This window comes from Arvicola amphibius, chromosome 10 (assembly GCF_903992535.2).
Source record: "Arvicola amphibius chromosome 10, mArvAmp1.2, whole genome shotgun sequence".
Classification (NCBI taxonomy): domain Eukaryota; kingdom Metazoa; phylum Chordata; class Mammalia; order Rodentia; family Cricetidae; genus Arvicola; species Arvicola amphibius.
In genome coordinates this window covers 101,828,191-101,889,627 of record NC_052056.1, presented here as the reverse complement: position 1 = coordinate 101,889,627, position 61,437 = coordinate 101,828,191, and the positions used below count along the sequence as shown (strand labels likewise).

Below are 61,437 nucleotides of genomic sequence, written 5' to 3'. Positions count from 1 at the left end.
ATTACCTTGATTATACTATATGAGGTGGGGAGACCTGCCCAACTGTGGGCAGCACCATTACTAGGCAGGGGATGCTTCTTGACTGGATACAGTGTGACAAGCTGTGTCCTGCTGCGGTGACTGCCCTTCCATGATCAGTTTCCTGGAACTGGGAGCTAGCTAAAATAAATACATGTTTTCTCTTCTATACTGCTTTGGTTTTGGTTTTGGTTTTGTTTCGGTTTTGGTTTTGGTTTTGGTTTTCAAGACAGGTTCTCTGTGTGTGACCCTGGCTGTACTGAAACTCACTCTGTAGACCAGGCTGGCCTCGAACTCACAGAGATCCGCCTGCTTCTGCCTCTGGCTCCTGAGTGCTGGGATTAAAGGTGTGCGCCACCGCCTTCCGGCCTCAAGCCCCCTCCTTTTCCCCCCTGCCTGTTGCCGTGCACCCACCCCATCTGTATTCTCCAGCAGGGAATCTGGGGTTTTCTTGTTGTTTTGAGACAGGGTCTTACTCAAGACGTCCTGTCTCAGCTTCCTGAGATCCCATGTGTGTCACCATACCAGCTCTTGACTTTTTTTAAATTTTTATTTATTTATTTAGGTTTTTTGAGACAGGATTTCTCTGTGTAACAGTCCTAGTGCTGGAACTCGCTCTTGTAGACCAGGCTGGCCTTGAACTCACAGAAATCAACCTGCTTCTCCCTCCTGAGTGCTGGGATTAAAGGTCTGCACCATCACCACCCGGCAACTTTTTGGTTTTTTTTTAATGGTAATGAAACCATTTCATACAGAGACTGTGCCTGGCACTTAAAGGGCCTGGGATGCAGATTTAGCAACGAAAACAACTGCTTGTTTGTTTGATCGTGGATTTTGGAAAAAGAGATCTTTGATAGTCTTCGCCGCTCCTTTCAGATTAGCCTCTGGCCTCGATACTTATTTGCAAATGTACAGTAAGTTTTCTTCAGAAACCTTTTTGGCAGCTCACCACATCTGATATTACCTTGGAGAAACCGGTCCCTTTGTGCGTGCACACATGCACATTCTCACGCTCACTCACTCTTGTGCGCATGGGTGCAGGTGCACTTGGCTGGGCATACACAATGGGAGCCAGAGGCTGACATTAGGCGTCTTCCCTCTCCGCCTCACTTTCTGAGACAGGGTCTCCCTCTGTCTTAGTAAGGGTTTCTATTATCACAGCTTCTATAAAGAAAACATTTAATTGGGGTGGCTCTCTTACAGTTCCAGGGGCTCAGTCTATTATCATCACGGCAGTGTGCAGGCAGATGTGGTGCTGGAGTCGCTGAGAGTCCTACACCTTGCAGGCAACAGGAAGTTGACTGACATACTGGGCAGTATCCTAAGCATAGGAAACCTCAAAGTCCCGCCCCCACAGTGACACACTTCCTCCAACAAAGCCACACCTCCTAATAACACCACTCTCTAGGAGACTATGAGTGCCAATTACATCCAGACCACCACACCCACCGAACCTGGAGCTCCATTGTGGCTACACTTGCTGGACAGTGAGTCCTCAGAATCTATCTGCCTAACACCCCACCGTGCTGTGGTTGTAGGAACACCACCACGCCAGACTTTGATGTGGGTTCTGGGGGTCCAAACTCAGACTCTCATGGCTTGTGCAGCAAACACTTCAAGTACTGAGTCATCTTACTAGGCAGGGACCTTTCATCTGTCATTTCCCCAGACTGATTGATTCCCTTACTCCATTTCTCTATGTAGGGTTTGAATTTTTTTAATTCAAATAAAATCTTAGTATCTTTGGACTTACTGTTTTGTTGTTGTTGCCTATGTTGGATTGGTATCTATGCATGTGTATTTTTGCAAGGTCATTATTCAGGAATTTGAATAGGTTTTTTCTTTCGTTTTTATTTATTTCTTGTAAGATATTTTCATTGGAGAGTTTTGTTTGTAACATTTATTTAAACATGTATTTAGTTTATTTGGTTGGGTTTTCTTTTGCATTGTTTAAGAGGGAGGAGTATTACTATGTTCCCTAGCTGGCCTGGAACTCATTATGTAGCCAGGCTAGCCTCCAATTTAGGGATCCACCTGTGTCTGCCTCATAGTGCTGTGTGGGCATGCCTGGCTGTAGCCTCGATTCTCAGGCTTTATGGAGATAATAAACCACTCCTTTAGCCCTGGTTTCCTTATTGCAGATGACTTACTACCACAGGCACTTACTGTGCAAACAAGTTTGGGATTTCTTTCTATTTCAGTGTACTGACGAGTACTGTGGTGTTTGCCTAGAATGAAACTAGAAGTCAGATGAAACTCAGGCAGAGATTTTGAGTGTCATATTTCATTATCACACCTAAGTTTGTGTGTGTGTGTGTGTGTGTGCTGCAACTAGCTTTTCTCCCTCCCCCACTTCCTGTCCATGCTTCTGTCCCTTTCTCTTCCTCTCCCGATTCAGTGACCTTGTGTATGCTAGGCAAATGATCCACCATTAAGTTACAATCTTAGTGTGTGTGTGTGTGTGATCCAGAGGTCAACTTTGGGTCTCTATCATTCTCTACCTTCTTCCTTTTCTTTCTTTCATTTCTCTTCCTTCCTTCCTTTCTTCTTTCCTTCCTTCCTTCCTTCCTTCCTTCCTTCCTTCCTTCCTTCCTTCCTTCCTTCCTGTCTGTCTTTCTGTCATTCTTTCTTTTTGAGACAGGGTTTCTCTGTGTAGCCCTGGCTGTCCTGGTCTGGACCCAGCCTGCCTCCTGAATGCTGAGACTAAAGGCATGTGCCACCACACCTAGCCACCTTAATTTTTAAAATACTTGTGTACATGGGTGGTTGGTCTGCGTACATGTGGGCTTTGTGCCTCGGAGGCCAGAGGAAAGAGTTACAGACACTTGTGAGGTGCCATGAGGGTGCTCTGAAAGATAAGCTAGTGTTCTTAACCGCTGAACCATCTCTCCAGCGCTGTTTCCTACCACCTTATTTTTTGAAACATGGTCTCTCTCTGACTTAGAGCTCATTTCTTCAGCTAGGCTGGCTTGCTAGCAAGCTCCCGGATTAATCTCTCTACCCCCACAGTGCTAGAGTTACAAGCTCACACCCAACTTCTAGGGAGGTGCTGGGGATTCGAACTCGGGTCCTCATGCTTGCACAGCAGTTTATTCCCTGAGCCATCTCCCCAGCCCCAGATTTACTTTTAAAGATAGGCTCTCACTAGGTTTCCGAGATTAGCCTGGAATTTATTTACTCCTACCTGAGTCTCTGGAGTAGCTAGGATGACAGTCCTGTACCACCATACCTGACTTCACTTGGCTTTTAAATTGCAGAGATAAGAAATTGGATTTAGCCGGGCGGTGGTGGCACACGTCTATAATCCCAGCACTCAGGAGGCTGAGGCAGGGGGATCTCGGTGAGTTCAAGACCAGTCTGGTCTACAGAGTGAGTTTCAGGACAGCCAGGGCCACAAACCCCGTCTTGAAAAATGCCCCCCCAACCAAAAGAAAGAAAAAAGAAAAGAAATTGAAATTATAAATGAGGCTTTTAATACCAGCACTTGGGAGGCAGAGAAAGGCAGAATTCCAGATCAGTTTGGTCTATATAGGGAGTTACAGGCCATCTAGGGATACACAGAGATCCTGTCTCAAAGTAGAAGAAAAAGGGGAGTGGATTATTCAAAAGGAACATGTACACAAAATTCCACACTACAAAGGTCAGTTCAGACAAGAGAGCAAGGGACCTTTCAGAGCTCAGGCTATACAGGAATTCCAAAAATGACCACTAGGGGGCAGGAAAACAACAAAATTCCACATGGAGGTCCCGCTATTCAGGAAACGTGAATGATGGTTTGGGAAGGTCCCTAAAAGCCCATTTCTATACATCCATTCCTTTTCAAAGATTTATTTAATTGGCAATGGAGATATGGCTTAGCAACGGAGAGGTTTTGAGTTCAATTCTCAGCACCCACATCAGTTGCCTCACAACCCCAGGAACTCCAGCTTCAAAGGCTATTTTATGCCTCTGGCTTCTGCAGAGACCCACATACACCCACACACCTATACTCTGGATTTTAAATATTTCATTTGTTATTGCCCGCTCATATGTTACAGCATGGATGTCAGAGGACAATTTGTGGAGTTGCTTCTCTTCTTCCACCTTTACATAGGTTGCAGGTATTGAACTCAAGCCACCAAATTTATGTAGCAAGTACCTCTGCCCATGGAGCCACCTCACGGTCCTATACAGGTGTTTCTAACAAGGATTCTGAACCTTCTAGCAAAACTGACAGTTGTCATCTGGGCCAAACAGGCTCCTGGCAATGCCAATTCCCAGGAAGCTTTCGGAACAGCTGCCCCTAAACAATGAAGAGAAAGGGAGTCTGGCAGGTCATTTGTTGTTGGCTTTTGTTGTTTGGTTGGTTTTTTTTTTTTTTCCAGACAGGGTTTCTCATTGGGGCGGTGGTGGCACATACCTTTAATCCCAGCACCTGGGAGACAGAGGTAGGTGGATCTCTGTGAGTTCGAGGCCAACCTGGTCTACAGAGCAAGTTCCGGAATAGCCAGGGCTACACAGAGAAACCCTGTCTCAAAAAGAAAAATAACAAAACAAAACAAAGAATAGCAAGTTCTGCATCAGAAGTGTTTTGGAGGTGGAGGACCATGCACACACCATGGCACTTGTGGTAGGCTCCAGAGACCTGATCTAGGTCATCAGGTGTGGCTGTAAGCACTTTGGTCCACTAAGCCCCATCTTACTGTCCCAGAGGATCACATAAACCTCTGAAAGCCTGCAGATGGAGTTTCTCTATTGAACTGAGCAGAATTGAGATTCATTACTATAAATCCCATGCCTTGAGTTGCCAGACTCCACATGAGCCCGAGTCCAAAATCTTACACTTTTCTTATGTGGAATTCCAAAGAACACTATTTTAAATTAAAACCTGTCAACCCCTCAGCTTCTATATTGGGCTCTCCATGGTGGCACATGTCTTTACTTTTTTCCTATGACTGAAAGGCAGAGGCAGGCAGGCAGATCTGTGTGAGTTGTCGGCCTGGTCTACACAGAGACCTCTCAACAAACCCCAACCCCATAAACCTCAATGAGAACATGTTAGCTGATAACCTTTATTCAGGAAGCAAAGTTAACTAGGAAACCATGCTTCAAAAATATGCCACACAAGGCCAGGCCTCATGAGGCCACCGTCCAGTCATGCACTGATGCAGGTGCCAGTCTCAGCAAGACGTCACCCTAGCAGACCACCAACATGTGCTGGTAGCATGAGCAAGGTGCTGCTTGCTCTGGGCAGTGTGCCCAACCCCAGCCAGTGTCTCATTTACATGTGAAATCCAGGTGTGAACTCCCCAACACCCTCCGCCCTGTGTGGGCAGACAGGTGATCTGATTCCCACTCATCCCCACAGAACTGTTGAAGATGAAAGAAGGTCCAAGAAACTAAACAAGACTAAGATGCTGGCGGGCAGAGGATGCTGGTGTGTAAAGCAGAAACACAGGCACAGGAGCAAAGTCAACGGACAGGAGGCAAGCCTACAGTTTACTGCTGACTTATGTGTAGAGACCCCACAGCAAATAGAACACAACGGGAAGTAGAAAAAGACAAGATCTCCTGAGTAAATTGAGAGCATGGGGACCTTAGGAGAGGAGAGGCAAGGAGGGGAGCAGAGAAAAATGTAGAGCTCAATAAAAGTCAATTAAAAAAAAAAACACAAAAAAACCCAACCCTCGGCTAGGCAGTGGGGACACATATCTTTAATCCCAGCACTCAGGAGGCAAAGGCAGGCGGATCTTTGTGAGTTGGAGGCCAGCCTGATCAAACAAGAGCTAGTTCTAGGATAGGCTCCAAAGCTACAGAGAAACCTTGTCTCAAGAAACAAAACACCACCACCCCCAAATACAACCCTCCCAGCTTTCTTTGTCCACAAGGTACTTTAATTGTAGGAAGTAAAGCTATTCCATTCTTGCCATCAGCACATTATAATTATTCAATACTTCTAATATTTATGGTGTATCAAATAAAATCAGTCAAGTAAAAAAAAATAAACCAATGATGAAAAGCCCTACTTTTCCCATAAAACACAGAAAGATGTCCAGATTATTAGTTTTTATGTGTATATGAGGATGTACACTTGCATGCATGTGCCCTTAGGGCCCAGAAAATGGTGTTAGATCCCCCAGAACTGTAGTTAGAGGTAGTTGTGAGCCACCATGTGGGAGCTGCGAATTGAACTCTGCAAGAACGGCAAGTGCTTAACCACAGAGCCATCTCTCCAGCCCCTTGTAGAGCTGTGTGCAGCCCTGTAGAGCTTTGGCTGCATTGTAACACAATTTTTAGAAGCCTAATTCATAGAAAAGACTGTATGTTCTGTTTAATAAAATGTTTATTTAGGATGTTAACACAAGGTAGGTCATGCAAGAGCCCAGTTTAAAAAAACAAACCTAAAAAGTGTAAGGAATGACAATTGGTGTTGCCAATTAAAAAGATTGTCAATCAGTTTATCACCAAAAGCGCAAATGAAAATATTTGAATCTGACATGGTTGAAGTGATCCTTCGAATTTGTGACTGACAGCGATAGGTAGCCATTTGTGTCCCGTCCTCAGAGGAGCAGAGTGCTCATCCAAATAGCCATCACCCTCCACTCTCCGTATTCAGAAGGCAGGAGGCTCAGAACCACCTCCGGATGTGGTGGGCTCTCGACACCCTCTGGACAAACTCAAGCTGCCACGTCTCGGCAGGGATGAAGGGTGAGTGTTTGGTGAGCATCAGAAGACACTGTTTCCACTGGAAACCTGATGTGCTGATAATGAAGTCTAGGCCTTGCCAGCCACTCTCGCGGACCTGAAGTGTAGTGTTTTGACATCTGGGGAAGGATTTTCAGGGCAATGAGGACTGACTTGAGCAGAAACACCAATGGAACACACAGTGTCTCAGATTTCAAACACAACTCATCTTTTGGCAAAAAAATGAAATAAATAGCATGGAAATTTGACAGATGTTTGAATAATCTACCAAGTGTTGAGTATAATTTCATTGTAGACACAAAGAAGCGACCATCTCAACGAATTTTCAAAAAATAAAAAAGGCTTGTACTTATTCTGTACAAAACTGTCACTTTTGGAACTGTCCCAATTCATCTACACATTGAATTTATTAACATAGCATTAAGTTTCTTTGTGTAAAAAACTCTTTGTACATAGTAATAAAAAAGCTAAGGCAGGATGCAGTGGACAGAGCCTCCTGGTCCCTTCCTCTGCATCCCTGCAGAGCCACAGGGAGCGGCTGCGACAGAAGGAGCCATCTCTGCTTCTCCGCACTGAGCATCCCGCGCCCTCGCTGTGGTGAGAATCCTGTCCGAGCACCCTGAAGGACAGAGGCTGCTGGTGGTCTTTGGCACTTACGCTGGCAGACTGAGCTTCTTTCCCTTGAGTACTGGAGTTGACAGAAAAGAACAGAAACAAGAGGTCACTGTATGAACAAGTTCAGTTCCCTTCTCCCTGGTCCTTGTCTCAACACATGCCGCACAAGTACAAGGAAATAACAGCAATAGAAAGAAACAGCCAGGCCAGGCGGTGGTGATGCACGCCTTTCATCCCAGCATCTGGGAGACAGAGAAAGGCGGATCTCTGAGTTCCAAGCCAGCCTGGTCTACAGAGTGAATTTTAGAACAGCCAAGACTACACAGAGAAACCATGTTTCAGGAGAGCTGGGCAAGCAAGCCCTTGACAGAATCTGCAGCTATGACTGAAGACAGACATGACATACCTTTTGTAATGTATAAGTAAAAGAAGTCACAGTAGAGAATGGTCTGGACCACACCAGCCACCACAGCAATGAGATCAAAGAAACCCTCGAAGTAGAAGCGCCAGATCCAGTTGACGAGGTATAGAGCACGGTAGAGGCCCAGGAAGAAGAGGTAGTGGGTGGTGATGGTCTCAGCCTCGCCGGTCTTGCTGATCATGAAGAGCTGTGGAAGGATGGCCACGGACTCCAGGTAGATGGAGAAGGTCCACAAGATCTGGGAGACAGGAGGCCGGCTTCAGCTACCACATATGACACCATTTAAGAGGCTGGGTGAGCTGCCTGAGATGAGCTGGGTAAGGGAACTGCCGTGTCTTATCTACCATGGATCCACACAGAAGGCGTTCCTGTGTGGGCTCAGCTCACTCCAGACCCAGAGTCCCCAACCCACCTGCTTTCTGTCACCGTTTCTCTTGATTCTCCACCAACTGCCCTTATTTTTCCACTATAGATGGCTCTGCCTGACAATTCTTCAACTTTGCAACAATATGAAAGCAACATACACTCAATAGAAACCATACTTGATTTTCACGTTCGGGCTGGTGGGATGTACTACGATGCTGGGCAGCAGCAGAGCTGCTGATCCCGGTCAGTCACAGTACACCTCCGGCACCGACAGGAAACAATAGTCTACAATGTGCTAGGTTGATAAGAATGGATAAGGAAAATGTGGTACATTCACACAATGGAGTACTACACAGCAGAAAAAAATAATGACATCTTGAAATTTGCAGGCAAATTGATGGATCTAGAAAACATACTGAGTGAGGTAACCCAGACACAGAAAGACAATTATCACATGTACTCACTCATAAGTGGTTTTTAAACATAAAGAAAACCAGCCTACAAATCACAATCCCAGAGACCTAGACAACAATGAGGACCCTAAGAGAGACATACATGGATCTAATCTACATGGGAAGCAGAAAAAAATAAGATCTCCTGAGTAAATTGTGAGCATGGGGACCTTGGGAAAGGGTTGAAGGGGAGGGGAGAGGCAAGGAGGAGAGCAGAGAAAAATGTAGAGCTCAATAAAAATCAATTTTAAAAAAAGATAGCTATATTAAATGTTTTCTTTCTTTTTTTTTTTTTTTTTTTTTTTTTGAGACAGGATTTCTCTGTGTAGCCCTGGCTGTCCTGGAACTTGGAACTCACTCGTAGACCTGCTTGCCTTGAACTCAGAGATCCCTCTGCCTCCTGAGTGCTGGGATTAAAGGTGTGCACCACCACAGCCCAGCATATTTTTTCAACTAGCAATGAGTCTGTCAATAAATGGTCGCAGCCCCATCAGAAGTAAGGAAGCCCCTGCATTTTTAGTGTGTGTGCACATGTGCGCTAGCGCTGGAGAACAGCTCAGGTATCATTTCTTAGGTGCCATTCACCTCTTTTTAGGGATAGGGTCTTTCAGTAGCCTTATAAATAAACTGGAAGCTGGGCAGTGGTGACACACGCCTTTACCAAGTGAGTTACAAGACAGGCTCCAAAGCTACAAAGAAACTCTGTCTCCTAACAAACGACAACAACAAAAAAGCTGGGCTGGCTCACAGTGAGCCCCAGCAGTCTATTAGCTCAGCCTGCCCAACACTTGGGTATATGCACCACTGCACCTCCATTTCATATGGGCTCTGGAGTGCAAACTTGGGTGCTCAACACTCTACTAGCAGATATCTCTCCAGTCCGTCTCATCCCCCCACTTTTTTTTTTTTTTTTTTTTTTTTTTTTTTTTTTTTTTTTTTTTGAGACAGGGTTTCTCTGTAGCTTTAGAGCCTGTCCTGGAACTAGCTCTTGTAGACCAGGCTGGCCTCGAACTCACAGAGATTCGCCTGCCTCTGCCTCCCGAGTGCTGGGATTAAAGGCGTGGGCCACCGCCGCCCGGCTCACTTTCTTTTATTGAGACAAGGTCTTATATAGCTCACACTGGCCTCAAACTCACTATGTAGCTGAGGACGGCCTTGAGCTCCTGATACTTTTGCCTCTGCTTCCCAAGTGGGGATGAGAGGCATGTGCCACAACACCAGGCTTAGTTTGTGGAAACATCCAGCAATAAACTGCGGGCAGACACCCAAGTACCCTGGTGTTTTAATTCTAATATACCAATCTATTACAACAGTGTATGCTGTACCAGAAGACTGTCAAACAGCAAAACTACGGGAAGAAAACAATAATAATTCATTTTCTGTTAACAGGAACCAGATGTGACCAGTAAATCCCTTAACTAACCTCAAGAGGAGAGAAGTCATGATTGACTAGAAATGAGAGGCCTCCCACGGGAACCACCAGAAACTCCACTCGGAAGGTATCATGATTTCCATCATAGGTGGCCTTAAATTTCATGTAGATCAGGTACACCGTGGCGTAGGAGCAGGCAATGTAGATGAGCTAGGCAAAGGAGAGACACCAGGTTAGGAGCACACTGCAACTGTTCCTAAACACTACCTACCATACCACCACCTAGTCAGCTTCTCTCTCTCTCTCTCCCCCCACACACACACTCACACACACTTCCGGCTGGTGTACACTCCTGAGTCACACAGCTACCACAAGCAGGACACAGGACAGTTCTATCACCCAAATCTGACCCTATAGGTAAGCCCCCTCCAGGCTCCAGTTTTGCCTTTTCTAGAATGTCCCGAGTGAAGTCAAACACCACATCGCTTTCTGCACCTGTCTTCTTCAGATGGCACAATGTGTCTGAGAGTCTGCCAAAGGTGCTACATACATTAGTAATTTTCCTTTTTAGAGATCAAAAACTTTTTATTTTTGAATGTGTACATATGCACCCACGGGGATCAGAAGAGGGCACCAGATCCCTTGAAGCTGGAACTACAGCCTACTGTAAACCTGCTGTAAGCTGTCAAATGTGGGTGCTGGTACTTGAGCTCCAGGCCTCACAACCGAGCAGCAAGCACTCTTACCCACTGACTGAGCCATAACCTCTGGCCCGTTTCCTCCTTTGTGCTGAGCAGAGGTCTAGTGTACAGGTACATCACAGTCTGCTCACTCACTCGATAAAGGGGAGGTATCCTGTTTCTAGTTGGAAGATGGGTTACAGCCTTTGTGTGAATTCATCTTACCTATGACACATCAGCCTTAGAGGGAAAAGATTGCAAAGTTCACTGCAGTTCTGGACCAAGGACTTCCGTCTAACACTTCCTTGGCTAGCTTTTTTGTAAAGATAAGACAAGCACTGTAATGCACGTTAAACTTTTGCCACAGTGGCTTTTGCTTAAATTTCACTTGTTTGTTTAGGGCCATAAAGATGGCTTGGTGGGTAAAGCTCTCAGGGCGAAGCCCGAGGACTGGAGTGTAATCTCTGGGCCATATATGCTGGAAGGAGACCAACTCCTTCAAGGGGTCCTGACCCCACATTTGAGCACCATAATGTGTGTACCGGGGAATATTAGTGTAAGTCTGTGACTTTTGTTTACGCTGCATTTGTTTAACTCTGAGAAGCTGTGTTACTGTGCCTGGCTAAAACACCTGACGGTCCTAATAAAGAGCTGAACAGCCAATAGTGAAGCAGAAACAAGAATAGGCGGGGTTGGCAGGCAGAGAGGATAAATACGAGAAACGAGACCAGGAGAGCAAGGAGCAAACGAGAGAACAAGGAGAGGAGGGCACCAGCTACACAGCAAACACAGAGAAAGAAGCAAAGAAAGGCATATAGAAATGGACAAAGGTAAAAGTCCAGAGGCAAAAGGTAGTCGGGATAATATAAGAAAAGCTGGTGAGAAACAAGCCAAGCTAAGGCTGGGCACTCATAACTAAGAATAAGCCTCTGTGTGTGATTTATTTGGGAGCTGGGTGGTGAACCCCTCAAAAAGCCAAAAGAGTAAAACATCACATAACATGTGTGCACCCATACATGTACACTTACAGATATACGCAAAATAAATGGACATACTAAAATGTAAAATATTGTGTTACTTTAACAATAAATATCCAGATTGTTGTTATGAAATTCAGTCTGGTATTGCAACAAAGCAAAGCCAAAAGTTAGTTTTGTTTGTTTAAGATTATTACTATTTTAAGATTCTTACTATTTAAGATATTTTGTGAGTGTTTTGCCTACATGTATATATGTACACCTGTCTAGTGCTCTCCACGGGCAGAAGGGATCAAAGTCCCTAGAACTGGAGTTATAGGCGTCAAGTCCTCTGCAAAGGCAAAAAGTGATCTAATCCACTAAGCCATCACCTTTCCAGCCCTTACTATTATTTTTAAAAAGACTGTATTTTTAAATACTATGTGTCTGTGTGTTTGTGCACTTGTGGGTGACGCCTGCAGACTGGAAGTACTGGATTCCCTGGAATGGAGTTACAGGCGACATGATCTGCGTGCTGAGAACTGAAGTAGCGTCCTCTGCAAGAGCAGCATGAGTTGGGATCTTACTCCCTTTTCTGGCTTTTGTAGACATACAAACGTGCACATACATAGACACATAAATCAAAAATAAATTTTGGAGCTGGAGAGATGGTTCATCAATTAAGATGTTAAGTTCATACTGCTTTAAAAATTAGATTTAATTAATTATTAGTTATGTATGTGCACTACATGTGTGCCTAGTGCCCATGAGGTCAGAAGAGGGCATTGGGTCCTCTGGGTCTTACGTTACAGATAGTGGTGAGCTGTCATGTAGGTGCTGGGAATTGAACCCAGGTCCTCCGCAAGAGCAGCCAGTACTCTTAAACAGCTGGAGCTGGAATCACAGGCTGCTGTGGATGCTGGGTACTGAACTCCTGTCCTCTGCAAGAGCAGCAAATCCTCTTAACTGCTGAGCCATCTCCCCATCCCCCTGAAAGCCAGTTTGTAAAACAATTCTGCCTCTAAGACAGCAATTTTAGGTACAGAGCAACAGAACTGTCCAACGGCTTACAATTGAGTCCTGTGTTCCTTCATCTTCAAAAGGTCACCCGGCCCCAAGGAAAAGCCTAGTATTCTGAAATTATATCAATTTGTAAACTGCAGAAACTCAGGCCTAAGAATCAAATGCAGATTTCAATCATGAATAGAGATGGCTGGGATAGGACCACAGTGTCTTGTTACTCCTTCTTCCTAGGAAATACAACTTAAAAAACCTAATTAGGAAAACACTGGGGCAAATGACTTAAATGGGGAAATGAGGGCAATCACCAAGCCCTTAACCCCACAATGACACTAAACAGTTCCCAGGCCTCATTATGCATTTATGTTTGTAAATCTTCAGCATGTATTAAAACTGTTGGTTTTAGCCTACACATTTATTAATAAAGAAAGCACACATGTAGATGCACCCACATGAGCCCCCTCTGGACCATACCTAGTCCAGGTTTACTGTAGCCGGGGGCTTCCCAGGGCCCTGCCTGTAACCTACAGCTGGGTTCTGGCTCCATAAGCAAGCAAGCAGGATTGTGCTGAGTTGGGACTCTGTAGAAGAGAGGGCTCTGACTCTCCCATCCCCAGTACCTGCAGTTTCATCTTATCAGACAACAAGCAGAACCTAGTTATCCTGGATATATGCATTCATCCAGGTTTGTGTTCCTCTGTGTGTGTGTGTAGGACAGAGATTGAGCTTGGGTGTTTGAGTTATTTTAATTTATGTGTATGTAAAAGTATATACCTGACAGAAGCCACAAGAGCGCAAGATCGTCTGAAGTTACAGACTGTTGTAAGCCTCTTGATGTGGGTGCTATGAACCACTCAGTTTCTCTGCAAGAGCAGTATGTGTTCTTAACTGCTGAGTCACCGCTCCACCGAAGGTGTTCTTGATACAAAAAGGGCTCAGCAATCAGACTAGGCTGGCAGGACTGAGCCCTGGGGATCCTCTCTCTACCTCCCTGGAGCAGGGATTACAAGTGAGTGCCCCCACGCACAACTTATACAGGTACTGAGGATCAAACTGACACTTCACGCTGACATGGAAGTGCTGTACAGACTGAGCCACCTTCCTAGCCCAACCTAGCCATTTTTAAGACAGTCGAGTATTTCCTGGTTACTAGAGCCCTGAACAAAATGATTACAAGTAACTCAAATTTGCTCTTTTTTCCTTAATTTTTTAAACATTTTATTTATTTGATATATGTGTTTGTGTATGTGTGTGGCAGTTAAGGGACAGCATGCAGAAGCTGGTTCTCTTTTTCCACCACGTGAGTCCCCAGGATTGAACTCAAATTGTCAGGCGTGGTGGTAAGTTTCCTTATCCACTGAGCCACCTCACCAGCTCTCAAATTTGACTTTTAGCAAAGATCATAAATCCAAATATTGCATGCCCACTTTAACCTATATTTATCAAAATGCTTTCAAACACCAAGTGTTGGGTAGGGAGGGGGTGCTATAAAGTGCTTACAGAAGGTGAGGCCCCAGTCGATTCCCAACACTAGAAAAATCAAGAAATAAAGCAAAAGACATGAAAGCAGAAGAGAGACAAGAGAGTGCAATGGGGTGACTATGACTGGAAGCTCGGCTCTCTAGAGACAGACACACAGACACATCAGCAAGGTGCATCAGCAGGTAAAAGCCCAGCCAATTGAGGCTGACAACCTGTGTTGGATGGAGGGACAGAACTTATTCCCAAAAGTGCCCGGTCGCCATGAGGGCACCATAGCATGTGCTTGCCTGCATTTACATATACACACATTGAAAACGAAAATTTTTAGAATAGTGTATCTAGCTATTAGTCTTAGAGAATTTAAATTAAAAAAAAACAAAACAAAAAAAGACTAGTTCCCTTGGGTGTGCACATGGGGGTAGGTGTGCTGGAACTGAAGTCATACCATACCTTCATAGATGTATTATAGAGGGAAATGAATGAAGTAAAAAGATCCAGGTAACGAGTTGTGAAGACCAGTGCAAACAGAAGCTGGCTTTTCCCAGAAATGCCTGAAGAAACAGAAGGTGAGAGTTAGGATAGCCCTGGGGAAGAACTTTGGCTTCTGAGATCACCTGGACAGCAAGTCCGCAGACAGGGAGAAGGCACTTGGGGTCAAAGGCCCAAGCCTGGGGACAACTGATTAAACCAGAGAAAATAAAGCTTTTCTTTCTTACAACACCCCGTTTGGCTCTCCTAACTGGTCCTCCTATGGTGGATGAATCTTGGCAAGTGACTTTCTTACAATATCACCAATACACCAAGATGTCTACCCTCCAAGGACTGAGCTCAAACAGCTCCGTATGACTCGCATATGCCTAACTCCTGAGGCTGGCTGTGCTGGCACACGCCTGAGTTCCCAACACTCGGGAAGCTGGAGCAGGAAGACAGAGTTCCAGGCCTGCCTGAGCTGCAGAGACCCTGTCTCGGTGCAATACATAATAAAAACGGATACACCTTGATACCATGTTTCCCCCTGCAGAGCAGGGCAGCCACAGCTCACACGGGGAAATCAGATCACATTGTACAGGGGACCTTGCCCATACGTCTGTGTGAATTTCAAGATGCTGCAGACGGAGCAATCTATGACAGACTGGAAAGTGACTGGGATCAGAAGCTGACCGCCTCAGCGGCAGTGCACAGTCCACCCATCACACAGCGCAGAGCATGGACCCAGCAGAGAGCTCTTTCCGCTCCCACTCCCTTCTCTCCTGTGGAACATGGTTAAGTGCACTCTTTGACTTTCTCAGGTCATTTACAGCTTACAGAAACAAGCATGGAAGATCTTTCTCATTAGGCGTGACAAGCTCCTTCACAAAGGAGTAGAAAGAATGAAAGCTGACTGCTTCCACGCAAGGACCTAGGGCAGAGCTGGGCAGCCGATCTGCTTACTGCTTTCTTCAGAAAGGGGGGCTTCTTTCTACCAGAGATTATTGTTTCAGAGGGAAAATGTCGAAGCAGATGCTACACACTAGGGTGAGAAAGACAGGAGCCACAGACAGGTCCTATGGGATATTTGGTGAAGTCCTGAGAATTTTCCAGTTGTCTTTTCAATAAAACAGGCAGTCTGCCAAAACAGGGTTTGTTCCAGTGGGGCTCTGGTGCCAGGTACATGCTTATCATTTCGGCATTCCTGCACTAAAGTCAAGAGTGTCAAGAGTGCTAGCTCATCACTGTCCTTTGAGACCCAATGAACAGCTATCACCTCCACTTGGAGACTCCCTTCCTTAGTGCTGCTGATTCATCCCGCGGGCACTTCATGCCAGCTGCTGCCCTGGCTTCTCCATGGACACTATAAGACACTTGGTGGAGCTGGCTCAGGAGATGAAGCACTGGTCATGTGTGTGAGAGGATCCCCAGAAGCCATGTGAAGCCAGGCTTAGCAGCAGGCATTTGTGATCACAGTCCTTCTACTGAAAGATGGGCAGTGGAGACAGAGAACCCCGGTGGGGCTCAAACATGGTGGAAGGCAAGGACACCCGAGACGCCCTCTGGCCTCACACACTCTGACACAGCTTTGATGGTCTGGTTCCTGTGCCCTCCAAAGCCTCCAATAGATACAGAAGTCTCTCGTGGAGGTTGTGCCTCATTCCATTTAGTACTTCCTGTGCTGTGCACTAGACCCGACATGTAGTAGGGTCTAGGAAAACACATGTTCAAAAGAAAATGGAATTCATTTTGTCTTCATGTCATGGGCAGTCACTGGATGAAACTTGCAGAGGATCTGAGTCCTACTGTGTCTCTAGGACAGGAAGCTGATAATGTACCCTGGGCTCTGCCCTATCTTACTACAATTGGGAGGGTGAGACGCCCTGAGTGAGCACTGGGCAAAGGAGAAGCCAGGTGGTATGTGCGATGGTGTGGAATCCATACAGGAACTACCATCTGGCATCTCGGACGCTTAAAGGATGTGGCAACCATTCTCCCTGGTCTGGAGCTTGACTAGCAAGTAACAGCTTTTCTCACTGAAAGGTGTCTCACCTCAAGGAAGTGTCTCACAGAAGGAAGCAATCTCAAGCTAAAGATAGGAGGAGGTGGGCAAGAATCACCTGGGGTTGGGATGGAATTGAATAGCTGCTACATTATCTGTCTACTGATGATCAGCAGAGCTGGGCAGTCTGCCTGCCTGCAGTTCTGAGGGTCAAACCCAGGGCCTCATGGTAGGCAAGACCCTCATTACTGAGTTACAATCTCAAGCAATACCAACTTGATCTTGGATCAAAAAGTTCCCAGGCGATGGGCTACAAGAGCTAGTTCCAGGACAGGCTCCAAAGCTACAGAGAAACTCTGAAAAACCAAAACCAAAACCAAACCAAACAAAAAGTTCCCAGGGGAACACATACAAAGCACTCAACAGCACTCCAAACTGATGCCCTGATACCTAACGCATCTTCCAGTTACATTTAAGAGCAAAACCCTTTAAATTAGTATCACTCATTCTTGTCCTTCCCCACAGAGCTCAGCAAAGCTTACAAAAGCCCACATCTCCACAGTTGAGCCCACAGGACTTTAAATTACAGTGAAGTTCAAAGTTGGGTTTCTGACATTCCTACTGGTTTATCCAAACAAAGGAGATTCTAATAACAGCAGAGATGCCACCAAGCACTGTGGGTCAGGCCACCCGAAGAGGTTGCAATCCTAAGAGTCTCTCAAAGGATCTGGATATTCTAAATTAAAAAAAAAAACAAAAACAAAAACAAAACTTTTTCTTTTGGTGGAGACAGCTGATCTTGAATTTGCTGTGGGTCAAAACTGGTCGTGACTTCCTTATCCTAGTTTCCACCCCTCCATCCCTCCAAGTGCTGGAATTACAAATGTGCACCTACGCACCCAGCTTGGACATTCTTTTAAAACTCACGACCTTTCCCTGGACTCCACAACTCAACACTTAAGAACAGTCTCACAGCCAGGCATGGCAGAAGCAGCCTGCAATCCCAGCCTATTTGCTGTAATCAGGAAGCTGAGACAGGAAGATCAGAGTTCAAAGCCAGCCCGGGCTACATGGCAGGATCTTATCTCAGGCAGAGAATGTAGCTCACTGGTAGAGAGGGTCTAGCATGTCCAAGGCTCTGGGTTAGATTCTCAGCAGGGAGGGAGGTTTTGGAACTAGAGGGTTTAGGTTCCAATTCAGTCCAGATGCTGTGTAAGGCTGGACTTGTTATATGCCACCCGAATCCCACTACCTCTGCTTGTCGACACAGACTACACCGGCTTCTTGAGAATGCTGGAACAACGGAGGAAAGCGCTTCAGCACACACGCTACTGTGGACACCCGAGAAACAACAGTCAACATTAAAGGTACATATCATTCTCAAACCCTTCCAAATGGGCTAAAACATACAGAAGAGGAGAAGATCTTCTCTTTTAAAAGATTTATCTTCATTACTTTTAAGTATTTATGTCTTTGTGGGTTAAGTGCACATGAGTGTAGGTGCCTTCAGTGGCCACAAGAGGGTATCAGACCCAAATCCAAGTCCTCTAGAAAACCAGGAGGTGCTCTCAGTGACAGCCACCTCTCCAGCCCCACTCTTTTAAAGAGCTCTCGCATCTCCTTTTAAGTGTATGAGCTATTTTAAGCTCCCTCCCTTTCTAAAAAAAAGTATTTAGTTTTGTATGTACGAGTGTCTGGCCGCATGTATGTATGTGCCCCACATGTGTGCCTGGTGCCTGTGGAAGCCAGAAGCAGTCAGAGTTCCTGGAACTGGAATTCCAGATCATTGTTAGCCCCACGTAGGCACCAGGGAGCCAATCCAAGTCCTCCGCAAGAGCAGCAGGGGGTCTTAACTGCTGAGCCATTGCACCAGCCCTTAAAGTTCCCTTTCCATTCATGTTTATATGTGTACCACATACACTTTTACCCTTTAAAGTAACCTTGTGTTTTATAATCCGCTGCTTGAAGTCATATCTTGGAATCATCTTTTCTTTCTAAGAATACACATGTCTGATTCCATCCTGTTTAATGTCTTCACAATGTTCAGTGTGGACATAAAAATATTTGAGACCACTGGACATTTGAATTATTTATAATTTTCCCTGAGGATTTATGTTTATTTTTATAATTTTTATATTTCCTACTTATTTTTATTTTCTAGATTCTATTTATTGGGGGGGGACACAGTGAGGACAGAGAGGGCATCAGGTCCCCTGGGGCCACCCATATGGCTGCTGAGAACTGAACAGCAGCGAGTGCATCAACAAGCCATCTCTCCAACCTGTTTTTATAGCTTCACTGGTGTAAATTCTACCCAAACATGTCTATTTACATCTGTTTTGTGGTTGGAGATGTGGCGCAGTGATAGTGCTTGGCTGGCAAGCATGAAAGCCCAGCACTCCATAAACTGGCATGACAGCACACACCTGAGGACAGCACTGTGGGATGCAGGAAGGTACGCAACTCAACACTGTCCTTGGCTACAGAAGCACTCTTCCCTGGCAGTCTTTACACTCCTAGTTGGGAAGCCACAGCAGGTGTCCACTTCACACTCACAGAAGTTACTGCCCTTATGGCTTGACACCATGTCTGTACCTCTTCACACATGATTTACCATCTCACCTGACCTGCACCTTTCTTTGTGTAACGCTAAGGCTCAAACCCAGGCCTCACACATGCTACACATGCTGAGCAAGCATTCTCCCACTGCAGCATCTTTTTTATTCTCTCACGATTTTTCATCGTGATCAAAGATGGCTTTGAACTTCTGGTCCTCCTGTGTCTACTTCCAGAATGCTGAGATTACAGCATGCACTGCCATGCTCAGTTTATAAGATGCAGGGATGGAACCAAGGGTTCTGCCATTGCAGCCTTAGACTGCTGCCATCTGCTGCTGAGCTGTCTAACTGTTGTGTACACAGAGGGTGGTCAATGAATGCATGCCATGATTACTAAGAGACTGGCCCTCAAAGGAACAGAGGAAACAGCTCCAAGAGGAAGCCAGGAATGTGATGCAAAAGCTTCAAATATTCAGAATCATGAACAACAAAAATAAGCACTACCACTGGGGGATAGAGTCCTGTGGCAGAGTGCTTGACCAGCATGCACAGATCATGAAGTCCTAGGTTCAATCTGCAACACCAGCAAAATAAATAAATAAAGTATTAATTAATAAATTAATTATTCAGCTATGTGAAATACAGGGACAGTTGCTCCTGTCGAATCTGATAGGTTGAAAAGTTTTTAACTACACAATGGTAGGAGGAAAGGAGTGAGCAAAGGAGGCAGGCTGGAGGTCACTCACCTCAGGACCCCACCAGGCTTTTACTCAGTGCTCAACACTGACAGTGACTGCCAACTTAGAGGGAACGCCAGAAAGCACTTCACCTAAACACACAGCTTTGGGATGTGGATTTGGTTGAACTGGTAGAGCACTTGCTTGACTTCAGCGAGGCTCTGGGAAGATGAGTAAATACTATAGCTTCTTCTTCTAAAGTACCCTAGATAAGGGCTTGGAACAACAACAAAAAGTGACAATCTGAGAGAGAACGGAACCAATAAGATGCCTAGCAATTTAGGCACACAAGCTACTCTACACTTCATTTCCAGATGTGGTCACAGAATTCACACTCAAGCAAGATCAGCTTGCCGCCTCCAACTATCAAATAGGTCCTCAGAGTGGCGGTGCACAGCTGCAATCCAGCTCTAGGGAGGCTGAAGCAGGAGGATTTCAAGTTTGAAACAACACTAAATACTCAAAAACCAGAATGTCCCGCTTCCTTGCCAGCCCACCTTGTCCTCCCTTAGGGAGAATTGTCCTGTGGTTTGAGAGTGCTGGAGTGCTCAGCACTGTGTTCAAATCCTAACGCGAGCTCCCATTTTCAAGCTGAGAACCACCTGGACAGACATGGCTCAAGTTCCAGATATTTGAGAAACTCTGATCAAGTTCTTCCTCTCTCAAAAGTCGCTAAACAACTATTATAACTTAAGATGAAAAACAAGCTAGGACAAGTCAGCGTTTAATTCAGAATAAATGATCTTGGTGATTTTCATTTTTGAGAGGCCAGGATATTTTATATAGCACCATGAAGAGGACCCCTGAGTGCAAGAGTGAGGATGGTTTAATAATGTCCATAGAATACTTGGGAAACACCTGAACTGAGCTTAACCATTTATCTCCCATCTTGGCACTTAAACTGGAATACTTTGTTCATAATGCTCTAATCTCCCAGGAAAACAATGAATATTCAATAGCACCACCTTCCATTCCCTTGTTATTCAAGGTTCTCCTAAGAATTCTACTTGGGGGGCGGGATAGTTCAATCGTTAAGAGCACTTGCTGCTCTTGTAGAGGACCTGGGTTCAGTTTTCAGTAACACCATGGTGGCTTATGACTGCCTGTTAACTTCAATTCCAGAGGATCTGATGCCCTCTTCTGGTCTCAAGGGCTTTCTGTACACTTGTGATCAATACATAGGCACACATATATGCACATAAAAAATAATCTTTTTTTTTTTTAAAAAAACTCTATTTCTGGGGGCAGGAGAGATGGTTCAGCTACTAAGGGGATGTACTGCTCTTGCAAAGGACCTAAGTTCAGTTTTCAGTATCACATTAGACAGCTCAAAACTGCCTGTGACTCCATCTTCGAGGGGAATATGGTGTCTTCTCCTGGCCTCCACAGGAACCAGCACTCACACAATTAAAATAAATCTTTACTTGGCAGAAGAACCTAAGGAATGAAGAGTCTTAGAGATTTTGAAAGAAAGCTAAAGACTGAAAGTTGTGTCAGAGTCCAACAACAACGACAACACCCGAAGCACCGGCATCAAAGGTGCAGACCAACTGCAGGGGACGAAGCCAGTGTTAATTTGAAATCCAAATTATGAATTACTGCTTATGTTTCAATCGTGGCTTCATCAAAACTGTGCTTCCCTCCCCACGACTGGTTCCCTCCTCCAGCATGGGTACCTGCCCACACGGTTATTTTAAGGGCTGTCTGAGATGAGCCATAGAGAACACTAAGCTGACGACCAAATGCACACCCTATCACAACTGCAACGATTAATCTGCTGGCATCACCACGCAATCGAGCCTCTCAGGTCACCTCCAAGCCAGACGCGACGTTTTCAGGACTTTGTAACATCCACTTTGATTGATCAAAGGTCTTTTTTGGTCGTGCTCACTTCCTGGATCTCAACTATGTTCCAGGGAGAGAGATGAGACCTTCAGACAGCAGAGGCAAAGGAGTAGCGCTAACTTTAGATGAGTTAAGTTAATAAACCAGATAGGTGGTGTCTCCATCACCCAGCTCCTCTAGGACTCCTATCTTCTGCTGTCTCTGAAAAAAATTAAATTTGAGTTTACAAAGCTATTTCACTGGGGGCAATGGTATTAAGTTTAAGGACAGTATTTTAAGAATGTATTTTGGGTTTGGGTGGACAGGGTGTTTTTGGAGACAGGTTCTCATATAGTCCATGCTATTTCTGAATTCCTGATCCTCAGGCTTCTACCTCTCAAGTTCTGGGATTACAGGCAAGCACCATCATATTTACCAAGAAATTATCTAAAACTTAGAAGAGTCTTAAAATTTAATGACATGCAGAAATTCACAGCTATTGTGCAGGGAAAGTTCATTCCAGTGCCTCTCTGCAATACCCAATAAAATATGCAAGACTTGGAGGGAGGGACAGGGCCAACTCACTGGTGACGTGGAGCCAGGAAACTAGAGAACACAGAGAAGACCTCAGTGGTACCCAGCGCTTGCAGCTTAAGATAACCAGTTACTAGATGGGCACACTCAAGAAAGAAAAAACCAGTTCGCTTCTCAAAGAAGCACGAAACTGTGCCAAATAACTCATTTACTGACTCATCTTTTTTTTTTAAATGATGGACAAGATCCTGAACCCCAAGTCTTGAGTGCAGCCCTCTTAACTGTAAGCACAGGTCTGACCTGACACCGTCCTGCCTCCCCAGCCCATCCTCCGCTCCAGTCCCTCAAGAGAACAGGATAAAGAGCAGGATGCCCTCTTCCCCCAGCCGGCCCCACCTCGCGGGTGGCCCGGCTGCCACGTCAGGCCCTGCTCTCCCGCCCGCGATTCTACCCATCGTCCTCGAGCAAGTTTCCCACTGATTCCTGGGGACTCAGCGGCGCCCCCCAAAAGCCCAAAGAGAGGGACACGCCTACTAGAATCCCACACACCCCGTCCTAAACTTTTCAGATCCAGCAGGACCCGGGGCGGGGGGAGGGCAGTTTAGCGCTCTGCACCCGGACGGATCAAGTTCGCGGGCGGACCAAGCGCAGACCGGGGACCCAGGACTGCGACGGACACCCCAACCCGTGTGCACACGCGGAGGGCTCTCAAGGCCCGCTGGGCCGGCCGAGGTGGGTGTGTCCTGCCATCGCGAGCCCCGCGCGAGTCTCCCAGCGACCGAGGGCCGAACGGGTCCTCCCGTGCGGTCCTGCCCCTCGCGCCTCGCCCCGGCGACCGCTCACCCGCACAGGAGCGCGTCTTCCAGATCTTCAGCAGGAGGATGACGATGGCCGCCAGGTGGGACAGGTCCCCAGTCAGCCGGAAGATGTTCATGGCGGCGGCGGTCGGCGCGGCGGCCCCGAGGCTCGGCAGCGACTCAGGACGCGGCGACAGCCCCTGAGAGAGGAAGCGGCGAAAGATGGCGGGAGCGGGCGCGACGTGGCCAGGGACGTGGCCGAACTGCCGTCGCGCGCGCGGGGCAGCCTGGGAGAGCGGGCGCCCGCTGGGGCTACGCCCCCTGCCACGCCCCTTAAAGGCCCGGAGTCCGTGAGCTGCCGGACCCTACACCCCGCGTGGGCTGCCGACTGAGGAGGACCCAGAGTGCTCCGCAATTTCCGTCTCCAGGGTTTCCGCCCAGCTGCCAACGATTTCCTTTTTTTAAGTTTTGAAATGACACTCCATTGTGAGGATCTCTGCGTTTTCTCTCCTATCCTACTAAGACAGAAGGGGTATCCCTCTTAGGGGCGTTGTGGGAGTAGGAACTATTGTTAAAATCTCTGCGGTTAAGAACGCGTGCTTCTCTTATAGAGAACCCAAGTTCAATTCCCAGCACCCACACCGGGCAATTTACAACGCCTGTAACACTAGCTCCAGGGGATTTGATGCTCCAGGCCTTTGAGGGCACCTGCACAAACCCACCCACAAACCTCTGAAATAATAAAAATAAATATTTGAAAGTACATTTATTTGTGGGTTGTGTGGGGACATCCAGTCAGATACAGTTCTCTCCTTCCAACATGAGGGTCCCCAAGAGTGGATCAAGGTGTCTGGATTGACAACAAGATGCTTTAACCACTGGGCAATCCCACCACTGACGACAAGCTCCTCTAACCACTGAGCATCCCACCGCTTCTTTCCTCTTCCTCGGCTTGCTTTTTGCTTTTTATATGTGCATTTGCTTGTGTGTGCACACGGGTGTGCTGTGAGGCCAGATACTGTTGTCTACGGCCTCCTAGCTCACTTTACGACTGATGGATTGAAGCAGGGCATCTCACTTGAACCCAGAACTTGCTGATTCGGCTAGTCTAGCCAGCCAGCAAGCTCCACCACACCTGCCTGGCATTTATGTGGGTGCTGGAGACTGGGACTCGGTTTCTTATGGATTTTTGTCTTTGGCAATCTTTCTGGAGTTACAGTGTTTCTTGTTTGCCATTTATAAAGAAGAAATTTGAAGAATTCAATTATGGGGTTGAGGATAGGGGGCTGGAGAGATAACCAAGTCAGCAAATGTGTATATCAAGCGTGTCTGGAGTTAAGTCCCCAGCCCTGGATTGGCTATCTCCCCAGCCTTACTATTAATGTTAACAACTAATTCTTGTAAGCTATCCCCAGTACTCCTGTTATTTCCCTGTAAATAAGCAAGGATGTTGGGGGCGGGGAAAATTGGGTCCTGAATAGGCAGCTCCTGGGCTTTCCTAAGCAGCCCTGGCCGCCTTGAAAGAAAGAACTGTCAGTCAAGCAGATTAGCTCCACTCAAGCCAGCAGCAGAAATCCAGACAGCTTAAGAATGCTACACAATGATGGTGTGTGTGTGTGTGTGTGTGTGTGTGTGTGTGTGTGTGTGTGTGCGAAGAGAGAGGAGGCAGAGGGAGCATGTGCCATGGCACACATGTGAAGGGCTAAAGACAGTTTGCAATTTAGCCTGTCCTTTCTTTATGTGGGCTCTGGGGATTCAACTCAGGTGATTAAGCTTGGACGCAAGCACCCTTCCTCCACTAAGCCATCTTGCTGTCCCAGTGAACCTCAGCAAGAATGATTTCAAAGGGCCTGGGCCTTTGGTTAGCAGTAGTTTATTTGAACTCTAGGTGACCCTGCAACTGTTTCCACTGAGGCCTGATGGACTTCACTATCAAAATGACTGCTGGTACAGCTAAAGAGGCGGTGTTGTGATTGGTGCAAATATTAGCCCTCATTTGCATGTCAGGTTTGCTGTGACTGGTGGCAATTCCCCTTCCCTGAGGAATTTTAAGCCCACTGTTGGGCTCACTTAGTGAGACATCATTCTAGGGGTGATCTTTTCAATATTCTGTCTGATTTTTTAAAATGATTTATTTATTTTTATTTTACAAGAACAAATGTTTGCCTCCATGTACCCATACAGTGCCCTCAGAGGCCAGAAGAGGGCGTTCTTCAGCAAAATGGACATGATTTATCAAAGTTTTGTTTTGGATACATAGTATCAAACTGGAGTATAGAAAGGAACTGGTCATTCTTTCACTCTCTTTACCCTTTCTTTTGTTTTTTAGGTTTTTGGAGACAGGGTTTCTCTGTGTAACCACCTTAGCTGTCCTGGAACTCACTCTGTAGACCAGGCTGGCCTCAAACTCACAGAGATCCACCTGCTTCTGCCACCTAAGTGCTGGGATTAAAGGCATGTGCCACCACTGCCCGGCTTTGTTTCTTTTTGTTTTGTTTTTTTATTTCTTCTTCCTCCTCCTCTTCCTCCTCCTCCTCCTCCTTCCTTCCTTCCTTCCTTCCTTCCTTTCTTTTTTTTTTTTTTGAGACAGAGTTTCTCTGTGTAGCTGGCCTCGAACTCAAGAGATCCGCCTATCTCTGCCTCCCAAGTCCTGGGATTAAAGGGGTGCTCCACCACTGCCCATCTTTTTAGTTTGTTTGTTTTGTTTGTTTTTCGAGACAGGGGTTCTCTGTGTAGCTTTGGAGCCTATCCTGGAACTCACTCTGTGGACCAGGCTGAACTCAACTCACAGAGAAAGGCTTGCTCTGCCCCCAGGTGCTGGGATTAAAGACAGGCATGTATCACCACTGCCTGGCCTTTTGTTCCTTTTGTTTTGTTTTTGTGTATATTCCTGGTTGGCCTTGAACTCACAGAGATCTGCCTGCCTCTGCTTCATAGGTACACTGGGCTTCTTCTTCTTTTGAACAAACATTTTTTTTGAGACAGAGTGTCACGTCACCCAGGCTGACTTCAAAGTTAATAAGAAGCCAGAGATGACTTTGAATGTTGAGATAACAGGCAATGCACTCTACACTTGACTTCTGTGGTCTGGGGATGGAACCCAGAGCTTCCCGAATGCTAGATAAACAGTCAACCAATCAAGTTATATTGGCAGCACCTGGTTGTTTTTTGAGCAATTCGGTCGCCCTTTTGTTCATGTTACTCTGGTTTGATTGATCATGCAATTACTGAGCACTTGGTGTTTGGAGAAGCTGAAAAGAGCTGCACCAACAGGAAGCTCTGTGTCAGGGAGGACACCTGGGAGCTGGAACCTGGGTGTGTGCAGATTTGCCAAGGGAGGGCAAGCAGTAGCCCAGTTCAAAGGTCGTGCTCACAGCAGATAAGGAGAACAGGTTCTCGAGGTTTCCTATGTGGGCAAGTAGTGGGCTTAGGGAAGAGATAGCAGAGACACCAGTCTGGATCGTGACCAGGAAGAGTGTAGGACACTGGTGACAGGGGAAGACAGTGGCCCAGGAAGGCCTGGCTCTGAGGGAGGGGAGAGGGGCAGAAAGAGCCAAGGGACAGTGGCCTCTGTCACTGATGGACTGAGAGGCCAGGGTGCCCAGGAAGACAAGTGCATGGTACAGGTGAAGAATTAGCTTTTAAGGCCCACGAGATGGCTCAGCAGGTAAAGGTGCTTGCCACCCAGCCTGACATCTTGTGAAGGGAGTGTGAAGGGAGAAAACTGACTCTTGCAAACTGTCCTCCCACATGCATACACGAACTCACATGGTCATATGCACATACATACACGTATGCATACATAAAGATTTTTTGGTTTTGTTTTTTCTTTTTTATATTTATTTATTTATTTATTATGTATACAATATTCTCTCTATGTGTATGCATGAAGGCCAGAAGAGGGCACCAGACCACATTACAGATGGTTGTGAGCCACCATGTGGTTGCTGGGAATTGAACTCAGGACCTTTGGAAGAGCAGGCAGTGCTCTTAACCTCTGAGCCATCTCTCTAGCCTTGTTTTTTTTTTTTCCTCTTCTTCTTCTTCTTCTTCTTCTTCTTCTTCTTCTTCTTCTTCTTCTTCTTCTTCTTCTTCTTCTTCTTCTTTGTTTTTTCGAGAGACAGGGTTTCCCTGTGGCTTTGGAGCCTGTCCTAGAACTAGCTCTTGTAGACCAGGCTGGCCTCGAACTCACAGAGATCTGCCTGCCTCTGCCTTCTGAGTGCTGGGATTAAAGGCGTGTGCCACCACTGCCCGACTAGATTTTTAAAGGGAGAAGGGGACAGCAAGATGGCTCAGAGGGTAGAGATGCATGCTACCAACCCTGATGACCTGAGTTTAACTCTCTGGATCCATATGCTCAAAGAAGAGAACCGGTTGCCACAAGTTGTCTTTTGATAGTCACACAGTGGTTTCTTTGTCTCTGTCTCTGTCTCTGTCTCTGTCTCTGTCTCTCTCTCTCTCTCTCACACACACACACAAATAAATGTAGTGCAGCTTACTTTTTAAAAAATAGCTCTGCATAGGAGGAGGTGAAGGCAGGATCAGAAGTCATGAGATGGAGATGGAGCAGATGCATAGAAATGTATAGAAGTGTGTGTGTGTGTGTGTGTGTGTGTGTGTGTATCTCTGTGTGTGTATCTCTCTCTGTGTGTGTATCTCTCTGTGTGTATAGGGCCTTGTATCTGGTCACTGTGAAGTGTCCCTTCTAGAGACTTCTGAAGCTTCCTTGGTGCTAGGATCATTCATTACATCCTTGGTAACCACACCCCGCCCCCCAGCCAAACATCCCCTATCCTTTGGGAGTCCAGTTGTGCCTGCTTGCAAAGATGATCCAGTCCAGCTGGCCGTGTTGACTGTTGACATTCCCTCATAGAAGGAGAGGGTGAGCACGGGCTGGAGACCCTCACCAGGGTCACACTGCTCCTCCAAGCCAGCCTTGGGCAGTTTTTCCATAATTTGTACAGTGGCCTGGGTTGGGGGTACAGGTTTCAGGAGGTGCTAGGATATATGCTGGGAAGGGGGCTCCATCTCTACGGAAGTCATCGTTCATGCTGGGTGAAGACTTTCTAGTGTGGCCGCTTTGGAGTTCCCTACACTCCCTATGCACCCTAAGTAAGCCCAATAAACTCAGTGGTTCTGCAGGGAACTTGGGTAAAATCATCCTTTGGTTTGACATTGGGAACTTAGAAGGAGGGGTAGACATGATATACCTCCCACTCAGGAGAGAATTCTCACAACCTTAGTTAATAAAGGCACGGAGATAGACTCAACTGTGCTCTCAAATTCAAATGCTGAGGCCCCAACCTCCACTACCGGAGGTGGTGAGTGTATTTGTAGACAAGGTCTTTAAAGCCGGAGGCAGAAGGATTTCAAGTTAGAGACCAGCCAGTGGTGCATGTTAAGAACTTTTCTCAAAAAAAAAAAAATCCTAGAGGAAATTAATGTTAAATGAGGTTGTGTGGGTGGGTCCTAATTCAACAGGACTGGTGTCCTTATAGAAAGAAGGAGCCAGGTGTGGTGGCGCACACCTGTATTCCCAGCCCTCAGGAGGCAGAGGAAGGAAGATTGCCAGATGCTTGGCCTATGTTACTATACAGAGATTGCCTCAAAGGGGGGAGGGGCTGGAGATGTAACACACTGGCAACAAGTTTGCCTAGACTCCCCCACTGTGTGGGGGCCTGCCTCAGTGACAGAGCACTGGCTCAGGGTGCACAGGGCCTGGGCTCCAGCAGGCAAAAAATCTAAACGAAACAAAATCCCCAAGAGACACACCATGGATACATGTGTACCAAGAGAAATCATGTAAGACATTGAGACACAGCAACCACTTTACAAGTCCTAGAGAAACCTGGCCTCTGACACATTGAGTTTGGACTTCTAGCCTCCAAAATATACAGATGAAATAGCTGTGTTCAGTCCCTGGCCCCCACACAGTGGAAGGAGAGAGCCAACTACTGAGACACGTCCTCGGACTTCCACTTGCTGCGGGGGGCACCTCCTACACGGATTAGCTCTCTATGGGTTTTTGTTTCATCAGCCTTGCCCAGGCTGGAGTCATCTGGGAAGAGGAGACACCAGTTGAGAAGTTGCTCTCACCAGATTGGCCTGTGGGCAAGTCTCTGGGAGCATTTTCTTGATTAATGATTGGTGTAGGAGGGCCCAGGACACTGGGAGAAATGCCACCCCTGTACAGGTAGTCCTGGGGTGCTGAGCGAGCCAGAGGGAGCAAGTCAGCAATCAGCCTTCCTCCATTTCTGCTTCAGTTCCCACCTCCAGCCTTCTGCCCTACTTGAGTTCCTGCCTTGACTTCCCTTAATGACCATAATCAAATCACGTAAGCTCAATAAACCCCTTACTTCACAAGTTGCTTTTTGACCACGATTTGTATCATGGTGATAGAAAGTGAACTGGGATACCCTCCCCCAATAAATATATAAAATTAAATAAAACATTTTAAAGAGAAAAGAAATTTCCATTTTCTGGGAGATGGTGGTGCAAGCCTTTAATCCCAGCACTTGGGAGGCAGAGGCAGGTGGATCTCAGTGAGTTCGAGGCCAGCCTGTCTACCAAGTGAGTTCCAGGACAGCCAGGACTGTTACACAGAGAAACCCCATCTGGAAAAAGAAAAGAAAAGAAAAAGGATAAAATTTCCATTCAAGAGGACAAGCTTTGAATGCCCACAGACAAGAGTTTTTGGATCCAGAAAGTTCCAGCAATTTTCATGAGTTTCAGACTTTTATTTGTAAAAAGGAGATCACAAAATCCACCTCGGAGGGCTGTGAAGAAACTGAAACAAAACGTGTAAACACATGTAGTGTACTATTCAATAAAGGTCACAATGTCACCACTGGGAAAGCCGCACAGGGCTAGGCTACGTCACTGCTATTGTCGAGGAGCGAGTTAATTTCAGGAGCATAAGCGCTGTGCCCACATTTTATCATTTGGGGGAGGGGTTGGGGAGGGGACACGTACTGGTTCACACACGGCATTGTGCACTGGTTCTGGGGCAGAACCCTGTAAGATATAGGAAATTAAACTGTGAGGTTCTGACCCACAAGGTGTCTACACCCAGCATTGTATGTGGCACCTGTTAACAGTATTGGCAGCTATGTTCATGAGTAAAGAAAGCATGTTAGAAACACGGAAGGTCTGTCTGTAGCTAGCCTCGGTCAAGAAATTAACATTTTACCGTAGGAGGGGAACATGGCGGCTTTGGAACTGCTAAGCCCAGATGTGTACTTCAGGCACGGTTGGATCCGGGGGCAAAGATGCACACATAGCAACCTTCTCTTGACTTTTGCTGATACGGAGGCACCCCATCTCCAGGTTCCCACCCTTTGTACACACACCACTTCCAGAGAAACGGAAGCTTCCCCCTTCAAGCTGTCTGGACTTGAGTCTTGAACTGTCTCCGAGCCACACAGCCAGTTACTTTCTGTACCTGCTCAGCTCACTGGCCCCGGAGTAAGGGAGCGATAATTCCAAAAGAATACAAGGGGCTTTTCTAACAGAAGGTGGTAGGTAGGCCCAGCTCACAGCTGCCCACTGGAGTCACCTGGTAACAGGCTGGAGCAATGTCCAGGCACACTTGGAGCCATGTAGAATTTTTTATTTTGTTTTGCCATTGTTTTAAACATTTTAATAATGTGTGTGCGTGTGCTTGTGCGTGTGTGCGTGTGTGTGTGTGTGTGTACTAATGGGTTGTGTGTGCATGTAGAAGTCAGAGGACAAGGTTTGGGAGTCAGTTTTCACCCTTCCACCATGTGGGTCCCAGGGATCAAACTCAGGTCTCAGGCTTGGAAGCTACCTACTGAACCATCTTTCTGGTTTTGTTGTCTTGAGATATGGCCTCATATGTAGCCTAGGCTGGCCTCAAATTCATTATGTAGCCAGGAACAACGCTGAAACTCCTGCCTCCACCTCTGAGGGTCAGGATCATGGATGTACATCACCACGGCTGGCTGTCACCTAAAACCTTAAGGAGGCTGGAACCTGCTTGGCCAAGGGGCCACGTAGGAGATTTCAAAAATGTCCTGATACTCCCTGTATTCCTGAGTTCACAGTGTGGCCATCACAGCATCTGCCTGCCTGAGCTCAAGGCCAGCCTGGACTACCCTGTCTCGAAATATAAATTAAAACAAACAGATGATTTTTCTTCTACTCCAATCTGAATGGCTCTTGTCGCTAGTGCGCCAGTTCTAAGAAAACTTCAAGAGGCTTGTGTGCATTGATTTATTGATTGAGACGAGGTCTCCTGTAGCTCAGGCTGGCTCCAATGACCTTGAACTCCAATCCTCCTGCCTCCACCTCCTCAGTGCTGGGATTACAGGCATGCACCACTACAGCCCATTTATGCAGAGCCAAGAATCGAACCCAGGGCTTGAAGCACACTAGGCAAGCACTCTACCAACTAGGCTATATCCCCAGCCCCGAATTTCTGTGCTTTTGCTTATTTGTTCTCTTGGGCTCTTGCCTCACTTAGAAAAGTGATCCCAGTTTTGGGTAGAGGATGAGCCACCACTTGAGGCTGTCCTCGCTTCCTCTGCCACAGTTTCACGTGTGGGAGAGACCCCTGCACGACTGGCAAGGCCACTTACCTGACTCGCACAGTTGCAGAGTGTGAGGATCCATGGAATCTGGCTCAGATCAGCCTGGCCCAAGTCACCCAAGCCTTGAGCACTAAGTGGTTGTCATTTTAAGTCATTTTGAGTTAAGGTCTTTCATCCCAACTACCTGGAGCCTAATGCAGAAGGATCCCAGGTTCTAGGCCTGCTTGGATTATAATGGAAGAATTCAAGACCAGCCTGGGTAACTTAGTAAAACTCTGTCTCAAAATTTAAAATTTGAAAGAGGGTGGGGATAGAGGTTAATGGTAGAACACTTGCCTAGAAACCGCCAATAAGGGGCTGGGGCTTGGCCCAGCAACATAGTGCTTGCCCAGAATCCCCTAGTAACAGTTCCGTTCTCCAGAATACACATGGTGAAATAAGAGAACAGGTTTCCTCAGGTGACCCTCTGACCTCCACCTGCCTCCGTAATGGATGCGCCCTAATAAATAAATAAATGGATGTTAAATAATTCAGATAGAATCCCTTACTGAGGAAGGAACTGTCATGGCTCGGCAGCGGGGCGCCTGCCTAGCATGTCCAACACCTTGGGATAATGTAGAGGAAAGCAAGGGTAAGGCCAGTTTGTTACACAGAACTGCTGTAACAAATCGATAACAGACACAAGGCAAGTTAAGGAAAAAAAAAATACCCTCGCTAGTGCTTGGCTTGTCAAACCGCAGTCCAGTACAAGGGGCATGCGTTTCTAACTTCAGGAAAATGCTACGGAGCTCTGTCTGGGCTGAGAGATCTTGCCTGGTGAAGTCTATAATCTGTGGATCTCTGGAGATTGAACATTGGCACCTCATGCATTCTAAGTAAGCACGCTGCCACTAACTACATCTCTAGCCTCTTCTTCCTCCTGTCTAGTTTTTATTTCAAGGACAGAGTCTCAATCATTTACCCAGGCAGGCCTTTGAACTTTCTATCCCCCTGCTTCAGCCTTCTGAATAAACTGACTATTACTACTTCTTCTCCTCCTTTCAAGTCAGGGTTTCTCTGTGTATCCCTGGCTGTCTTGGAACTCTCTCTGTAGACCACACTGGCCTCAAACTCAGAGATCCACTTGCCTCTGTCTCCTGAGTGCTGGGACTGAAGTCGTGCACCACATCCGGCATAAGCTATGCTTTTTAATCCTAACTCCATCAGAGATTTTAAAAATATATTATACTTTATTTGTGCATATATGCCAGTGTGTACATGCAAGGATGTCAGAGGACAACTTGTTCCCTCTCTCTACCCCAGCATATGCATACTGGAGATTTGAACTCAGGTTGTCAGATTTAGTGGTAAACACCTTTACCCACTGAGCCATCTCTCCTGGCCTACAATGTGGACCAAAATTCAGGTTTAGTTATTTAATTTTATGTGTATGGATGTTATACCTGCATGAATGTATTGCATGCTTGGTGCCTGGGAAGGTCAGAAATTGACATCAGAAGATTAACGTCCCCCCAAGAACACAAAACAAAAATCCCTGGAGATTGTGAGCCACCATGTGTTGAGCCATGAGCCACCGGTCCTCTGTAAAAGCAACTAGTGCTCTAAGCTGAGCCATCTTTCCAGCTCCCCAACAAGGACTGTTTCTAAAGAAAATTGTTTTATGCGTGTATGGGTGTTTTACCTGCATGCATGTCTTTGTATGACATGTGTTCAGTGCCTGTGGAGGCCTGAAGAGGGAGTCACATGGGAGTGAGCCCCCATGTGGATGCTGGGACTTGAATCTAGGTCCTCTGGAAGAGCAACCAGTGCTTAAACCACTGAGTCCCTCTCGAGCTACCCAACAAGGGTTATTGACACCCTTTTCCAGGGACACAGGTACCAGGCACTGTGTACAAGTCTCGCTGCTAGGGAGAGGTGTATGCCGACTAGCCAGGTTCCTCCTTGACATGCACGTCTTGGTTCAAATGTTTTTATGGGTTGGATGGGCATAAGAAAGGAACAAGAAGAGAACACGCTCAGCATCAAGGACTGTGGAAGGCTCTCAAGAACCAGACGTGGGCTGGGGATCTGACTCCGTGGGTAGAGTGCTTGCCTAGCGTATATGAAGCCCTGGCTCCCAGCCCCAGCGCTGTAGAAGGATTCCGTGGTAGTGGTGCATGCCTGTAATCCCAGCACTGAGGAGGTGGGGGCAGGAGGATCAGTTCAAGGTCATCTTCTACACAGAGTCTGAGAGTAGCCTGGTCTGCATAGTCTTCTGTCCCAGAGAAAAGAAACCAAAGGTTCCAAGTCCTACCTATTGGGATTTTGATTTTAGTGGGAGAAAAATTCTGGAAAGATGGCTCAGCGGTTAGGAGCTCCCAGCTTACACTGACTGGTCTCTAACTTCTGCTACAGGTCACCGGATCCCCACTTCTGGCCTTGGAACACCAAACTCACGTGGACAAACCCACCCATGGATGTGTACATTCACATAGAATTAATTTCTTAAAATTCAAGATATAAAAAATGAAATTTTAAAAAAAGGCAAGAAAAAAATCCAAGATACAGCTGAAAGCCTTTCATACTTCTCCTGGAGAAAGTCAAGTGAGGAACTGGGGAGGATAGCTCATACCTTATGGTCTCAGTAGGCAGGAGCCTGAGGCAGGGGACTGCCACAGATCTGAGGCTTGCCTGGGCTACAGAGACTGTGTCTCAAAAAAATAACGATATAAATTAAAATAAAAGTCAAACTGGGCTTTGTGGTACAGGCCTATAACCCCAGCAATTAGGAGTGAGAGGCAAGAGGGGTCAAAGTTCAAGGTTAGCCTGGCTATGAAACACCATCTCAAACAAACAAACAAACAAACAAATAAATAAATGCCAGTGGTGGAGGGGTAGCATGGTGGTAGAACTTGGAAACACAGGGCCTGGGGTTTGAATCCCAGCAATATAAAATAGATTTAATTAAAAACATTTAAAAACAGAAAGCAAGATGGCTCCTTGGGTAAAGGCATGTGCAGCTAAGCCTGCAAGCTGCCCTCTGACGTTCATGCTGTGGCACACACTTGAGCAAACACGCACAGAGTAACAGACCCCAAAAGAAACAGCAGCACAGGAGAGAGGCCTATGGCATCGTATTGTGGGAATCTGGGCCTAGAACACCAAAACCAAGGGATGGCAACTCTGTTCATTGTCCCATCCACGTGCAGGCTCCAGGCGACTCATCTCTCATCCCAGGTTTACACAGTGCAGCCTTGGGGATCCCAGACAGCCCAGATTGTGTCAGCTACCCCTGAGCCTGCCCTCCTCACTCAGCCTGTTCCGGGCACTGGCATCACTACCCAGGTTAAGGAACTGAGGGTTGACCACTAAACCGATGTCACTACCCCATCTAGACATTGCCATGTCCCCTTTGCCCTAACCGCCAGGACTTCCAGTCTACTCCCAACTGCTCCAGCTCACATCTGACCACCGCGAAATAGGATCTAAGGCTGGCAAGACTGAAACTCGATTCTTAGGGCTACCAAGATGGCTCAGTGGGTAAAGGTGTTTGCTGCCCAGCCTGATGACCTGAGTTCAATATCCAGGACCCACATGGTGGAAGGAGAGAGCCAACTCATGCCAGTTGTCCTCTGACCCCCACCTGCTCTGTGCACACCCCTCCCACACCGATTCCACACAAAATTAGAACCCCGTATCTCTCGGTTTTGGCTGGGCCAGGAGGTGCAGGCCTGCCTTCCACTTATTGGGGAGGCTAAGGTAGAAGACTTAAAAGCTCAAGGCCCACTTGGTCTACAGAGTGAGGTCAAAGTCAGGCTGAGCAACTAAGAGACTTCCCCAAAAGCAGAGCAAGGGCTGGGGTGTAGCTCAGTGGCAGAGTACTTACCTAGCATGTTCCAGGCCCTTGGTTCATTCCCTTAGAAACATAATGCCAGCGCTGGGAAGGCCTAGACAGGAGTACAGTGGTGAGCTGGGGACCAACCTGAGCTACATAGTGAACTGGAAGGCCAGTCTGTTAAATAGTGACTCCTTATGAGAGAGAGAGGGAGAGGGAGAGGGAGAGGGAGAGGGAGAGGGAGAGGGAGAGAGGGAGGGAGGGAGGGAGGGAGAGAGAGAGAAAGAGAGAGAGAGAGAGAGAGAGAGAGAGAGAGAGAGAGAGAGAATAAGAACGTGGAGCATGGTAGCACGTGCCTATGATCCCAACACTTGGGAGGTAGAGGCAGGAGGATCAAGGTTATCCTTGGCTGCACAGTGAGTTTGAGGCCAGCCTGAGCTACACAAGACCCTGTCTCTCAAAAATAAAATTAAATAAATTCATAAAAAGACAAAGCCTAGATCCAGTGACCTAATAGCAGTGGCTCTCCTCTCCCTCTTTCTCAATAGCCCCAGCCGAGAATTTTCTCTCCTGCCCCAATGCAGCCACAGCCACCCCAGCCTCTACAACCCTGTGTCACAGTCTTCATCTGTCGCCTGCCCTCCTCCAGCGGCCGTGGAGGCAGTGATCTTGTAGGCTTTCTTTCTGGTGCTGGCTTAGTGGGTTCATCCTGGAGTGTCCGTCTCTGGTCCGGAGCCCCCTCCAGCAGACTCAGAGAGTAACTCTGTACATCCCTAGCGGTGTGTTCCCTCCAAGGCACGGGCAACGGTTCCAGGCCAGCGGCCGCTTTGCAATCCGCCCTCAGAGGGGACAGCCCCTGACACAAAGCAGCATTTTATTCAACGTTGTGGGCACGAGGCAGGGTGTGGTGACGGGAAGCCAGGCAGGCTGTCTGGGAGACCAAGGAGGATGGGTAGAAGAGGACCAGGCGGAGCTTAGCAGCTGAGGTAGCCGGAGATATGGGGCTGCGGCCCCCACCGCACCCAAGCCCTTCCTTCAGACAAGCTGCATGCTCAAGTACCCTGGACCCTGTGACGTCTCTCGGGGGGTCGCAGCCTCCACCTTCGGTCTCCGTGCTCAGACTGCAGAAGATGCTTGGTGGCAGATGTCACCAGGCCAGGGGTGAAACCATCCCGGAGCTGCGTGGGCCATCCCCTGCCTGCAGGTCGCTGAGTGCTCTCTGGAGATGCGAGGGAGTGGTCAGTGGTCCCAGCATCAATAACACCCTTCCTGCCTCTTCCTGGCCCCCAGGTGGCTGGTGCTGAGGCTGTGGCTGTTGCCCCACCACACCGGAGACGGGGTATATGCCATTTACGGACACCCTTTCCCAGGGGAACTTGGGGAGGATGCTCTCTTAGCCCCACCTCCCTTCAGGGGCCCCTCCAGCCTCCACCCTGACTCACCTCAAATTTGCTCATGAATTCTGAAAAGATGCCAAAGAAGGCCTCTGAGGTAGTGGCCTTGGAGTCCTCTCCAAAGAAGGCCAGTGCCTTCCCTAGCTCTTCCATGGCCTCCCGTTGCAGCCCGTCCAGAGCCCGCAGAGCTGGTTGTGCCGTTTCCAGAAAGGACTATGGGGGCCTTGGTTAAGGAAACAGCTGCTGGGTGCTTACCCTCCTCGGCTGGAATGTGACCCCAGACAGCCCCGGCTGCTCTGCTCCCTCTCTGCTCTGATAGAATCTTCCTTCCTGCGGCAGAGAACATCCCTCTCTCTCCACAAAGGGGCGCCATCGTCTTGGAGCCGTCTGCTCTGTAGCTTCTTGACTCTTGTTCGTTTTTTGTTATTATTAATTTGCTTTGTTTTTAGACAGGATCTCCTCACGTGGCCCAGGCTGGCCTTGAACTCTGGCTCTTCCTTCTCCTCCTCCTCCTTTTTTTTTCTTCCTAGACAGGGTTTCTCTGTAGCTTTGGAGTCTGTCCTGGAACTAGCTCTTGTAGACTAGGCTGGTCTCGAACTCACAGAGATCCACCTGGTGCTACGATTAAAGGCGTGTGCCACCACCTCCTGGCTAAACGTCAGCTCCTTCTACCTCAGCATCCTGAGTGCTGGGATTTCAGTGTGTTGAGCTCACTGCCCACTTCTCAGACCACTCCCTTGGGCTGATCCTGTCTACCTGATACTCGGTTTATGGGTTTGAGACAGGATCTCTTGTAATCCAGGCTGGCTGAGGATAACTTTGACTTCCTGATCCCCCTGCCTCCACCTCTGAGTACACGTGTGTCATACCACAGCAGGCCTTTTCTCTTTTTCTTCCCCCCTTTTTCTTCCTTCCTCTTTGTTTTCATTCTTTTTAAAATACCTCCTTTTTTTCTATAGCTTTTGTTAGTATTTAAAACAGTTCAAAAGCTCATTGTTTCTGTCCTCCAAGGGCAGCTTGTTCCCTCTATGGACCTCCAGGATTTAAGATAGTATCTGGTGCACTGTAAGATTTAGTGGCCCTAATTCAAAGTGCACAGTCCACTGGGAGAATAATTATTGAATGCTCTGGATTCAGTCCCCACAATGCCTCTCTCATCTTGCTTTTGGCCTACAGTGCCTAACTGGCCAAGCTTCTCCTGGTCTCTTGTGATTTAAATCCGGGCCCCACCATTCTTGAGGACAGATAGTTGTCAACATATCAATGACTTGGGGAACTATGAGTGTGCCTGGTGATAGAGACCTGTCACCCTAGATCCTTGGGAGGACGAGGCCAGGGAATTGTAAGTTCAAGGAATGCCTGGGCTATAGTGTGAGTCTGAGGCCAGCCTGGACAACTCAGAGAGACTCAGCTTCAAAAGGGTGATGGGGAGTGAACTGGGTATTATAGCTCAGTGCCTCCTTGTGTCCATTGTCCTGAGTTCAATTTCCAGCATGGAAAAAAAAAAAGAAAGAAAAGCAGATAAATAGAAAAAAATAGTGGTGTAGATGTAGCTCAGTGGTAGAGCCCCTGCCTAGAATCCCCCAGTGAGGGGCTGGGGTGTGGATCAGTGGTAGAGCCTCTGCCTAGAATCCCCCAGTGAGGGGCTGGGGTGTGGCTCAGTGGTAGAGCCCCTCCCTAGAATCCCCCAGTGAGGGGCTGGGGTGTGGCTCAGTGGTAGAGCCCCTGCCTAGAATCCCCCAGTGAGGGGCTGGGGTGTGGCTCAGTGGTAGAGCCTCTGCCTCGAATCCCCCAGTGAGGTGCTGGGGTGTGGCTCAGTGGTAGAGCCCCTCCCTAGAATCCCCCAGTGAGGTGCTGGGGTGTGGCTCAGTGGTAGAGCCCCTGCCTAGAATCCCCCAGTGAGGGGCTGAGGGCAGGGCTTGGCAGTAGCATACCTGTTGGGAATCCTCCAGTGATGGTTGCCAGCCTGGCTCAGCAGTAGAACATATGCCTGTACACCTGAGGCCCTGGGTTCGATCCCCAGTATCATAAATACACAGAAGAATGCCATCTTCAGGGGGCTGGAGAGATGGCTCAGTGGTTAAGAGCATTGCCCGCTCTTCCAAAGGTCCTGAGTTCAGTTCCCAGCAACCACATGGTGGCTCACAACCATCTGTAATGAGGTCTAGTGCCCTCTTCTGGCCTTCAGGCACACATGCAGTCAGAATATTGTATACATAATAAATAAAAAAAAAAAAAGAATGCCATCTTCAGTTACCCAGTTTTGGCATAAGCACGTGACTCTACATAATCCAGGATGGAACCCCTCCCAGAATCCCTGGGCACATGCAGCTTCTGCCTGGAATTCCTGCAAGGGTCTTCACTGACCCCTAGAGCCACGGTCAGCTTTACCCGACCATCCCAGAGTCCATCCCAGAGTCCAGTCTGGTGCTGGAGCAGGCTGGTTAGAGGATACAGTCATGACGACAGCAAACCTGTCCTCACTGGAGGGGGACATGCTCTGGCAGGCTACCTGAATCTCACTGACAGTGCCATGGAGATCAGCCAGGTCACCAGTCAGGGCTCGTTGGTTCACTGCGTGTCAGGAAAGAAACCAAGTCTTACTGGGGCTGCATCCCCAGCTCAGGGAAGCATGCATCTGTCTCCCTCACCCATGAACTCAACCTACCTTTGGCAGCCAGAGGCACAGTGGGCAGGTCCTGGGCAAAGCCCAGGAGTTCAGGAAAGTGCTGGCTTAGCGATTTGGCAAGGATATGCAGAAAGGTAGACTTCCCATCCACTGTCTTGGTGGAGTTTAGCTGTAAGGGAAGCCCGCAACAGATGCTCCTCAAAGTCCCACCCACCCGACTTCTGGTCACATGACACCAGGCTTTTCTGCGTTCCTAGACTCCTTGGTCTTTAATACCCTTTCCAACTCCCCTCCCAAGTCTAGGTCCTGGATCTGAACCAGAGAAGCCCCATTCCATGTTCCTGCCCTTTGCTTGAGTCACATCTGCCAGCCAGGGGAAGAATTTGTGGGCATAACGTTTTCTTCTCCCCCGTAGAACATTTTTGTTGTTGTTGTTGTATGAACCAGGCTCTTATTTTAGCCTAGGCTAGACTCCAACTCCTGATCCTTGAGTCTCAACCTTCTAAACGCTAGGATTACAGGTGTAGGCCACCACACTTGGCTCTACTGCCACAACTTGACATAGGTTTGACCTCCAAGTCTGGCAGCTGGAGTAAGGGACTGCCTGCTGGCCCTCACCTCTGTCAGGAAGTTGATCTTGAAGCCGGTGGTCTTGTTGGTCTTGGGCTGTCCATCGTTGAGATAGTTACCCATGGCCAACACAAACTGTGAGAAGAAGAGTGAGGGTGAGTGTAGTTTTTGGTTTCCAGGCTGGGAGCCCCAGGAGACAGAAGATCAGATTAAACAAGCAGGGATGGGAAGGAACCCGACCTCCAGGATCTTGGCGAGTTTCCGGCTGTTTTTGAGCTCCAGGGATGCTTGTCGCAGGCACTCGAGGCTGCCTCGGATCTCCTCTGTCTTCTCCTGTAAGGTGGCCTGGAAGTGTAGGCTGCGCAGGCGGGTCTTGTATTCGGGAACCGACAGCATCTACAGGAAAGTCAGGAGCCGCGATTCATCCATCTGCAGCCAGGAGTACCTACTGTCCAGCCTGGGGAGGGAGTCCTCTGACTACTGAACTGGGTACTCCTTGGGAAAAATTATCACGACCCCTAGGGGATGTTCTTTCCTATCTGCCTTGACCGCGAGTGGGAACGGGTCATCAAAGGAGTTAAATTGGGACGCAGAGGCCAGGGACAATCTTCAAGGGACCTGGACAGAAGCCAGCTCCCGACTGCGGAAGGAGCCCAGGTGAAGGCGCCCTTAGTCAAGTTGGGGGCGGGCAGGGGGGCGACGACGATCAGGGGACGATATTAGCACCTGCAGGACGAACTGGTCCGGCTCACTGAGGCGGCCTGGAGCCTCGCGGAAAGCCTGGTAGCGCTGCTCCTCGTCGGCGTCGGGAGCGAAGAGCAGCAACTGCGCCAGATGCGCAGGTTCCAGGCGCCTGGGCTCCATGCTCATGAGCACCTGCCTCAGCTCGCCAGGGGTCAGCTTCAGGTGCGCTAGGAGGATGGCTGAGGGCAGGGCATTAGGGTGAGCCGGGGCGGGGCCCAGGGAGAGGGTGGAGCTCAGAGCAGGGGTGGGGCCTCAGGGAATGTGGGGGCTTGATGATTGGGCGTGACTACTGGGAGAAACTTAAAGGGATACGGGAGGAGGGGCCTGGGAGAGATGCCTAGTGGAGAAGGGCGTGGCATGGACCTACCCAGAAGCTAGGGGTCTTATAGACTGCTAAGGGGCGGATTCCCAAAGACATATACCAGGAAGATGGGCGGGATCTGCGGACGGGGCGGGGAACTAGGGAAGGACTAAGTAGATAATGTGATTGGAGACCGGGACAGAACGAAGGAATCCATTGTGGTGAACGTGATCAATAGAGGGTTTCTAGGTGTGCACCTGAGTCCCAGGTAGAGGATCCTGCTACCCTGAGAGGCCGATTATTTAGCAGGGTGACAGGTCCCAACTCCCACATCGGAATTTCGGTCACCCCACCCCTTTGCGGGTCTCAGCTTCTGTGACCCGGAGGATGGGCCCCTTAGGCTTCTCACAGGTGTTGTAGGCCTTCTTGTGCGACAAGATCTCCACCACTTCTTTCTTCCTGAAGGGTTCGGGGCCGGGTACTGGCTCTGGAAGGGAAACTGGATAGTTTAATGGGGAGTGGGAGTCTAGGCTAGGGCTGATGTGGCAGGACCAAGGGAGAGATGTGGCCACAGCAAGTGGCCAAGGACCCTTTTTCTGGCATGTATCACCATAACTACATCAGCGCCAGGCATCCAAACTCCCCTCATTCCTCAGCGTTTCAGCCTAAGGTCATTCAGCACGTGGCTTGTCTGACCCCAACAATGAAAATCAACCACTTTCTGAGCTTATGTCGTGATCAAGAACTGGCTGACGATACTTAGAGTAACATTTCAACCACTACAAGGAGATACCCAGAAAGGACTAGGGGGGTGGGGAGACTGAGAAGGACATTCATAGATGCCTTCTGCTCACGCTATCCTGGTTCTTTGACTTTCTGCAAACTACCTAGCCTCTCTGGGCTTCTTCATTAAGAACTGAAGGTGGCTGCAGGATCTAGCTTGTAGCACTGTCGAGGGATTCAAGCATGCAGAAGGGCCTGAAGATTGGAAGACCCAATAGCAATAAGTGCATGCTCTGGGGACTGGGAGTTAGAGAATGCCCAGAATGCAGCAGGCAGTGTGACTGTTAACGTGACCCAAGGCCATCAGGCCACTCACTCGAAGGTTTCTGGGTGCCGAAGTGGAGTTCCAGGTCCAGGTATTTCACCATGTCACTCAGCTTATCATAGTCAGAGTCCGCCCCGAGCTGCAAGGGATCATGGAAAGGTCAAAGCAGGAAGAGCCCAGGCAGCTAGCCTGCCTTTGACCTCTGAAGTCCATCCTGGGGTCTGCCAAAGAGTCATAGATGGTTCCAAGACCTCCAAGACCCAGGAGATCCAAGAGGAATGCAGGAGCGAGAGGAGGCTGCAAGAAGTACTGATCAGAAGCTGGGCATGGTGGTGCATGCCTTTAATCCCAGTATTCAGGAGGTAGAGGTCTCTGTGAGTTTCAGGCCAGCCTGGTCTACACAATGACACCTTGTTTCAAAAGGAAAGGAAGGAAGGAAGGAAGGGAGGGAGGGAGGGAGGGAGGGAGGGAAGGAGGGAGGGAGGGAAAGAAATTAGCTGGGTGGCAGTGGTGCATGCCCTTAATCCCAGCACTAGGGAGGCAGAGGCAGGCGGATCTCTGTGAATTTGAGGACAGCCTGGTCTACAAAGTGAGCTTTAGGACAGTCAGGGCTACATGGAGGGATCCTGTCTTGAATGCCCCCTCCCCAAAAAGAACAAAAGAGATGCTATAAGCAGGGCCTGGAGAGATGGCACAGCAGCTAAGAGTACTGGCTGCTCTTGCAGAGGACCCGAGTATGGTTCTGAACATCCATATCAGGCAGCTCATAACTACTGGTCACTCCAGTGCCAGGGTACCTGATGCCCTCTTCTGGCCTCCAACGGCACCTGCACTCATGTGCACATATCTGCACACATACATAATTTTTTTTAAAGAAAGAAATACTACATAATCCAAATTATAAACCGGTTGCCCTTCTGGTCAATAAGGCAGCCATTCTTGGTACTCTATCCATGAGGATGGGGCTGGGACAGGAGAGACGAGGCTGGTGACAACCAAGAGGGCTCAGGAGAGACCTGAGGAGTTTGTCCTGTTTCAAAGGCTCCTTTTGCATGTGTCTGGTCTATGTGTACATACTTGCCCATGTGTATGCATGTATGTGGAGGCCACTGGCAGGCTTCGGGTGTCTTTATCCTAATCCACCGTTTTTTTTTTTTCTTTTTGGTTTTTTGAGACAGGGTTTTCTCTTTGTGACTCTGGCTATCCTGGAGCTTGCTTTGTAGACCAGGCTGACCTAGAATTCACAGAAATATGCCTGCATCTGCCTTAAGAGTGCTGGGAGTAAAGGCGTACACCACCACTTCCCAGCCACTTTTTTTTTTGTTTTGATCTGTTTTGTTTATTGAGACAGGGTTTATCTGTGTAATTCTGGCTGTTTTGGAACTCACTCTGTAGACCAGGGCAGCCTTGAACTCAGAGAGATCTGACTGCGTCTACCTCCGTCTACCTCCCAAATGCTGGGATTAAAGGCATGCACCACCACCACCCAACTCACCTTTTTTTAAAAACAAAAACAAAAACAAAAAAAAAACACAAAAAATGAGTACTGGGGATTTGAACTCAGGTCCTCAAGCTTGAGTAGTAAGTGCCCTTACCTACTAAAGTATATCTTTAGCTCCATCTACCCCATTTTTGAGATCATCTTATCACTAAATCTAGAGCGCTACTGATTGGCTAAATTAGTTGGCCAATGAGTCCTAGGGATCTATCCATCTCCACTCTCCTCAGCCCTGGAGATACAGACATACACCACCATGTCTGGATTTTCACAGGGGTACTGGGGTCTGAACTCAGGTCCTTATGCTTGCGTGGCACTACCCACTGAGCCACCTCCCAGCACTCTCCTACCCTCTTTTTGAGATAAAGACTTGCTATGTAGCCCAGAGAGGTCTTGAACTCATAACCGTCCTTCCTCAGCCTGCTGAGTGTTGGGATGACCGGTAAGTGCCATCACACCTGCCTGAGGGTTGGCTGGGAATGGGTTCGTCTGAGGGTTGGCAGGGAATGTGTTTATCCCAGGGCTGCCTTAGGCAGGATGCACTAGTTAGTGCTAGGGCCACTGAAGCTGGGACAGGCCAGCGGCTGAAAGCTGAACCAAAGGACTGAGACAGTTCATGTAGAAGATGACCACCTGCAAAGGCCATAAGGGGCTTGGACAGGGGCTGAGGATGAGGGTGGTTGCTGCGGGAAAGATCCTAAAGGAAGAGAGACAAGTAGATACATAGTTTCAGAAAGAGGCTGCTGGGTAAGAACACCCGGCAGTGCCTGTGGCCAGGTGTGTTCAGTCTTGGTGACTGGGGGATGACATTGGGGAGCATGTTTGTGGACACATCTCAGGCTTATAGGTATGTGGTCTCCAGGAACCCAAGACGAGAAACTTCCCTTCCCACAACCACAACCAAACTGACTATAAAGACCCTCCTGCCTCCACCCCTCCCCCCAAGTGTTGGGATTACAGGCATGAGCCACTGTCACCAGCTTTCCGTGGCCATATTTGAAGGAGCAGTGGAGCTGGCTGCAGTGGTTCATTCCTCTAATCCCAGCACTTTGGTGGTGTTGAGTCAGAAGGATTGCCATGAGTGAAAAACTAGAAACTAAGAGAACTAGTTCAGCCTTAGGAGTGATGGGTTTTGCAGGAGGGTAGGGTAGTATTTCCAGAACTCTCCATTGTGCTTTTGGCTTGGGGACACATTTATCTTTGGGAAAGCTGTCACTTCTCTGCGCAGGATGAGAAGGATCAAGGAACATTCTAGTTGATGTTAGAAGAGGCCAGGAACTGGTGAGATGGCTCAGATGCTTTCACAAGTTTGATGACCTGGGTTAAAACTCTAGGATGTTGCCCTTTGACCTCCACATCCATGCCCCTCCCCACACAATATAATTTAACAAATGTAATTTTAAAGAAACTAAAGAGGAGGAGTGGAAGAAGGAGGAGGAGGCAGAGGGCTAGAAGATGGATCTTACTGTCAATGTTACTATCCAGACCACTCACCCAGTTGAGAGAGCCACTAGTCCCAGGTCACCTACCTGACCCCAGATAGTGCCTTCCGAGTTCTCCACCTGTTCCCAGCGCAAGCGCTTGACGCTCATGTGGCTGGTCTCGCTTCGGCGGTGGCCCACGCCCCGGGATAGCATGGGCGGTGCGCAGGGCACGGGTGGGGGCAGGGGTGGTGGAGGTGGGGGTGGGACTGGGTGGCTGAGCTGGGTGAGGGGTTTGGTCAACGACTGAGGAGGACCTCGGGGACCATCGGAGGAGCGGGAGCTAGGTTTAGGGTCATGGAAAGGCAGGGGCGGTGGCGGTGGTGGGCTGAGTGGGGGCGGGGGGATGTGGTCAGAGATGGAGGAGTAGGTCAGAGAGCTGCCTTCCTCGCTGCTGCTGACACAGTCGCTAGCGCTGCTTCTCTCATTGGTCACAAAGCTGCCCTGGTCATCGTGGAAGCTCATCTGTCAGGGGAGAGCAGGAGGTCAGGCTGGAGCCCTGCAGACTGACACACTTTGCGGGTAAAACCGCAAGTGGGTGGAGAGCAAGCGAAACTAGGGACCAGGATAGGCAGTCCGCTGCCTTAGGCTGAAGTTGTGCGTGGGATAGCTTGAGAATGGGCTAGCCTGAGGCACAGTAAATATATGGAGGTAGCCTTAGGGAAAAGATGAAATAGCCCAGGGAAAGGTACAGAAGCGATTGGTGGGTTTGGCCTGAGGCTGTGAGCTGGATATCCTAGGTCGAGGAATGGGGTAACCTGAGACAACAAATATATGATAGCCTCAGGCAATGGTGGGAAAAGTACTGAACAGGGGATAACTTGGGGTGGCTCCAGACGTGGAATGGGGTAGCAGACAGATTCCAGCGCAGACTGAAGCAGGGGCGAAGCAGTCTGAGGTAGTCTGCAGTGACACAGGCCTCCTGGAGACTCTGGGGGACACTGTACCTGCTATAGACCTCCACCCCTCAACTCTCCACGCCCACTTGCACGCCCACCTCCTCATAATCGTTCTCAGGTGTCAGGAAGTCATCCACAATGGTCACCCGGGGACCCAGCTGCTCGCTCAGAACATCCAGGAAGCGATCTGTGTCTCGGCTCCGCACGGGGCGCGAGAAGGCAAAGAGCTTCCTGCGACTAGGTGGTCGGATGGGGTCTGGACTCGGCGGGCTGTCGGGGTGGATGGATCCAAGGCCTGGCTGTGGGGAGGGCGCCCTGCTGCTGTCCAAGCTGGCGTAGGGGTGGGACTCTGAGCTGCTGGGGGAGGCCAGGCCCCCAGAGCACAGAGGATCATAGCAGGGGGATGGCAGGAGCCGTTCGCTGGGCCATGAAACTCCAGACAGGGTCCTGGGTCCTTGATTGGTGGTGGAAGAAGAGGAAGTTTATCAGCCAGTACCCAGCATGGGGTAAAGGAGTGGTCAGCCATCTATCTGTCATGCTTTCTGTCTCTGGGCTATTGCCTCCCAGGCTCTTCCCTGAGAGTAACCAAAGACCACAGGAGGCTAAGCAGAGAGTATCGCTTGGCTTCAGTTCATGCCATACCCCAGCTCACAAGGGAACATACCCCTCTCTGAAGGTCTCACCAAGACCCAGGGATCTTCTCATAGGTCTCAGGCAAGGGTCTTGAGGTACCACCCCTGCCCAGCAAGCCTCAGACACACAGGAGGATCTTAGGGAGTGGGAGGATCAGCCCTCCCACCCCACCGCCATTTTCTCAGTAGTGGAGACCAAGGCAAGTACTCTTGTCAGTTAATTAGTTATAGCTCCAGACCCCTTTATCCCCACTTAAAAAATTTATTCTTTTGGCCCGGCAATAGTGGTGCACACTTGTAAGCCCAGCACTCAGGAGTCAGAGGCAGGCAGATCTTTGTGAATTCGAGGCCAGCCTGGTCTACAAAGCAAATTCCAGGACAACCAGGGCTGTTACACAGAGAAACACTGTCTCCAAAACCAAAACTATACATATATATCATATGTATATCATATATATGTATAGTTTTGTTTTATATATATATAATATATATATTCTTTTTATTTTTAGAATATATATATTCTTTTTTAATAAAAACAGAGTCTCGCATAGGTCAGGCTGGCCTGGAACCCCCTACGTAGGTTGAAGATATCTCTTGTCTCCATTTCTTGGGGTCTCCATCACAGGTGTACTCCCCCACACCCACTCTTGTGTGGTGCTGGGAATGGACCCAGGACCTCATGCATGCCAAGCAAACACTCTGCCAACAACCCCGGACCTCACTTTTTTTTTAACATTTTGAGACGGGGTCTTGATAAGTTGTCCAGGCTAGCCCTGCACTTGTTAAGTTGTCCAGGCTAGCCCTGCACTCATTCTGGAGCCCAGACAGGCTTTGAACTATGAGCCTCATGCCCCAGGTCCTGAGTAGCTAAGACGACTGTGTTATAGGCACAGCTGGTCTTGCTTAGACTGCAGAGAAACTGTCTTCCCAGCTGTGACATTCATGCAGCAAGACATGCAGTTTACAGCGTGTTCGAGAGCCACACACTAACTTGAGGACTCGCTTGGGGGAACACTCTGCTGTTCCGGGTTACCAGCCAGGGTGAAGACCACAAAGGACAAATGAGGGACTGGGACAAGCCCACCTTGATGACCGTTCACACATGCACAGAGGTCTCTGGGTTTCCCTAGGACCCAGCTGCACAGCCTCTAGGGGGTGTGCCTGGGAGCAGGGATGACATATGGACAGTCACCTAGAAGGATAGAAGCCAGGGCCTCCTCAGGACCATACCTGTTGTGCCTACCAGGCTGGGGACTGGCGGAGACGCCCGGGATTTGGACACGGTTCCTATCTTCCCTTTGAAGCTGCTGTTCAGTCGCGACTCAAGCTCCGCGTAGACGGCCGACATCTAGTGGGCAAGGGAGACGGGTCTGATCAACGGGACCATGCATGGACAGTTTGTCCTTGCTGCTGGGAAACTTTGGTCAGGGTTCCCCACACGCTGGACACCGGGGCCCATGATCATCGATTACAGAAAGGCCTCACCATTTTTGGGTTGGGGGTCTCTGGAAGGGATGTGCCGTCACCAGCCTGACGCTCGCCTGGGATCAGAGGTAGAGGCATCTCAGGGCAATCACCAGGACCTGACAGGAAGGGGCCGTGGAGACTTCATTATCCTTCCTGAGCTCTGCAGCTCAGTCCAGACCTGCACAGTCAGCACTCAGCCTCGTTATTCCCCAGGTTCCCAACTCCTCATCCTGATGGTTAACCCTGGTTGTCAGCTCAGTTGGAACTGGAATCAGCTGAGTCCCCTTTGGGCGGGTCTGAAGGTAATTGTCTGGAAGGGTTGCCTGAGAAAGGAACACTCCCCTGGAGTGGGCAGGACCTTCCTGCAGCAGCACAGATAGAAAGAGATCTGATGGGAGGGTTTCCCTGCCTTCCTTCCCTCCTTGCTGGCGAGTTTATCCACTCTGCCGCTGCCACTATTGCTATCAGAAGCCACATTCTTCAGGTTCCCAGTGTAGCTGGAGCAGTAGCTCTGTGGAATCCTGTGGGCCTTCAGGCACTAAACTGGGACCTAGAACTACTGATGCCTCCAGCTCACGGACTGAGCAGCTAATGGATGCCCAGCCTCTCTGGCATGCAGACAGCCATTGCTGGGCCACTCAGCTGTTACCATGGAAGCCAATCTAATACAGCCTCTTTGTGATCTACGTTCGTTGTATGGGTTCTGTCCCTCTAGAGAACTCTGACTAATACACTCATCCTTCTGCTGACTCCGATGTACAGGAGAGGAAAGCTGCCCCGATTTTCTCCATGGGGTGGGGCCTCACCACAGCTGAGGCTGGCCTCCAGGCCCTGGGAGCGCAGGCTGCGACGGCACATGGAAGAGGCTCTCTGGGAACTCCTTGGCTGTGGCTCCGGCGTGGGCTCTGGTGTGGACTCTGGCTCCAGGTCTAGTGAGGATTCAGGTTCTGTGGTGGGATAGGCAAGGTTTGACATGTGGCCTTGTCCTTGTCCTCCACAGCAAGGGAGGTGAGGGAAGAAGTGACCACCACTATATGCGACCTCTGGACCCTGGGGCCTTCCTGCTTTGTCCCAGCATAACACTACAGTTTTCCTTAGGTCGTACTGAAGATGAAACCCAATACCTTGTGCATGCTCGGCAAGAGCTCTACCTCTGAGCCATACCCCAGCCCCTCACTGGGGGATTCTAGGCAGGGGCTCTACCACTGAGCCACACCCCAGCCCCTCACTGGAGGATTCTAGGCAGGTGCTTTATCATTGAGCCACACCCCATCCCCTGGAGTCTACCAGCCAAGGTGATCTGGCCATGGGGTCTTAATCCAGGTAACATGTACTGATGGATTTGGAAACAGTGAACAGGATGCATGAATTCAAAATTGTTTACATGTGTATATGTGTGTTTGCATACTCGCATGTGTGCACGTGTGACAGTCAGACATGCTTCTTCTATCACACTCCCCTTTCTATATGGAGGCAGGGCCTCTCTCTTGAACACAGAGTTCGTCATCCATTTTGCTAATCTAGATAGCCAATATGCTTCAGGGGTCCCCTATCCCCCACCTACCGAGTACTAGTATTACAGGTGGTCAACCTCACCTACCTGGCATTAATATGGGTCCTGGGAATCTGAACTCTAATCCTCCTACTTGCTCAATAAATTCCTTTTTTTTTTTTTGGTTTTTTCAAGACAGGGTTTCTCTGCAGCTTTTTTAGAGCCTGTCCTGGAACTAGCTCTTGTAGACCAGGCTGGTCTCGAACTCACAGAGATCCGCCTGCCTCTGCCTCCCGAGTGCTGGGATTAAAGGCATGAGCCACCACCGCCCGGCTTTTTTTTTTAAACTTTTTTTTTCTCACAAGACGGTGTGGGAACAGTCTCGCACACAGCACATGGACACATGCAAACGTGACAGAATCACACCACGGACCCAGGCTTCGAACTCGGGACCTCGCTCCCGCTGACCGATGTCGCACGCCTTACACGCTGAGCCACTGCCCAGCTCGCTTCAATAAATTCTTTTACTACTGAGCCATCCCCAGCCTCTTGTTTTGATTCTGAGACAAGGTCTCACTATGGGCTACTGTGGTAGTTTTAATGAAAAAAAACGATCCCCATAGGCTCATAGGGTGTGGCACTATTAGGAGGTGTGGCCTTGTTGGAGTAGGTGTGGTTTTGTTTGAGGAAGTGTGTCATTGGGGGTGGGCTTTGAGGTTTTAAATGCTCAAGCCTGCCCTAGTATTACCCTCTTTTCCTGTGGCCTGCAGATCCAGATGTAGAACTTGTGGTTATCTCTCTAGTACCACGTCTGTCTATGTGCCATGCTCCCTGCCATAATGATAATGCACTAAACCTCTGAACTGTAAGCCAGTCCCAATTAAATGTTTCCTGTATAAGAGTTGCTATGGTGTCTCTTCACAGCAATAGGAATCCTAACTAGGACAGCTACATTGTGAGTCTCAGCTGGCTCCAAACTTAGAATCTTCCTGCCTCAGCCTCCCCAAGTGCTGAAATTACAGGCCTGAGCCACCATGTCTGGCATGGATTCTCCAACAAAGACAGGGCTATAGTTCAGTGGGAGAGCACTCACTTAGCATGGGCAAGACCCTGGGATCCGTCCCCACTGATGTAACCTGGCTGAGGTGACATATGCCCCAAATCCCGTCACATGGGAGATGGAGGTGGGAGGATTAGGAGTTCAAGGCCTGCCTGGGCTACACATGAGTTTGAGGTCAGCTTGACTGTGTGAGACCCTGCTTGAGAGAGGAGAGAGGAAGAGGAGGAAGCAAAGGAAAGGATGAAGAAATGAACACTTTCCACTTATGCTGTGCTTGCCACATGAAGGACAAACTGCGCAAGCACCATCCTCCCAGCCAAGCTCCAATGTTGAGTATGTATCTGCCAGACACCGGGCATGGGGGCATATGTATGTGAAGGCTAGACCTCCGGGAGGCGAGAACAGGTGTCTTCTGGGTCACCTGGCAGGTGGGGCAGCTGGCAGCCATCCCCAGGGACTGCTTACCTGTCATGGCCGTGTAGCCCAGGAAACATGCGATCTTCTCCTGACATAGCTCCTGCTCCTCGTAGGTCAGCAGCTGGTAGAGGAACTGCCAGAGGACCTGCTTAGCAGGTGTGTCTAGAACAGGGTACACGTCAACGATGAGGGTGTCGATGTTCCTGCAGGGGGAAAGGGGTGCAGAAGCAGGAAGCTCATCACTGGGGGTGGGGACAAGGTGGTGGTTCCAGACCCTGGAATTCAGCTCACACCTCGACCCCCACCCTTGAAGGACAGAGCAGAGAGGACAGGAAAGCAGTCTCCAGAGACAGTCGGCTCTGATTCAAATCCCAGTTTGGGTTGGGAATGTTAGTTCATTGGCAGAGTGCTTACCTAACATACTCAAGGTTCTGGGTTCATTTCCCAGCACCACCATCAAAAAAAAAAAGTAACAGTCAAATCTCAGCTTTGCCATTTACCAACTAAGTAACCTTTCTCAAGCAACTTAACTTGTTCTCTTTTGCAAAATTGGAGCTAAAAATAACATCCAGTGGTGTGAGGAGATGGCTCAGCAGGTAAAGGTGTTTGCTGCCAAACTCACTGACTCCTGTGGGCACTGTGGCATGCATGACCCCCATATTCAATCAAATCAATCAATCAATCAATACATACATACATAAGTGTTTTTCAAAAGAAAGTTTGGGGGATGAAGATGAAGGAGCATGTCACGGAAAGTTGTTGGTATTCTTTTTACATGTGATAAGGTTCCAACATTCACCATGGTGACGGTTACAAATATTTGCAAGGATACCAAAACCACCAAAACACTGAACTGTACAATTTGATGAATGAACTATGGCCAGAGAGATAGATGGCTCAGTGATTAAGATCATTTGTGCTATGGGGCAGTGGTGGTGCACGCCTTGAATTCCAGCACTCTGGAGGCAGAGGGGGACAGATCTCTGTGAGTTCAAGGCCAGCCTGGTCTACAGAGGGAGTTGCTAGACAGGCAGGGCTACACATAGAAATCCTGTCTCCATAAACCTAAATAAATAAATAAATAAATAAATAAGCATTTGTGATGCTAATGTAGAGGACCCAAGTTCAGTTCCTGAGACCTACCTATCACCTCACAAACACCTATAACTCCAGTTCCAAGAGATCTGACACCCTCTTTTGGCCTTTGTGGGCACTGCACACATGCCATGCACTTACATGCAGGCAGAATAGCCATACACATAATTTTTAAAAATAAAAACAAATAAATGACTGAATTATATAGCATGTGAATTATATTGCACACCATATGTTATTTAAAGGTTATAATTATATATACTTTAAACCAAATAAAAAAGAATGCTACAAGGCATGACAGACGTAGCTATTATTTTTTTAAAAAAAAGAGAAAATTTGCCGGGCAGTGGTGGCGCATGCCTTTAATCCCAGCACTCGGGAGGTAGAGGTAGGCGGTTCTCTGTGAGTTCCAGGACTGCCTGGGCTACAAGAGCTAGCTCCAGGACAGGCTCTAAAGCTACAGAGAAACCCTGTCTCAAAAAACCAAGAAAAAGAAAGAAAGAAACAAACAAACAAACAGAGAGAGAGAAAGAGAGAGAGAGACAGAAAGAAAGAGAGAGAGAGAGACACACACACACACACACACACACAGAGAGAGAGAGAGAGAGAGAGAGAGAGAGAGAGAGAGAGAGAGAGAGCCCCAGGGGGCTAAGTGTGAACTGGTGAGGTTTCTTAATTGGCGCCCCATTAACTGTTTCTGCCTGCCTCAATTCACAGAAATGTCTGTATTTGCCCAAGGTGTCAGAGTCCAGATTTAGCTGGGCATAGCGGCAGTGACCTTTAGTTTCAGCACTGAGGAAGCCAAGACAGGGTGACCTCTGTGAATTCCAGCCCAGTCAGTTGCTACATAGCAAGACCAGGTCTCAAAAGTAAATAAAGGAATAAATGTAAAAGGTGGGGTTTGTTCTAGGCCACCTCAACTCCCTTGGTAATAGCTATTGCCTTTTTAGGGCCTTTTCTACCCAAGAAGGGTGAGTGGGCACAGGCAGGAGGACCAGGATTGCCAGTTTTAGATGGGACTTGGGTGGGGCCCAAACAGGTTAGGTCCCTACTGTTATGCCCAGGGCACCTGTGCTGGAAGAAGCTCTCAAGAGCCCGACAGATTCCATAGCGCTCGGGAGGAGTGAGGAGGTGGTCCAGCTGCTGACTGAAGGTCCTCCCCTGGACTCGGATACTGGAAGGCAGGATATCTGCCACCCACTGCAGCGAGGTGAGAGCCGATGACCGGGTCGGGGAATCCAAAGAATCTGAATCTGTGGGAGACCACAGGCATGGGGAGGTACGGGTGACCTGGAGTCACCAGGTTAGGTACAGTTTCCCAGACACCTGGGGTCAGCAGCCTTCTGAGCTGGGGCGTGCAATATATTGGAAAGGCAACCTTTGTAGAGAGCGCTGAACAGCACTGAACGCTGCTAATTGAGCTCTATAGCACCCCCTGGTGGCATTCCTGGAAAGCGACCAACACAGTACTGGGAAATGTATGGCTTGATCATCTCACCGCTAGCAAAAGGGACCGGTCCTTCCTCTACCACCAGCGTGGGCATTGCGCCACTGCCTTGCAACATGGACACCACCTTGTCGTGGGAGCAGTTCCTGCAAAAGAGATGGCCCATGAGGACCTGACAAGTGATGTTTGTCCATCATGTAGAGGTCACCCAGCAAATCCACTATTCACTAGCCAGAGCCCTAACTTTCACATAAGTTAACATCTTGTGCAGTATGTGCCCCAGGCATTCTACAGTTTGGTCTGCAGATGCCCTGGGCTTGGCATTCCTGGCCATAGAAAGAGCTATTTCCATGTCAACAGAGCTATTTCCAAGACTCCCCTCCAGAGCAAGAAATAATTGGTCTTTTCCATTCTGTGTTCTCAACATTTAGCTGTAATATTTTCAGTTGGAAGGATAGATTAGAGGTTCTGCCAAAATGGAAGGATGGATTCAAGTGGAATCCTCAGTACTGGGTGAGCATGGTGTAAATCCCAGCACTTGAGGAGCTGAGGCAAGAGGATTGGAAGAATTTTCATAATTTGAAGCAGTCTGAACTATATAGCAAGTCCAAGTTGCCTGGACAACTAAACAAGACCTTGTCTCAGAACAAAGAACTTAAACAGGGCTGGCTTGGTAGCTCACACCTGCAATCCAGCACTCATTGGAGGCAGGTGGATTTTCATGAATTCAAGACAAGTCTAGGCTACATAGTGAGTTCCAAGCCATCCTGAGATACAGAGTGAGGCACTGTCTAAAAAAGAAAAACCTAAAAATAAAGGGCTGAGGATATAGCTCTGAGATAGTGTTTGTCTAACCAAGGGTCTTGTGTTCAGTTCCCAGTATGACAGGAAAAAAAAGTAGCCTTCAGGGGACAATGGATAGGCACAGGAGACATAAACCATAGGACATAAGTCAGGAGATCAGGGCCACTGTTAGTGTCCCAAGAGACCAAAAGTCTTGGGGGACGGCTCATCCTCAAGATCACAAGACACCCCAGGGACGGCTCACCTCATGTCCAGCCCATTGAGGAATAGGATCCGGTCACCTGACTTGAGGGACGCATTCTCAGCTGGGCTGCCTGGGGAAGAGAGAAGGTATAGTCAGCAGACCACCTCATAGTTGAATTGTATGGGACTCTCCTCTCTCTGCCCCACTGTGTGAGCCAAATAACCATTCTTCAATTTTGCAGGTGATAAGAGAGACTCGGGGCTGTCGAGATGGTGTAGGGAGCCAGAAAGTTCATGTGACTACCTGAGTTTGCTCCCTGAGACCCATGTGGTAGAGAGAACTAATTCCTATAAGTTGTCCTCTGACCTTCAAACACACACACACACACACACACACACACACACACACACACTCCGGGTGACACATGTGTGCTCCCATCCCTCCTCCTCAAAATAAATAAGTGTAGTTTAAGAGAAGAGAAATGAGCTTTAGATACAACTGAGGGATAGAAAAGGACTCACCTGCAAACATGTGTTTCACATGCAGACCAACCAATCCACAACCCTAAGCATGCATCTCACCCAGACCAACCAATAAGCATGCATTTCATGCCGACCAACCAATCCATAACCCACACCCTGAGCACCTCCTCTAGGGAGTGTGCCCCAGTAGGCCACCGTCCACCTGCCTTCAGCAGCTTGAGGCTAGGAGCCAGGCAACCAGAAGGACAGCGGCCTCTAAACCCAAAAGCCCATGGGCATTGTTCAAAATCACGATGATGATTAATACAGCCAGCTGGACAGAAGCTAGAATCACCTAGGGGCAGGCCTGCAGGCACCCGTGGAAGGGGTTATCTAAACCAAAGCTAGCCTCTGAGAAGGTGAGAGAATGTCTTCCTCATGGTAACCCATGTGGGGAGACCTCTTTTAGCCATCAGCAGAGATGTGCCCTGGGCGGAGAGGCTGGGCTGCCTAAAACAGAAGGTGAGCCAAGCACTAGCATTTACCACTCCCTGCTGGTTTCCCCCTTTCATTTTCATGCATGTGCATGTGGCATGCATGCGTGTCCGTAGGTTTTCATGTGTGTAGGTGGATGTTTCATGTGTTGTGTGGATGTGTGAGTGTGTATGTAGAGGCCTGAGATGCCATCCTCCACTGACCTTCCACCTTGCTCACTGAGGCAGGGCTCTCAATCAAACTCGGAGCTCATCCATGTGGCTGGCTGGCCAGCCATCTTGCTCTGGGAGTTCCATCTCCTCCCTCAAAGGCTGGAATTACCAGCAAGCTACCATCCCACCAAGTATTTTATGTGTTCTGGCGATCCAAACTCCAGTTCTCATGTCTACCAGGCATAGAAAGCATGGAGAGAGGGGGGAAGGGAGGAAGGGAGGGAGGAAGGGAGGGAGAAAGGGAGGGAGGAAGGGCAGGAGGAAGGGAGGGAGAAAGAGCTACCACGGGTTTTTTCACTTCATCCCTGAACTTAGACACTCAGGGCAACCTGTCTATCCCTCACCAGGCAGGACAGATTCAATCCAGACCGGTCCATGGCCGCGCAGAGTGAAGCCGAAACTCTTGTTGCCCTTGTATACTCGAACAGTCCTAGGGGAAAGGATGGGATGGGGTTGGAAGTGAGTGACCTTCTCCGTCTCACCCTGAGGACATTAGACCAGAGCTCAGGGAGCAGATGTCTCACGTCCCTGTCCTTCCAGATGCCCACGGCACAAGTCTCCTACCCAAGCTCGCGCACGATCCGGAGGTGTCTTTTATTATTACCAGCGCCCTACATACCTGCGAGGGCCCCCAGGGCCGGTGCGTCCGCCCAGCAGCGAGGCCGCCTTGCGCGGGGGTGGCTCATCAGGACGGCGCGGGGCGGCACTGGCGCGCGTGGACACTAGGAGGCGCTCGGGACGCTCCTCGCTGCGGCTTCGGCGCAAACGCTGCGCGCCCTGCGCCCTCCGAGCGCGGCACAGCTTGCCCAGAAGACCCTGCGACACCACCTCGTCGAAGCGAGCCCGATGCTTCTTGGGGATGAAGATCCTGCAAAGCCAGGGCCGCAGTCAGGCGCGGCCCCTGACTAAGGCGCCTCCTAGTGGTTCTCCTGTCCCTTCCCAGGGGTAACCAGGAAAATTTTCACTCTCCCTTTTGTTGAACAGACTTGCTTTCCCAGCTGTCGGAGACCTGGTCACGTGACGGCTCAGCAGGTGGAAGCACGTGCTGTCAAGACTGAAGACCCGAGTTCGATTCCCTGGTACTCACATGGGGGACTGAGAGAACTGACTATCCAAGACGACATCAGGAGTGCGGTGTCACCCCACCGTGGGAAAGCCGTACGACCCTAACCTTTGTGGGGCCTTCCTTCTCCCAAAGCAGTCTATGGAGTATCCCAGTTCCTGCCTGACTTCCATCTCTCTTCGTTCTCTCCCTCTCTCCTCTCGTACACTTGTATCTAGCAGGTCAAGCCCTGGCTAATGCTCTCCTTCTCTCCCCGGCTTATTTTCAGATGACTGCTAAGGGAAACTACATCAGCTATCCGCGGGATGTCTGACTTTCTCCGAGAATCCTCACACCTGCCGTTCTCCTGCTTGCTTCTTTGCCCTCAACTGTGAAGGCAATTACCACCTCCAAGCTTTTGGTTCTCCCGTCACCCTCCACCGCTTGAATCTTTTTAAAAGAATGCTTTTTTTTATTATTTTTTAAATGTGTGTGGGTGTTCCCAGTCCCCTGCATGTATTTAGTAAACCTCTGCCCATTTGTCCCTGCCAGATACTAGGGACTCAACTGTGAAGGTCTGTAAAGACGTCATCCTGCAGGTGGCGGGAGAAGACAGCCTCCATGAAGCGCCCAGACCCTGCGACCGAATCCTTGGTGCCTGTAATTCTAGGAGCTCTCCAAAGCCTGAATTTGTAGCTGGGACGTGGGCCACAATGGCCGGAAAGGACTTGGCACTTGAGAAGGAAGGGCAGGTGCGCGTCTGATCCAACCCCATCCCCACACAACAGTTTCCCCTAACACCTTGGTGGACTTACTGATCCACTGCAGAAGATTCCGAGTCAGACAGAAATCTGTAACTTTCCAGGGTGACACAGCTGGCCTCTGACACAGCTGGAATCAGGGCTCACCGACACTAGCAAGCGCTTGCTTTCTGGCTGTGCCCCAAGGCGCCCTTCCCTCTTCCTTGTACCAGGAGCCAATGCCAAGGGCAAGATGGGGAGTCAGGAGAGAAGAGAGGAGGGGAGCGATGGCCTGGCATGCAGCTGAGGTAACCCCCTCTCCTGAACTTGCTCTGTGGCTCTGCCAGCCTCAGTGAGGAAGGTTAAGAAGGCTCACTGGGCAGAATGAACTCCCTGGTAGGATGGAAGGCAAGCAGGTTCTTCAGAAGGGCTCATGCTAGCCCCGCCCCCAGGGAGTTCTGCTTCCGATTGGATACTCCAGGTGACCAGGAGGTCCCCTGAGCCTGATACTTCTATCTGCCTGCCACACAGTCCTCTCCTTATCCTCCCGCCACATGTCCTGGCAAAGGACACAGAGACTATCCACCTCATACCCTCGACCTCAGCCCCAAGTTCTGCAAGACAATCTAACTGGGCAGGGGTCAGATGTCCAGCTCAGTTTGGCATCCGACATCAAGTAGTTAAAGTCCTGCTTGCCAGGTGGGCACCAGGCTGAATCACAAACTGGGGATGTGGAAGGAATGGTGGCTAGTTCCCTGCTTGGCGTCCTGGAGCACCGGCCAGAGGCCAAGGCCGCCTGCTGAGCCAGACACCCTTCCTGGCTGGCATGAACGTTCCCTGCGTCTCCATCACTGTCTGCCCCAGCCACCCAAGTCCTGGCACTGCTGTAGATTAATTAAAGCTGCCACAGCCAGATGCAGTGGGGCCAAATTCATTATAGGGACAGATTATTGCCTTTTTGACTGTGGCAGCCCAGCAATGGGCCTCCAAGGCTCTTATGCCCTTGCGATGCCAACAGACCTTCCTGAGTTCCCAGGGTTCTTCCTGGGAGTCACATTATAGAACCTTCCACTGGGTCAATTCTGCTACCAGAACCTCCATTAGGGTCCTCTCTTTCCTGTATGTATTCTATCCCGGCCCAGTTTTCTTCAGCTAGCGCTTGATCTGCGAACAGGTGGCGACAGGGGTAGGGGCCTCAGAGGCTGCAATCGGCAGTTCCCGACAGTGGAAAGGTCTCTGCCTTCCAAACTCAGAACTTGATGCGATGCGCTAGGTTCTCATACAGAGCACGCGACAACCCCATTATTGGGCTTCTGTCCTATCCCGTGAGTCAATGCAGGGAGGTTGTCTTTTTAATCCTAGCCCTTTCACTTCACCCCAACTCCTCGGGTTGCGCGTGGGTCCTGGGTACCCAACATCTAAACCTCACCACCCACATACCCATCAGTTTATTTCTATTGTCCCCCGTTTCTGGACTCCGCCCAGTCTCGATGCGTTGCCCACCCAGGACAGGGAACCCCCCCTCGATGTCCCAGCCCCCTCTCCCAACCTCAAGTTGGGTGGATGCGGGCGCAGGGTTCCCAGAGTCGCAGAACGCGATGGGGAAGCTACCTAAAGTGCCGAGAGAAGCCCTGGTCCTTCCCCATCTGGATCCGCGAGGGCGGTGCGGCAGGTGCGCACCGGGTAGCGGGTGGCGGAGCCCGCGATGACAGAAAGGGCACCCGCGACTCCACGCGTCTTTGCCGGGCGAACGTGCATGGCCCCTCCCGGCCAGTCCCGCATGGTGGCCCGATGCCCGCCCCTTCTTGGTGGCTCCGCCCAGCCTCCTCCTTTTCTCTCTCCGCCCTAGTACCCTTAACTAGCTGGTGCTCCCGAAGGAGTGGAGATCCCGGTGATTCCAGGCTGTTAAGCTCATTTCTTTGGCTCTCTACTCCGTCCCTCTCCAGGAGTCTTGCCTGGGACATCACTCGCCCCAGCGAGTCCCTCTTACAGTGGCTGCAACACTCTGCCACAGCCAACACCTTTTAGGAAAATCCCCTTTTGTAGTACCTGGGAAAGTAGAGGGCTTCGAGGGAGTTGGCCAATGTTGGAAATGCCCTCCCTACATACCCAAGGGAAGTTAGGGAGGAGGAGGAGACTTTCAATGCCGAGGCCAGAGCCAGAGAGTACACTCCAGAGCAGTGGGTGGTCATGATAGGGTTTATGGATGCGAGGGGAGGCGGAAGAACCCAGAGGTTTTGAGGTCTTGGTACCTCCCCAGGGAGGGGGACAAAGTTGAGAGCTAACCCAGGAAAAGGTGTAGGATGGGACAAGAGGGTAGATTTTTTTCCTGCCAGTACTGGACTCCAACAAAGGTTTCACACATGCTACTAAGTACCGCTGCGTTACATCCCCAGAACTTTTTTTCTTCTTTTAAGACAGAGTCTCACGAAGTTCCTCAGGCTGGTTTTGAACTCGCTTTAATCCATACTGGCCTGGAATCCTTCCCTCTCCCTTTGCTTTCCCCTCCCCTCCCCTCCTCTCTCCTCCCTCCTGCTCCCTCTTCCTTTCCTTCTCTCCCTTCTCCCTTCTCTTTCTCTCTCTGTCTCTGTCTCTCTTTATGTACCCTCAGGACAGCATCAAACTTGCTATGCAATTACGGATAACCTTGAACTTCTGACCTCCTGCCTTCATCCCCTGGGTGCTGGGGTTATAAGCACATACCATCAGGCCTGGTTTTATTCCATCCAGGGAATCAAAATGAGGTCTTTGTATGTACTAGGTAAGTATACTGCCTGCTGAACCTCATTTCCAGCCTAGACTTTGAAGTTTTGATCCTCATGCCTCAGTTTCTTGAGTAGATTGGATTGTAAGCCTATTCTACCATGTTTTGCTGAGTGGTTAAATCTTTAAATACAGGAGTGGGCTGAAGATGTAACTCAGTAGTAGAGCCCCTGTCTAGAATCCCCCAGTGAGGGGCTGGGATGTGACTTGGGGTAGAGCCCCTGCCTAGAATCCCCCAGTGAGGGGCTGGGGTGTGGCTCAGTGGTAGAGCACCTGCTTAGAATCCCCCAGTGAGGGGCTGGGGTATGACTTGGGGTAGAGCACCTGCCTAGAATCACCAGTGAGGGGCTGGGGTGTGGCTCAGTGGTAGAGCCCCTGCCTAGAATCCCCCAGTGAGGGGCTGGGGTGTGACTTGGGGTAGAGTTAGAATCTACCAAGGAGGGACTAGTGCACAGCTCCATGGTAGAGGGCTTCCCTAGCAAGAACAAAGTCCTATGTTCAATCCCTAGCCCTGAAAAACAAAACAAAAATACCAACAGGGCACACTGCTCCCCGACACCTCAGTACCCTCCACCCATTCTTGGCCCCACTGCACAGTCGTAAGCTCTCAGAGCTATTTCTCTTCAGCGGTGGCAGCAGCGGCAGCAGCAGCGGCAGCGGGAGCAGCACCACCTATGCCTCCTCATACCCTGTCTCCCTTGCCCTTCCCCATGCCTGACCAGTCTCATCCTGAGCACAGCTCCTGACAGCAAGCCCATGATTGTCCCAGAACCAGTCACTCCTAGAGGCTATAAAATTGTCCACTGGGCTGATGACAGGGAAGATTAAGGCACCGGATGAATGGCCATGCTGCAGTCTGGACATGCTGTCTCAGGGCCAGGCCACTGCTGTCACAGAGAAATCCCCAGATAGGGTGGCAGTGGTGGGGGCATTTGGCCAGGTGACTCCAGACAGCAAGGTGTAGACACCGGGGAACAGGCTATATGTGGACCTATCTACCACACCCACTTCCGCAAAAGAGCATTGCCATCTAGAACAATCCTTCTCAACCAGAGGCAATTTTGCACCCGCCTCTACCCCTTGAGGACATTTGGCACTATCTCAAGACATTTTTTGGCTGTCACAGAATGACAGCTGGGAGAAGGATGTGCTGCTGGAGCTAGCGGTAGAGGCCATGGCTTCCAAATGGCCGGTGTGCATGGGACAGCTCCCA

General features: G+C 49.1%; 2 protein-coding genes across 2 annotated transcripts; both read right to left on the bottom strand.

Annotated features, from left to right (window-relative positions):
- Positions 1 to 7,090: 7,090 nt before the first annotated feature.
- Positions 7,091 to 23,258, bottom strand: Kdelr2 (KDEL endoplasmic reticulum protein retention receptor 2). Its single transcript, XM_038345435.2, has 5 exons — positions 23,033 to 23,258; positions 14,517 to 14,617; positions 9,980 to 10,138; positions 7,724 to 7,976; positions 7,091 to 7,390 (listed from the first exon to the last, which is right to left on the bottom strand). The coding sequence occupies exons 1-5, from the start codon at positions 23,121 to 23,123 to the stop codon at positions 7,356 to 7,358; spliced, it is 639 nt and encodes a 212-aa protein (XP_038201363.1). The 5' UTR covers positions 23,124 to 23,258; the 3' UTR covers positions 7,091 to 7,355.
- A 12,948-nt stretch (positions 23,259 to 36,206) lies between these two features.
- Positions 36,207 to 56,543, bottom strand: LOC119824373 (Grid2 interacting protein; the record flags this gene model as incomplete). Its single annotated transcript, XM_038344493.2, has 20 exons — positions 36,207 to 36,568; positions 36,792 to 36,956; positions 39,199 to 39,317; positions 39,412 to 39,541; positions 39,991 to 40,077; positions 40,183 to 40,338; positions 40,669 to 40,865; positions 41,397 to 41,474; positions 42,087 to 42,174; positions 45,063 to 45,479; positions 46,012 to 46,367; positions 47,776 to 47,893; positions 48,031 to 48,128; positions 48,819 to 48,959; positions 51,030 to 51,184; positions 53,146 to 53,329; positions 53,575 to 53,669; positions 54,572 to 54,641; positions 56,024 to 56,109; positions 56,299 to 56,543. Coding segments are annotated over 20 exons (3,057 nt in total), but the record flags the coding sequence as incomplete, so codon positions are not given.
- Positions 56,544 to 61,437: the final 4,894 nt, after the last annotated feature.

Excerpts from the sequence above, each read along its gene's own strand:
- Kdelr2 (XM_038345435.2), bottom strand. The coding sequence starts at position 23,123 with ATGAACATCTTCCGGCTGACTGGGGACCTGTCCCACCTGGCGGCCATC. Across the intron at positions 10,139-14,516 it reads TCTATAATACATCTATGAAG|CTCATCTACATTGCCTGCTC; the intron begins GTATGGTATGAC and ends TCCTTTGCCTAG. Across the intron at positions 7,391-7,723 it reads TTACTTATACATTACAAAAG|TACTCAAGGGAAAGAAGCTC; the intron begins GTATGTCATGTC and ends TGTCAACTCCAG.